General features: G+C 28.9%; 1 pseudogene; it reads right to left on the bottom strand.

The window, feature by feature from the left end:
- Positions 1-13,880: 13,880 nt before the first annotated feature.
- Positions 13,881-57,800, bottom strand: LOC149551466 (glycosylphosphatidylinositol anchor biosynthesis protein 11-like; annotated as a pseudogene).
- Between the last annotated feature and the right edge of the window lie 14,289 nt (positions 57,801-72,089).

Here is a 72,089-nt window from a genome sequence, read left to right as displayed (position 1 = left end):
GAGTATGAATTTCAGCAACAATTCGATGCAAATTTTCATTCAACCTTTCAAAATGAAGAGATGAGGGTCTCTTAAATAGACTTTCCTAGAATTCATCAACGGTTGAGATCAATTTCAATCAACGGTCAGGATTAAAGATGAAGTTCAGTCATAAAGGTAGATTTTCAAATTAAAGGGAGTTAACAGATTTAATTTGAGTAAAATAAGGAGTTAACTGATTCAATTTGAGTAGAAAAAGGAGTTAACTGATTTAATTCATTTTTTATCAACAGTGAACTGGAAATTTCCCTTTTTGAACTGAAGAGAGATTTTGTTGAGATATTTAATTTAATAAAATGAGATATGCTCTCATAATTACTTTTTCTATTTAATTAAATAATCTTTAATTAATTAGAGACACTTTTCTTATTTAATTAAATAACTTCATTTAATTAATTAGGAATGGCTTCTCATTTAATTAAATAACTTTGTTTAATTAATTAGAAGTATGTACTCCATTTAATTAAATAATTTCGTTTAATAATTTCAAATTTTTTTTTGAAACTAGTCAACTCAAGTCAACCGTGGTTAAATCTGGTAAAATTTTGGTAACACTTGATCTTTGCGTATATGAATATGAGCAAATGTGAGTATGAATTCCAGCAACAATTCGATGCAAATTCTCATTCAACCTTTCCAAATGAAGAGATTAGAATCTCTTAAATAGACTTTCTTGGAATTCATCAATGGTTGAGATTGATTTCAACCAACGGTTAGGATTAAAGGTGAAGTTCAGTCATAAGGGGAGAATTTCAAATTAAAGGGAGTTAACAGATTTAATTTGAATAAAATAAGGAGTTAACTGATTCAATTTGAGTAGAGAAAGAAGTCAACTAATTTAACTCATTTTTTATCAATAGTAAACTGAAAATTTCTCTTTTTGAACTGAAGAGAGATTTTGTTGAGATATTTAATTTAATAAAATGAGATATGCTCTCATAATTAATTTTTCATTTAATTAAATAATCTTTAATTAATTAGAGACACTTTTCTTATTTAATTAAATAACTTCATTTAATTAATTAAGAATGGCTTCTTACTTAATTAAATAACTTTGTTTAATTAATTAGAAGTAAGTACTCCATTTAATTAAATAATTTCGTTTAATTATATAAAAATTCTTTTCGAAACTAGTCAACTCATGTCAACCGTGGTTAAATCTGTTCAATTTTTTATCAAACTTGATCTTTGCGTATGTGAATATGAGCAAATGTGAGTATGAATTATAGCAACAATTCGATGCAAATTCTTATTCAACCTTTCAAAATGAAGAGATGAGGGTCTCTTAAATAGACTTTCCTGGAATTCATCAACAGTTGAGATCGATATCAATCAGTGGTCAGGATTAAAGGTGAAGTTCAGTCATAAAGGGAGATTTCTGAATTAAAGGGAGTTAACAGATTTAATTTGAGTAAAATAAGGAATTAACTGATTCAATTTGAGTAGAGAAAGGAGTTAACTAATTTAACTCATTTTTGATCAATAGTGAAATGGAAACTTCCCTTTTTGAACTGAAGAGATATTTTGTTGAGATATTCAATTTAATAAAATGAGAAATGCTCTCATAATTACTTTTTCTATTTAATTAAATAATCTTTAATTAATTAGAGACACTTTTCTTATTTAATTAAATAACTTCATTTAATTAATTAGGAAAGACTTCTCATTTAATTAAATACCTTTGTTTTATTAATTAGAAGTAAGTACTCCATTTAATTAAATAATTTTGTTTAATTATTTCGAAATTACTCAACTCAAATCATCCGTGGTTAATTCTGGTCAACTTTTGGTCAAAATTGATCTTTACGTATGTTAATATGAACAAATGTGAGTATGAATTCCAACAACAATTCGATCCAAATTCTCATTCAACCTTTCAAAATGAAATGATGAGGGTCTCTTAAATAGACTTTACTGGAATTCATCAACGGTTGAGATCGATTTCAATCAACGGTCAAGATTAAAGGTGAAGTTCAGTCATAAAGGGATATTTCCAAATTAAAGGCAGTTAACATATTTAATTTGAGTAAAATAAGGAGTTAACTGATTCAATTTGAGTAGAAAAAGGAATTAACTGATTTAACTCATTTTTGATCAATAGTGAACTGGAAATTTACCTTTTTGAACTAAAGAGATATTTTGTTGAGATATTTAATTTAATAAAATGAGATATGCTCTCATAATTACTTTTTCATTTAATTAAATAATCTTTAATTAATTAGAGACACTTTTCTTATTTAATCAAATAAATTCATTTAATTAATTAGGCATGGCTTCTCAATTTTTGGTCAAACTTGATCTTTGCGTATGTGAATATGAACAAATGTGAGTATGAATTCCAGCAACAATTCGATCCAAATTGTCATTCAATCTTTCAAATGAAGAGATGAGGGTCTCTTAAATAGACTTTCCTAAAATTCATCAATGGTTGAGATCGATTTCAATCAGCGGTTAGGATTAAAGGTGAAGTTCAGTCATAAAGGGAGATTTCCAAATTAAAGGAAGTTAACGGATTTAATTTGAATAAAATAAGATGTTAACTGATTAAATTTGAGTAGAAAAAGGAGTTCACTGATTTAACTAATTTTTGATCAATAGTGAACTTGAAATTTCCCTTTTTGAACTGAAGAGAGATTTTGTTGAGATATTTAATTTAATAAAATGAGATATGCTCTTATAACTACTTTTTCTATTTAATTAAATAATCTTTAATTAATTAGAGACACTTTACATATTTAATTAAATAAGTTCCTTTAATTAATTAGGAATGGATTCTCATTTAATTAAATAACTTTGTTTAATTAATTAGAAGTACTCTATTTAATTAAATAATTTCGTTTAATTATTTCAAAATTCTTTTCAAGACTAGTTAACTCGAGTAAACCGTGGTTAAATCTGGTCAACTTTTGGTCAAACTTGATCTTTACGTATGTTAATATGAGCAAATGTGAGTATGAATTTCAGCAAAAATTCGATGCAAATTCTTATTCAACCTTTCAAAATGAAGAAATGAGGGTCTCTTAAATAGACTTTCTTGGAATTCATCAACTATTGAGATCGATTTCAATCAACAGTCAGGATTAAAGGTGAAGTTCAGTCATAAAGGGAGATTTCCAAATTAAAGGGAGTTAACAGATTTAATTTGAGTAAAATAAGGAGTTAACTGATTCAATTTGAGTACAAAAAGGAGTGAACTGATTTAAATCATTTTTGATCAAAAGTGAACTGGAAATTTCCCCTTTTCAACTGAAGAGAGATTTTGTTGAGATATTTAATTTAATAAAATGATATATGCTCTCATAATTACTTTTTCTATTTAATTAAATAATCTTTAATTAATTAGAGACGCTTTTCTTATTTAACTAAATAACTTCATTTAATTAATTAGGAATCGCTTCTCATTTAATTAAATAACTTTGTTTAATGAATTAGAATTAAGTACTCCATTTAATTAAATAATTTCATTTAATTATTTCAAAAAAAAATTCGAAACTAGTCAACTGAAGTCAACCGTGGTTAAATCTGGTCAACATTTGGTCAAACTTGATCTTTGCGTATGTGAATATGAACAAGTGTGAGTATGAATTCAAGCAACAATTCGATGCAAATTCTCATTCGACCTTTCAAAATGAAGAGATGAGGGTCTCTTAAATAGACTTTCCTAGAATTCATCAACGGTTGAGATCAATTTCAATCAACGATCAGGATTAAAGGTGAAGTTCAGTCATAAACGGAGATTTCTAAATTAAAGGGAGTTAACAGATTTAATTTAAGTAAAATAAGTAGTTAACTGATTCAATTTGAGTAGAAAAAGGAGTTGATTGGTTTAACTCATTTTTTATCAATAGTGAACTGGAAATTTTCCTTTTTGAACTGAACAGAGATTTTTTTGAGATATTTAATTTAATAAAATGAGATATGCTCTCATAATTACTTTTTCTATTTAATTAAATAATCTTTAACTAATTAGAGACACTTTTCTTATTTAATTAAATAACTTCATTTAATTAATTAGCAATGGCTTCTCATTTAATTAAATAACTTTGTTTAATTAATTAGAAGTAAGTACTTCATTTAATTAAATAATTTCGTTTAATTATTTAAAAATTCATTTCGAAACTAGTCAACTCAAGTCAATCGTGGTTAAATACGGTCAACTTTTGGTCAAACTTGATCTTTGCGTATGTGAATATGAGCAAATGTGAGTATGACTGCCAGCAACAATTCGATGCAAATTCTCATTCAACCTTTCAAAATGAAGAGATGAGGTTCTCTTAAATAGACATTCTTTAAATTCATCAACGGTGAGATCGATTTCAATCAGGGGTCAGGATTAACGATGAAGTTCAGTCAGAAAGGGAGATTTCCAAATTAAAGACAGTTAACAAATTTAATTTGAGTAAAATAAGGAGTTAGCTGATTCATTTTGAATAGAAAAAGGAGTTAACTGATTGAACTCATTTTTTATCAATAGTGAACTGGAAATTTCCCTTTTGAACTGAAGAGAGATTTTGTTGAGATATTTAATTTAATAAAATGAGATATGCTCTCATAATTACTTTTTCTATTTAATTAAATAATCTCTAATTAATTAGAGACACTTTTCTTATTTAATTAAATAACTTCATTTAGTTAATTAAGAATGACTTCTCACTTAATTAAATAACTTTGTTTAATTAATTAGAAGTAAGTACTCCATTTAATTAAATAATTTCGTTTAATTATTTCAAAATTCTTTTCGAAACTAGTCAACTCAAGTCAACCATGGTTAAATCTAGTCAACTTTTGGTCAAACTTGATCTTTGCGTATGTGAATATGAGCGAATGTGAGTATGAATTTTAGCAACAATTCGATGCAAATTGTCATTCAACTTTTCAAAATGAAGAGATGAGGGTCTCTTAAATAGACTTTCCTGAAATTCATCAACCGTATAGATCAATTTCAATTAGCGGTCAGGATTAAAGGAGAAGTTCAGTCATAAAGAGAGATTTCCAAATTAAAGGGAGTTAACAGATTTAATTTGAGTAAAATAAAGAGTTAACTGATTCAATCTGAGTAGAAAAAGGAGTTAACTGATTTAACTCTTTTTTAAACAATAGTTAATTGAAAATTCCCCTTCTTGAACTGAAGAGAGATTTTGTTGAGATATTTAATTAAATAAAATGAGATATGGTCTCATAATTAGTTTTTCTATTTAATTAAATAATCTTTAATTAATTAGAGACACTTTTCTTATTTAATTAAATAACTTCGTTTAATTAATTAGGAATGGATTCTCACTTAATTAAATAACTTTGCTTAATTAGTTAGAAGTAAGTACTCCATTTAATTAAATAATTTTGTTTAATTATTTAGATTTTTTTTTTCAAAACTAGTCAACTCAAGTCAACCGTGGTTAAATCTGGTCAAATTTTGGTCAAACTTGATCTTTGCGTATGTGAATATGAGCAAATGTGAGTATGAATTTCAGCAACAATTCGATGCAAATTCTCATTCAACCTTTCAAAATGAAGAGATGAGGGTCTCTTAAATAGACTTTCCTGGAATTCATCAACGGTAGAGATCGATTTCAATTAGCAGTCAGGATTAAAGGTGAAGTTCAGTCATAAAGGGAGATTTCCAAATTAAAGCGAGTTAACATATTTAATTTGAGTAAAATAAAGAGTTAACTGATTCAATCTAAGTAGAAAAATGAGTTAACTGATTTAACTCATTTTTGACCAATAGTAAACTAAAAATTTCCCTTTTTGAACTGAAGACAGATTTTGTTGAGATATTTAATTTAATAAAATGAGATATGCTCTCATAATTACTTTTTCTATTTAATTAAATAATCTTTAATTAATTAGAGACACTTTTCTTATTTAATTAAATAACTTCATTTAATTAGTTAGGAATGGCTTTTCATTTAATTAACTAACTTTGTTTAATTAATTAGAAGTAAGTATTCCATTTAATTAAATAATTTCATTTAATTATTTCAAAATTCTTTTCGAAACTAGTCAACTCAAGTCAACCGTGGTTGAATTTGATCAATTTTTTGTCAAACTTGATATTTGCATATGTGAATTTGAGCAAATGTGAGTATGATTTCAAGCAACAATTAGATGCAAATTCTCATTCAACCTTTCAAACTGAAGAGATGAAGGTCTCTTAAATAGACTTTCCTAGAATTCTTCAACGATTGAGATCGATTTCAATCAGCGGTCAAGATTAAAGGTGAAGTTCAGTCATAAAGGGAGATTTCTAAATTAAAGGGAGTTAACAGATTTAATTTGAGTAAAATAAGAAGTTAACTGATTCAATTTGAGTAGAAAAATGAGTTAACTGATTTAATTCATTTTTTATCAATAGTGAACTTGAAATTTTCCTTTTTGAAATGAAGAGAGATTTTGTTGAGATATTTAATTTAATAAAATGAGATATGCTCTCATAATTACTTTTTCTATTTAATTAAATAATCTTTAATTAATTAGAGACACTTTTCTTATTTAATTAAATAACTTCATTTAATTAATTAGGAATTGCTTCTCGTTTAATTAAATAACTTTGTTTAATTAATTAGAAGTATGTACTCCATCTAATTAAATAATTTCGTTTAATTATTTCAAAATTCTTTTCGGAACTAGTCAACTCAAGTCAACTGTGGTTAAATTTTGTCAACTTTTGATCAAACTTTATCTTTGCGTATGTGAATATGAGCAAATGTGAGTATGAATTCCAGCAACAATTCGATGCAAATTCTCATTCAACCTTTCAAAATGAAGAGATGAGGGTCTCTTAAATTTACTTTCTTAGAATTCATCAACGATTGAGATCGATTTCAATCAACGGTTAGGATTAAAGGTGAAGTTCAGTCATAAAGAGAGATTTTCAAATTAAAGGGAGTTAACGGATTTAATTTGAGTAAAATAAGAAGTTAACTGATTCAATTTGAGCAGAAAAATGAGTTAACTGATCTAACCCATTTTTGATCAAAAGTGAACTTGAAATTTTCCTTCTTGAACTGAAGAGAGATTTTGTTGAGATATTTAATTTAATAAAATGAGATATGCTCTCATAATTACTTTTTGTATTTAATTAAATATTCTTTAATTAATTAGAGACACTTTTCTTATTTAATTAAATAACTTCATTCAATTAATTAGGAATGGCTTCTCATTTAATTAAATAACTTTTTTTAATTAATTAGAAGTACTCTATTTAATTAAATAATTTCGTTTAATTATTTCAAAAAAATTTTCGAGACTAGTCAACTCAAGTAAACCGTGGTTAAATCTAGTCAACTTTTGGTCAAACTTGATCTTTGCGTATGTGAATATAAGCAAATGTGAGTATGAATTCCAGCAACAATTCGATGCAAATTCTCATTCAACTTTTCAAAATGAAGAGATGAGGGTCTCTTAAATAGACTTTCCTGGAATTCATCAACTATTGAGATCGATTTCAATCAACAGTCAGGATTAAAGGTGAAGTTCAGTCATAAAGGGAGATTTCCAAATTAAAGGGAGTTAACAAATTTAATTTGAGTAAAATAAGGAGTTAACTGATTCAATTTGAGTACAAAAAGAGTTAACTGATTTAACTCATTTTTAATCAATAGTGAACTGGAAATTTCCCCTTTTCAACTGAAGAGAGATTTTGTTGAGATATTTAATTTAATAAAATGATATATGCTCTCATAATTACTTTTTCTATTTAATTAAATAATCTTTAATTAATTACAGACACTTTTCTTATTTAATTAAATAACTTCATTTAATTAATTAGGAATCGCTTCTGATTTAATTAAATAACTTTGTTTAATTAATTAGAAGTAAGTACTCCACTTAATTAAATAATTTTGTTTAATTATTTAAAAAAAATTTTTGAAACTAGTCAACTAAAGTCAACCGTGGTTAAATCTAGTCAACATTTGGTCAAACTTAATCTTTGCGTATCTGAATATGAGCAAATGTGAGTATGAATTCAAGCAACAATTCGATGCAAATTCTCATTCAACCTTTCAAAATGAAGAGATGAGGGTCTCTTAAATAGACTTTCCTATAATTCATCAACGGTTGAGATCAATTTCAATCAACGGTTAGGATTAAAGGTGAAGTTCTGTCATAAAGGGAGATTTGTAAATTAAAGGGAGTTAACAGATTTAATTTGAGTAAAATAAGGAGTTAACTGATTCAATTTGAGTAGAAAAAAGAGTTAACTGATTTAAGTCATTTTTGATCAATAGTGAACTGGAAATTTTCCTTTTTGAAATGAACAGAGATTTTGTTGAGATATTTCATTTAATAAAATGAGATATGCTCTCATAATTACTTTTTCTATTTTATTAAATAATCTTTAATTAATTAGAGACACTTTTCTTATTTAATTAAATAACTTCATTTAATTAATTAGGAATGGCTTCTCATTTAATTAAATAACTTTGTTTAATTAATTAGAAGTAAGTTCTCCATTTAATTAAATAATTTTTTTTAATTATTTGAAAATTCTTTTCGAAACTAGTCAACTCAAGTCAATCGTGGTTAAATCTGGTTAATTTTTGGTCAAACTTGATCTTTGCGTATGTGAATATGAGCAAATATGAGTATGAATGCTAGCAACAATTCGATGCAAATTCTCATTTAGCCTTTCAAAATGAAGAGATGAGGGTCTCTTAAATAGACTTTCCTAGAATTCATCAATGGGTGAGATCGATTTCAATCAGTGGTCAGGATTAAATATGAAGTTCAGTGATAAAGGGAGATTTCCAAATTAAAGGGAGTTAACAAATTTAATTTGAGTAAAATAAGGAGTTAACTGATTCAATTTGAGTAGAAAAAGGAGTTAACTGATTTAACTCATTTTTCATCAATAGTGAACTGAAAATTTGCCTTTTTGAACTGAAGAAAGATTTTGTTGAGATATTTAATTTAATAAAATGAGATATGCTCTCATAATTACTTTTTCTATTTAATTAAATAATCTTTAATTAATTAGAGAGACTTTTCTTATTTAGTTAAATAACTTCATTTAATTAATTAGGAATGGCTTGTCATTTAATTAAATAACTTTGTTTAATTAATTAGAAGTAAGTACTCCATTTAATGAAATAATTTCGTTTAATTACTTCAAAATTCTTTTCGAAACTAGTCAACTCAAGTCAACCGTGGTTAAATCTAGTCAACTTTTGGTCAAACTTGATCTTCGCGTATGTGAATATGAGCAAATATGAGTATGAATTCCAGCAACAATTCGATGCAAATTCTCATTCAACCTTTCAAAATGAAGAATTGAGGGTCTCTTAAATAGACTTTCCTAGAATTCATCAACGGTTGAGATCGATTTCAATCAGCGGTCAGGATCAAAGGTGAAGTTCAGTCATAAAGTGAAATTTTCAAATTAAAGGGAGTTAATAGATTTAATTTGAGTAAATTAAGGAGTTAACTGATTCAATTTGAGTAGAAAAAGGAGTTAACTGATTTAACTCATTTTTTATCAATAATGAACTCGAAATTTCCCCTTTAAAACTGAAGAGAGATTTTGTTATGATATTTAATTTAATAAAATGAGATATGCTCTCATAATTACACTTTCTATTTAATTAAATAATCTTTAATTAATTAGAAACACATTTCTTATTTAATTAAATAACTTCATTTAGTTAATTAGGAATGGCTTCTCACCTAATTAAATAATTTTGTTTAATTACCTAGAAGTAAGTACTCCATTTAATTAAATAATTTTGTTTAATTATTTCAAAATTCTTTTTGAAACTAGTCAACTCAAGTCAACCGTCATTAAATTTGGTCAACTTTTGGTCAAACTTGATCTTTACGTATGTGAATATGAGTGAATGTGAGTATGAATTTCAGCAACAATTCGATGCAAATTCTCATTCAACTTTTCAAAATGAAGAGATGAGGGTCTCTTAAATAGACTTTCCTGAAATTCATCAACGGTTGAGATCGATTTCAATTAGCAGTCAGGATTAAAGGTTAAGTTCAGTCATAAAGGGAGATTTCCAAATTAAACGGAGTTAACAGATTTAATGTGAATAAAATAAGGAGTTAACTGATTCAATTTGAGTAGAAAAAAATAATTAACTGATTTAACTCATTTTTGATCAATAGTGAATTGAAAATTTCCCTTTTTGAACTAAAGAGAGATTTTGTTGAGATATTTAATTTAATAAAAAGAGATATGCTCTCATAATTACTTTTTCTATTTAATTAAATAATCTTTAATTAATTAGAGACACTTTTCTTATTTAATTAAATAACTTCATTTAATTAGTTAGGAAAGGCTTTTCATTTAAATAAATTACTTTGTTTAATTAATTAGAAGTAAGTACTCCATTTAATTAAATAATTTTGTTTAATTATTTCAAAATTCTTTTTGAAACTAGTCAACTCAGGTCAACCGTGGTTAAATTTGGTCAACTTTTGGTCAAACTTGATCTTTGCGTATGTGAATATGAGCATATGTGAGTATGAATTCCAGCAACAATTCGATGCAAATTCTCATTCAACCTTTCAAAATGAAGAGATGAGGGTCTCTTAAATAGACTTTATTGGAATTCATCAACGGTTGAGATCGATTTCAATCAGCGGTCCAGATTAAAGGTGAAGTTCAGTCATAAAGGGAGATTTCCAAATTAAAGGGAGTTAACAAATTTAATTTTTGTAAAATAAGAAGTTAACTGATTCAATTTGAGTAGAAAAAGGAGTTAACTTATTTAACTCATTTTTTATCAGGATGTAAGGTTCCTCTTCACACATACTTATTAATTATGAATTCCTCTATTAAAAATCTGTCGTATGAGAATTGGATGGATATGAAGTTATGTTTTATATTTTGAATTCCCTACTAGAACTTAGAGCAGTTGGCTCAACCATGTTTATACTTATGATTCAAGAACTATTTCATCACCTCGACTATTTAAAACATTAATTGTTACTAACAATGATGCTAGGTGCTTTCACCTGATAATGAGGTTTGCCAATTTTGGTACCTCAATGATTAATTGGTATGCTTCCAGATAGTTCATTTTATCTTATTGATGATGCTTATGATATGCATACCTAACAATGATTATTCTAGTAACTCGATCTAAATTAATGCTTTATAAACATGTATGATGAAGTGAATGAATGCGAACTAACACTTTGAATTTTTCCAAGTTTAATGAATAGAATAAGATGGATAATTGAATTGTGGAAATGAATGCTTTTAATAACATGAAAATCTTGCTGCATATTTTATGAACATATGTTTCTTGAACTAGTGACGGGTGCAATGAGTTTGCAGGTAATCTAGTCGGGAAATCCAATGGAGAGACAAGCTGAACCCCTTGTTTTAAATTGTGTTATCTTTGTATTGTCCATCTTTAAAGGTTGTTATTTGATTTTATTTTCTCCTAACTTTTATGTGTACCTACCAAGTCTCTAAGGCTTAAAAATGTTAAATTTAAGCACCCATGGGTAAGGGTATGGGTTGAGGGTGCTTTCCATCCACTTTTGCCACCCTAGTTGACTTTTAGAGTCACTCAAAAATCCCATTTATGGTTGATTGCGAAAATGGATTGTCATCCATTTGAGTGGAACTCAAACTCCATCATAAGGTTTCATGAAGTCTAGTTGAGTTAAGGGATCCCTATTTAGTGGATTTTTGGGAAGTTTTGAGGGGTCACCCAATCTCTACTTATAGAGAAAGTTTGGAAGATGGTTAAAAAGGAGGAAGGAAGAAAGGGATAAGCTCTTCTCAAACCTCCATTGTTACCATAACTCTTTGGTGAAGGTAGGATTCTTGGCTCTTGCATTTTGCCTACTCCAGGTTTGATCATGCTTGTCCTTACACATTGTGTTGTGTTATTATTTGTTGTTTGGTTGTATGTTGGGTTGATTTGGAGGGTTTTATTTTGTGTTGTTCTTGGATGTTTCCTTGTATACCTTGATGTATTATATTGAGGGGTTTTCATGGGGTGTGTTTGGCATTACTCACCCTTAGATAGGGAAGAAGTGGCCATGTGGGGGTAGGGCTTTAGTTGGACCTTAATGATAAAAGCCTCCTCTCATGGTGAGAGGAGGGAGAGAGGGTAGGGTGTATGGGCCCCTACTCATCAACCCATGCCTTGTTATTGTTGTGAAAATTTTGAGTATTGGAAAGGAATGAACATCCTTGTGATAATAGCCCTGAAAGGGCTTTGAAAAGAATGGAAATTCTTAAAGGTTAACCCCAAAAGGGTTATGTAATGGTATGTGGTTTGACATCTCTCTTTGGGAAAATCCACCTCCCCCCCTAATAAGGTCCTATGTATGGATCCTTTGTGTTAAATCGGGATGGGTGTATGTTGAAATGTGTCTTTGTGTTGTGTTGAATTACCTTGGGTCAAATTTTGTTCTCCTTGTGCTTCCGTGAAGATTTGAAGTTAAAAGAAGATAGTCTTGTGAAGAAGCTTGAAGAGATTATCATTAAATTGTAAATTTTATGTAATTATATGTAAGTTATATTGTGAATGATTGGCAACAACATCGGATTTTCTTACTGGTTCTTTCCCGATGGAGCCTTGAACCAGGATGCATAATAGGAGAGAAAAGAAAAGAGATTATGAAATATCCCTGCAATGTCTCTTTGTGATCTCAAATTTTGGCTTATGGTTGTGAGAAAATAATAGGTAAAGAATGTCATTGAATTAGGGATGTTCAAGTTCAATTATCATAATGGAGAGATAAATTTGATATGATAAAGTTTCAAATTGATGTATTAATATGGTGATGAAATTTAAAATAAACCCTGCATTGAACTCAAAAATCTATCTCATTTCTTGATAAATCTCATAGATGGATATGAGCAAATTGAATTAGTATTACTCACCACCTTTTTGTTCAATTCTGTGTATTATATCCTATTTCCCATAAGTTCTTCAAAATTTTAATCCAATTTGATTAAGAAACTTTGCATCACTTGAATTTAAAAAAAAATAAGGAGCATACACTTTGTTGTTTGAAGATTGTTAAAAATATAAATTGTAGGAAGAAAGAAGGAATAACCATTAAATAACTTGAAAGGTTATCCATTATGTTGGTTTCAAAGAAAGAATGAGATAGTAATGTAAGTTTATCCAAAAAGTATATCTATGAGAGACCTGAAGAAGTAGATTTAGCATTCTAGAAAATGTATGGGTTGACAAACAAAAGAAACTCTGTCTATTATAGACATATAAAATAATAGCCTAAATAGAATATTATTACTTTGATGGCAAGTAGAAACTAATCATTCCCAAAACTCATTTGATTTATATTACAAGTTGTCCTAAGTTTCCTCCATGATGTGACCCAATTTGGGTGGGACAGTTGCACAATAAATGAGACTAGAAGTGCATAAATATTTCTCATAATACTGCCTAGTCGATTTCCTTCCCTAGGCACCATCCTATCAAACATAAATTTGAAATGGGAGTGTCAAGGCAGATTTACATAGGCTTATTGTTTTTGAGATACGTAGGAGGTCTATTGTTATCATGCCATGCATTGGAATTGACTGGTGTCAGGCCTATTACAGCTGTCTTGCGTGTGGCAGACTTGCACTTTTTTGAATTCACTTTTCCCCTCACACGGCTTACAAATTTCTTGTCTTTCCACATTAATGGGTAGTTGAAACAGGTCAATTTCTATGATATTGGTGAAATCATCAAACAAAAGGTACTGTGCAGATCGACTTCATCAAAGATGGTGATTGGTAGGTTTTATGATAAATTTTGTAGCCGCAGAGAGCCACGTATTGCACAAAGGATGATGGGGATTTGTTTCATCTGGAACTTGTTTACTATGAAAGATGAAGGATACATAAAATGGTACAATTATTCAGTCTTTCCACTTAACCATCTTGAATGACAGAATACAGGCAACTCCCAATGCCATCAAACCCAATAAGTACCCACCTAGTGTACCATAAGTTACTCATATTGGCCATTCCTGTTGTGGTCTTTCCCAATCAAGGGGCATTGGCCAAGCTCCAAACCATGCACCAATAACAGCTCCATATGCAGGAAAGCAGAGTGCATAATCAATGCCTTCCAAAAGTTTCATATGGGCAAAAAAAAAATGCGCTGCCAATCTCGCCATGATATACCAAAAATAGTAGCTGTTGGTACAATAGCAAACAAAGACATTAACAACGACCACTGTGGAGACCTTCCAGCATTCAGAAGTCCTAGAGGTGCACCAAAAACAACTGCTCCAAATGCATTCACTAAAGCACTTGCGTGTATGCTTAAAAGACTTCGGCCAATAGCCCACCATACCGAACAAACTTGTGGGTTAGCTCGGAATCATTTGTAAGCGAGAATCACAGTAGGAGCTTCTATTGCCCATAAGAAGCCAATGGCTTTTATAGGAAGTTGTGCTAGCAAAAAGGAAATGGGAGCTGAGGCATTATTCCATCCTTATTGAGCAGTGATGTGAAAACCATTCAAGCTTAAACATGGAGGACTCTTCGAGTGTGCAGGATGATTGGACAAACCTATGATACGACAGGCAAGTGCTAGGTGTTTGATTAGGGTGCAGAGGGGGTAATATTTAATGATATTTTAATTATTTATTTTGTGTAGTATAGTTAGTATGTGTTAGTATGAAATTTTTAGAATAGTTTATTAAAAGTTAGATACAATTTAGAGCTGTGATTAATTTTAAACAAGAGTGGTTTTAATTTATTAATTAGATTAGTAAGAAGATTCTAATGAAGCCCTCTTTAAATTTAGTCTAGTATTATATGATGGATAAGTGTAGTATTTTAGTATGCAATCTAGCTAGGTAAGGATGTTAGCCAGGTTTTAGATTGTTTATATTAAGAATGGCATTAACCTATAATTTGATTTGGAGTCCTTGATAATATTTAGAGGTAATATAATAATTGTTTGGTAGTATAGGTGTTAGTAAAGAGTTTTAAAGAGTAGTTAGCGTTCTATGTTAGTGGTAATGTTAGATTAGTTTTTAGTTTATGTGATAGCTAGTCTATGTTAAATGTAGTTAAGTTATGTGTTAGTAACGTATAGTTATGTTGTTTAAATATCGGTTATTTAATATTCTAATGTTTACAAATTTTAATTGATTACTTAGATTCTAGTTGTTCCATATTGTTAAAGTCTTAAAGTTAATTAGTTTTATGATCATATTTGTAATGTTTTAAATATTAGTGATTAGTATCATTTGGTAATTTTGTTAATTGCAAATTGTTTTATTATTCTAGTTCAAGTTTTAATTTTGGATATATGTTAAGTAGATTAATTTAATATGTTGGTAGATAATAGTTAGTCAGGTAAGATAGTGTAGTATAAGTTAAAGTTGTTAATATTACTTGTTAGTAAGTTTTTGAAATTATCACAATTATAGTTAGAAGATAGTCGAGTATTTTTCCTTATATATTTAGATAGTATAGTTGGTATGCATGTTGTTTAGTTAGCTTAATTTTAAATATTTCATGTTAGTGTAATCAAGTGCTCCACATAAATGACAAAATTTAATAAATTGAGCGAGCTTAGCTCAAGGGATAGTGTGGTTGAAATTAGAGACATTAACTTTATCTAGAAATTAGTTTTATTAAGTGACAAATTTAACCAGTATATCCAAAGGGTTTCAAGTACATTGTGTAGTTACATCTTATCTTATAAAACTGGTGCTAATCGAGTAGCTATTTACAGATTGATTAATTTAGTTTCAAATCAAGTAAAGTTTTAACCAATAAGGATGTTTTGTATAAAACAAGGTTATGTTAGACTAATGGAGTGATGAAGCAAATACTAATATTAATCTTATAGCGAGAGTTCTATTTAACGATTTATTACACCTCAAGTTATAATCTTTGATGCAATGTAGAGGACCTATACTTAAATTATGATCACAAACCTTATCTAATGTGAGTGTTATAATGATTATAATATAAACTATAAGGGATGATAATGTTTACCTCAAATTCTATGTGTATATCCATGGTGAATTAGATTTTCAATAAAAGTTTTCATACGTAGTTAGCATGAGTTGAATAGTTAAATTTAACTGATCTTTTAGTATTCAATCGATTAAATATTGGATAGTAATTAGAAAGTTAGTTTCCATTATTAGTATAATATGTCATTTAAGTAATGTTGTTTGATTCGTTTTCTTAAAAGAAGTAATTTAGTATTATTGTGCTAGTAACTAGTAATTACTAAGTTGAATCTCAGTTGTATTAAAGTTGATTGTAGAGATTAGTCATGTAGTTTAGTTTTAGTTTGTAAATATTAATTAGTTTTGATTAGATTAGTAAAAAGGTAGTTAGATGTTAAGAAAGTTAATCATTATGTTTGTAAACATAACAAGTTATGTTAGCCTACCAAGATAATGTGATTCGTTCTACATAGTTAAATTTAAGACTAATTTATATTGTTCTTCAAATGATTTAAATTTATCGTTTAGAACTTAATATGACAACGAACTAAATGTTGTTACAAATTTAATAACGAAAATTTACTTTATCGATGCATTTCTTCACATGAGTATAATTCAGGATGAGTGTAGTAAATCGAATTTTTGTGAATCAACTCTTAAACCCCAGTGGACCTACTACATTTAAAATAAAAAATAAAAAATAAAAAATAATTGTGTGTGTTTTGCCCTTACTTTTTGGGCATGACACAATAGTGAATTGGAAATTTTCCTTTCTGAACTGAAGAGAGATTTTGTTGAGATATTTAATTTAATAAAATGAGATATGCTCTCATAATTACTTTTTCTATTTAATTAAATAATCTTTAATTAATTACAGACACTTTTCTTATTTAATTAAATAACTTCATTTAATTAGTTAGGAATGGCTTCTCACTTAATTAAATAACTTTGTTTAATTAATTAGAAGTAAGTACTCCATTTAATTAAATAATTTTGTTTAATTATTTCAAAATTCTTTTCGAAACTAGTCAACTCAAGTCAACCATGGTTAAATTTGATCAAATTTTGGTCCAACTTGATCTTTGCGTATGTGAATATGAGCAAATGTGAGTATGAATTCCAGCAACAATTCGACGCAAATTCTCATTCAACCTTTCAAAATGAAGAGATGAGGGTCTCTTAAATAGACTTTCCTGGAATTCATCAACGGTTGAGATCGATTTCAATCAGTGGTCAGAATTAAAGATGAAGTTCACTCATAAAGGGAGATTTCCAAATTAAAGGGAGTTAACAGATTTAATTTGAGTAAAATAAGGAGTTAACTGATTCAATTTGAGTAGAAAAAGGAGTTAACTGATTTAACTCATTTTTGATTAATAGTGAACTGGAAATTTCCCTTTTTGAACTGAAGAGAGATTTTGTTGAGATATTTAATTTAATAAAATGAGATATGCTCTCATAATTACTTTTTCTATTTAATTAAATAATATTTAATTAATTAGAGACACTTTTCTTATTTAATTAAATAATATTTAATTAATTAGAGACACTTTTCTTATTTAATTAAATAACTTCATTTAATTAGTTTTTGATAAGGTAAACAGGTTTTAAGGGGTCCTGAAACCCATAAGTTTAACAACAAGAAAGGCTGAAAATAAGCGAAAAAACACCCAGCCAAAACATAAGCCTTACGGCTGAAAATAAGCCCAAAGGCCCAGCCCGAAACAACTGCCCACTAAAAAGGCCAGAGAACCAACCAGAAAAACAGAGACCAGACAAAAAGCCAAAGCCAGGAGAAACAAAAACCAAAGGACAGAGACCCAACCTAGCAGACTACTTCTCCATCTCGAGCATGGTATGGGCAGCTTCGGTGCACTCTTGTTGCTCTTCTGCCTTATGATCCTGGGCGTTCGTCAAATCCTGCTCCATAGTGTTGTCCTTGGCTTTATCCACATCCAGCCTATCTTTGTCTCTGTTCTGTTTATCATCTTCCTCCATCTGGTTCCTGTCTTTGAGATTTTCCAAGAGAGAGAGGATGTTGTCGTTGATTGAAGCGAGGAGGGAGATCATTTGACTTGCCAGGTTGTGATTGTAGTTCTCAATATTTTTTACTCTCCTCTCCATCAGAGTCTCCCAGCTGTTCCGGTCGCCTTGGCTTTCTGCACCTGTCTTGCTCTTGATTTTTTCCATTTGGGAAACCCTATCTCTGACATCCTCAAGTTCATGGAAAAGCCATTTAATTGATCTGAAGTTGTCGATCATGCTATTGCGGGCATTGTTCAATAGATTCATGCCCATTTCTCTTGCATTATCAGAAATAGCCACCATAGCCAGGTTAATTAGCTCATTGAGTCTAGGCTTCTCGAGGTCGTCCACAAGGAGTTGGGGGTTCATCGCCTCTCTGTAGATTCCCATAGTGGCCGTTCTCACATTGAAGTTCTTCCAAGCCTTCCTTCTGTTATTAACTTGCACTTCCCCCTCAATCTGTCCAGAGTTGTAATTTTCCTCCAAAGGAGGCTGAGGATGTATAGGGGAGAGGGGAATGGGCAGAGAATCCTTTCCCTGACTACTGGAGCGCTCCATGCTCTCTCCCTCCCTCTTCTGTCTTTTCTTAGTTTCTCCTCATCTTCTCATTTAATTAAATAAAATTGTTTAATTAATTACAAGAAAGTACTCCATTTAATCAAATAATTTTGTTTAATTATTTCAAAACTAGTCAACTCAAGTCAACCGTGGTTAAATCTACTCAACTTTTGGTCAAACTTGATCTTTGCGTATGTCAATATGAGAAAATGTGAGTATGAATTCCAGCAACAATTCGATGCAAATTCTCATTCAACCTTTCAAAATGAAGAGATGAGGGTCTCTTAAATAGACTTTCCTAGAATTCATCAACGATTGAGATCGATTTCAATCAGCGGTCAAGATTAAAGGTGAAGTTCAGTAATAAAGGGAGATTTCTAAGTTAAAGGGAGTTAACAGATTTAATTTGAGTAAAATAAGGAATTAACTGATTCAATTTGAGTAGAAAAATGAGTTAACTGATTTAATTCATTTTTGATCAATAGTGAACTTGAAATTTCCCTTTTTGAACTGAAGAGAGATTTTGTTGAGATATTTAATTTAATAAAATGAGATATGCTCTCATAATTACATTTTCTATTTAATTAAATAATCTTTAATTAATTAGAGACACTTTTCTTATTTAATTAAATAACTTCATTTAATTAATTAGGAATGGCTTCTCACTTAACTAAATAACTATTATTATTTAATTAGAAATAAGTACTCCATTTAATTAAATAATTTCGTTTAATTATTTCAAAATTCTTTTCGAAACTAGTCAACTCAAGTCAACCGTGGTTAAATCTGGTCAATTTTTGGTCAAACTTGATCTTTGTGTATGTGAATATGAACAAATGTGAGTATGAATTCCAGCAACAATTTGATCCAAATTCTCATTCAACCTTTCAAAATGAAGAGATGAGGGTCTCTTAAATAGACTTTCCTAAAATTCATCAATGGTTGAGATCGATTTCAATCAGCGGTCAGGATTAAAGGTGAAGTTCAATCATAAAGGGAGATTTCCAAATTAAAGGGAGTTAACATATTTAATTTGAGTAAAATAAGGAGTTAACTGATTCAATTTGAGTAGAAAAAGTAGTTAACTGATTTAACTCATTTTTGATCAATAGTGAAATGAAAATTTCTCTTTTTGAACTAAAGAGAGATTTTGTTGAGATATTTAATTTAATAAAATGAGATATGCTCTCATAATTACTTTTTCTATTTAATTAAATAATCTTTGATTAATTAGAGACACTTTTCTTACTTAATTAAATAACTTCATTTAATTAGTTAAGAATTGATTCTCATTTAATTAAATAATTTTGTTTAATTAATTAGAAGTAAGTATTCCATTTAATTAAATAATTTCATTTAATTATTTCAAAATTCTTTTCGAAACTAGTCAACTCAAGTCAATCGTGGTTAAATCTGGTCAATTTTTGGTCACACTTGATCTTTGCATATGTAAATATGAGCAAATTTGAGTATGAATTCCAGCAACAATTTGATGCAAATTCTCATTCAACCTTTCAAAATGAAGAGATTAGGGTCTCTTAAATAGATTTTCTTGGAATTCATCAATGGTTGAGATCGATTTCAACAAATGGTCAGGATTAAAGGTGAAGTTCAGTCATAAAGGGAGATTTTCAAATTAAAGGGAGTTAACAGATCTAATTTGAATAAAATAAGGAGTTAACTGATTCAATTTGAGTAGAGAAAGGAGTCAACTGATTTAACTCATTTTTTATCAATAGTGAACTAAAAATTTCCCTTTTTGAACTGAAGAGGGATTTTGTTGAGATATTTAATTTAATAAAATGACATATGCTCTCAAAATTTCTTTTTCATTTAATTAAATAATCTTTAATTAATTAGAGACACTTTTCTTATTTAATTAAATAACTTCATTTAATTAATTAGGAATGACTTCTCACTTAACTAAATAACTATTATTATTTAATTAGAAGTAAGTACTCCATTTAATTAAATAATTTTATTTAATTATTTCAAAATTCTTTTCAAAACTAGTCAACTCAAGTCAACCGTAGTTAAATCTAGTCAATTTTTGGTCAAACTTGATCTTTGCGTATGTGAATATGAACAAATGTGAGTATGAATTCCAGCAATAATTCGATCCAAATTCTCATTCAACCTTTCAAAATAAAGAGATGAGGGTCTTTTAAATAGACTTTCTTGAAATTCATCAATGGTTGAGATCGATTTCAATCAGCGGTTAGGATTAAAGGTGAAGTTCAGTCATAAAGGGAGATTTCCAAATTAAAGGGAGTTAACAAATTTAATTTGAGTAAAATAAGTAGTTAACTGATTAAATTTGAGTAGAAAAAGGAGTTAACTGATTTAACTCATTTTTGATCAATAGTGAACTCGAAATTTCCCTTTTTGAACTGAAGAGAGATTTTGTTGAGATATTTATTTTAATAAAATGAGATTTACTCTCATAATTACTTTATTTATTTAATTAAATAATCTTTAATTAATTAGAGACACTTTTCTTATTTAATTAAATAACTTCATTTAATTAACTAGGAATGGCTTCTCACTTAATTAAATAGCTTTATTTAATTAATTAGAAGTAAGTACTCCATTTAATTAAATAATTTCGTTTAATTATTTAAAAATTTATTTCAAAACTAGTCAACTCATGTCAACCGTGGTTAAATCTGATCAATTTTTGATCAAACTTGATCTTTGCGTATGTGAATATGAGCAAATGTGAGTATGAATTCCAGCAACAATTCGATGCAAATTTTCATTCAACCTTTCAAAACGAAGAGATGAGGGTCTCTTAAATAGATTTTCCTGGAATTCATCAACGGTTGAGATCGATTTCAATCAGCGGTCAGGATTAAAGGTGAAGTTCAGTCATAAAGGGAGATTTCCAAATTAAAGGGAGTTAATAGACTTAATTTGAGTAAATTAAGGAGTTAATTGATTCAATTTGAGTAGAACAAGGAGTTAATTGATTTAACTCATTTTTTATCAATAGTGAACTGGAAATTTCCCTTTTTGAACTGAAGAGAGATTTTGTTGAGATATTTAATTTAATAAAATGAGATATGCTCTCATAATTACTTTTTCTATTTAATTAAATAATCCTTAATTAATTAGAGACACTTTTCTTATTTAATTAAATAACTTCATTTAGTTAATTAGGAATGGCTTCTCACTTAATTAAATAATTTTGTTTAATTAATTAGAAGTAAGTACTCCATTTAATTAAATAATTTTGTTTAATTATTTCAAATTTTTTTTCAAAACTAGTCAACTCATGTCAACCGTGGGTAAATCTGATCAAATTTTGATCAAACTTGCTCTTTGCGTATGTGAATATGAGCAAATGTGAGTATGAATTCTAGCAACAATTCGATGCAAATTCTCATTCAACCTTTCAAAATGAAGAGATGAGGGTCTCTTAAATAGACTTTCTTGGAATTCATGAACGATTGAGATCAATTTCAATCAATGGTCAGGATTAAAGGTGAAGTTCAGTCATAAAGGGAGATTTCCAAATTAAAGGGATAACAGATTTAATTTGAGTAAAATAAGGAGTTAACTGATTCAATTTGAGTAGAAAGAGGAGTTAACTGATTTAACTCATTTTTGATCTATAGTGAAATGGAAATTTTCCTTTTTGAACTGAAGAGAGATTTTGTTGAGATATTTAATTTAATAAAATGAGATATGCTCTCATAATTACTTTTTCTATTTAATTAAATAATCTTTAATTAATTAGAGACAATTTTATTATTTAATTAAATAACTTCATTTAATTAATTAGGAATGGCTTCTCACTTAATTTAATAACTTTGTTTAATTAATTAGAAGTAAGTACTCTATTTAATTAAATTATTTCATTTAATTATTTCAAAATTCTTTTCGAAACTAGTCAGCTCAAGTTAATTGTGGTTAAATCTGGTCAACTTTTGGTCAAACTTGATCTTTGCGTATGTCAATATGAGCAAATGTGTGTGTGAATTTCAACAACAATTCGATGCAATTTCTCATTCAAATTTTCGAAATGAAGAGATGAGGGTCTCTTAAATAGACTTTCTTGGAATTCATCAACGGTTGAGATCGATTTCAATCAATGGTCAGGATTAAAGGTGAATTTCAGTCATAAAGGGAGATTTCCAAATTAAAGGGAGTTAATAGATTTAATTTGAGTAAAATAAGGAGTTAACTGATTCAATTTGAGTAGAAAAATGAGTTAACTGATTTAACTTATTTTTGATCAATAGTGAACTGGAAATTTCCCTTTTTGAAGTGAAGAGAGATTTTGTTGAGATATTTAATTTAATAAAATGAGACATGCTCTCATAATTACTTTTTCTATTTAATTAAATAATTTTTAATTAATTAAAGACACTTTTCTTATATAATTAAATAACTTTGTTTAATTAATTAGGAATGGCTTCTCATTTAATTAAATAACCTTTTTTAATTAATTAGAAATAAGTACTCCATTTAATTAAATAATTTCATTTAATTATTTCAAAATTCTTTTCGATATTAGTCAATGTAACACCCCACCAAGGGATGCAAAAGAAATAACTTAAAGTTTGACTAATTTTGATAGCATTTTTTTTTTTAAAGAAAGTATAACATACACCTCAAACACAAAGTAGCAGAAGCAATAACATACATAACAGGTTGCATTCCTTAAAGATCCCATGACATTGAATCACATGTAAAGTCTAATCTAAAACCAAGTCCATCATTTTATACATCCATATGAAAGAATACTGAAAAGTCCAATGTTCGTAAAATATACAATTATTCTAAATGCCTCTTGGCAAATTAATTCGGAATGCTCATTCATCCACTATATATGTCACAAGGTATGAAAGGCTTTAAAAGAATATATAGAAAGAAGATAAATATACATCATCCTCTTTGGATGCATGATACACGTGCAATAAATAAATGAAACCATTCATCATATATAATAAATCCATACATCAAGAAATATACATACATCATAACATGATACTACATCCAACATATAATATAACCATCTATCATAATGATCCATGAATAGAATGAAGGTATATACCAACAGTAATACTCCAACTACGGTGTCTTGGATGAATCTCAATGGTAAGAATAAAAAGCACTACCACCCGACCACGTGGAACCTAAATGGTCCACTCTTACCGCGCTGAGGAGATAATCTCAAGTCCCAATGGAAAAAAAACATGTAACATAAATACTCTCTAAGTCCAGGAAATCCTATAAGTATGCTAACTCAAAGGTTCCTAAAAATAGATTGACATCTAAACCCAGAGGCACACAAAGACACGTAGGAAACCTACCATGCAAGCGGAAAAGTGTCATCGCAAAAGTCACGTCGAAAGTTTCCCGAGTAATCCCTTAGGAATCTTGGGTCCCCTGTGATCTTGCAGCCACTAATATCCTCTCGTACTAACGAGGCATACTACAGAATGCAAGGTCGCAACCAAGTGTTCTCGCTACCCCATCCTAGTCTGTACTAGTACTCAAGGCATGGGAGAGAACATACAGTTATCTTATTAGACTCATTTAATTCAGTATTTAGATGAGATGTTTTCACTTATTAAAACAACTTACAATGAGTTACCCTGGCAGCCACTTAGGGCCATAGCCCCCATCGCAAGCCACTTCTCAACACTACACATAGATAACCTACCCTAGGCTAATGAAATCACAAATCAAAAATATCACCTCAGCCTTATACAAGCGACTGGAAAGCATCAAATGATAATCATAATGATCACAACAGTTCTCTATCAGCAACTAAAGGCATCAATAATAAGTCACAATATCCAATGGTTCTCCAACGAGCAACCAACAAGTATCCCAATAATAGATCACAATACTGATCGAAGACTCCAAAATGATCAAGTCAAAATATGTCACAACGTGACATCACCAAGAACAATTCACTTTAAAATACCTCAGCTTCACACAAGGAAATTGGAAAGCAATAAAAACCACTAAAGACATCCATAATAGAGCATAGCATCACATTACCAAGGTCGAGTATAAAGATCGAGAACAAATCACCATAACATCACAATCACACAACCCCAGTGCCTCTGGTAAATGTCCTAAATTGGTCAACACTCTAGGACCACCCAAACCCCAAACATAAACAAAACATAGAAAGCGTAATAATCTCATAGTTCATAGTAAAAGTTCCAACTTTCATTTTAGTGTGAGTTTTCAATTAACTAAGTTTCATAGTTTACCCCAACGAATTAACCCGACTCTTATAATTAATCATATCAAAAATTTGGGTAAGATAGGCATTGACGGATAGCCTTAATTAAATAATATGGATATTCACTAAAAAAATATTAATTAAATTATTTATTTATTTATTAATATTTTAAACTATGAAGTAAAAATCATATTATATATATATATTTTAAATAAATAAATAAATTACATTTAACAATGCATTAATTAATTACATAATTAATATTAAAATAAATTTAATTTAATTAAAATAAAACAATTTTTAAAAATTAAAAAAAAATAATAACTGACGTATATTTAATAAGCCCGCCGGCTTAATGCAAAAGCCTGTGGCTTCTGCAATCCTGATGTCGCAAGGCCTGCGGCGGCAGGTACCTGGTACCTGACATCGTAGTACCTGCGATGCAGGTACTATGCGCAAAGTTGCGACAGTGGGGGTGGGGTACGAGGTAATTCCCTCCCCCCCCACAATAAAATATAATATATATTTTTTTCTTTTTTTTAACTATTTTTTTTTTAAAAAACGATTTTTATTTAATTAGAATAACCATTCAAAGCTCATTAATATTAATTTATTTTTATTTTTATTTTTTTAATTTTTTATTACAATCTAATCTAATAGAAAAATTAAATCGAACCAATCGAATTTTCATTTCCCAGATCAAACATTTTTCCAAATTAAATTTCTCAATTTAATTTTAATTCAACCCAAAACCCGATTTAATCCAAATGCTCTTTTTTACCTACGAATGTGGTTTTCTAAAATAGTTTTCCAATCTAGATTTACAGATGAAAATCGAATAGCAAAAGATCTAGAATGAAGAATTCACAAATTCGAGAAGACAAGTTCTTACAATCACGAAGTAGACCGAATATATTAAATTTATTAAATCATTTAGGGGTCAAAATACCAGACCCTACCTGAACCTGATGCTAATATGCAATTCCCAAAAACTGTAAGAGAACTCGCATCTCTTCAATATCTTTCTTCTAAAAATCCTTCTTAGAATTCTCCTTTTGAAATTTTCTTCCAAAGTTCTTTCCCCAAAATTCCTGTCTCCAAAATTCACCCCCTCCCAAAAATGAACCCCAAAGTTGTGATAAGGAGTTTTCTTCTCAAATCAGAGCACTAATTGTGCATTCACCCGAGAAGACTCTTTGCTCAACTCAGCTAACTCAAAATTAACTTGTATTATCTTTTCTTTTATTTTGCATTCATCTTTTCATGCATAATAAGTTGAATTATTAAATAACTTTATTTAATATTCCACTTGACTTCTATTTTAAATTAATTTATTACTTTAATCTCATGTGCACTTTATGAAATTAAAATAACATTATTATTTTTACTTATTTTATTTTTTTAATTAATTTCTTTTATTTTCAATTCATGCTCGCATCATGCGATCTAGAACTTTATTAATTTAATATCTTTCAACTTTTAATTTATTTTAAAAACTTAATTGATAAAATATTTAATTAATTTAAATAACAATACTATTTAGCATTTATTTTTAAAAAAATGAACTCTAAATATATTATTATTAAATTGAATAAATATTATCACGTTCTAAATTTATCTTTAAACTTTTTTCTCCAATTTTAATTCTTTTATTTAATTAATTTCTCAATTACTTAAATATGAAAATGTCATAATAATATTTCATTAAATTAAATAATTAATTAATTTTTTTAATTAGACTTAATTAATAGAAAATACATCATAAGGAAGCACATGTGGATAATAAACCATCTAACTAATCATCATCGATAACTGAAAACATTGAATAATCATCATACATGCTTGAAATATAGAGTACCAAGTAATCTCATCATATAATAAACTGAGTGTAAGACAACATCTGATAATCTCAAGATAATGCTACTAATTATCAAACATAAAACTTGGCCTAAAAGAGTTTGGCAATGATATCATGAATGTAACTAGAAAAAAAAGTAGACAAGGGGCAGGCACTACAGTCAACTCAAGTCAACCATGGTTAAATCTGGTCAACTTTTGGTCAACCTTGATCTTTGCATATGTGAATATGAGCAAATGTGAGTATGATTTTCAGTAAAAATTCGATGCAAATTCTAATTCAACCTTTCAAAATGAAGAGATGAGGGTCTCTTAAATAGACTTTCTTAGAATTCATCAACGGTTGAGATCGATTTCAATCAACGGTCAGGATTAAAGGTGAAGTTCAGTCATAAAGGTAGATTTTAAAATTAAAGGGATTTAATATATTTAATTTGATTAAAATAAGGAGTTAAATGATGCAATTTGAGTAGAAAAAGGAGTTAACTCATTTAACTCATTTTTTATCAATACTGAATTGGAAATTTTCGTTTTTGAACTGAAGAGAGATTTTGTTGAAATATTTAATTTAATAAAATGAGATATGCTCTCATAATTACTTTTTCTATTTAATTAAATAATCTTTAATTAATTAGAGACACTTTTCTTATTTAATTAAATAACTTCATTTAATTAATTAGGAATGGCTTCTCATTCAATTAAATAACTTTGTTTAATTAATTAAAACTAAGTACTCCATTTAATTAAATTATTTTGTTTAATTATTTCAAAATTCTTTTCGAAACTAGTTAACTCAAGTCAACAGTGGTTAAATCTAGTCAACTTTTGGTCAAACTTGATTTTCGCATATGTGAATATGAGCAAATGTGAGTATGAATTCCAGCAACAATTCGATGCAAATTCTCATCCAACCTTTCAAAATGAAGAGATCAGAGTCTCTTAAATAGACTTTCCTGGAATTCATCAACGGTTGAGATCGATTTCAATAACCGGTCATGATTAAAGGTGAAGTTAAGTCATAAAGGAAGATTTCCAAATTAAAGGGAGTTAACAGATTAAATTTGAGTAAAATAAGGAGTTAACTGATTCAATTTGAGTAGAAAAAAGAGTTAACTGATTTAACTCATTTTTGATCAATAGTGAAATGGAAATTTCCCTTTTTGAACTGAAGAGAGATTTTATTGAGATATTTAATTTAATAAAATGAGATATGCTCTCATAATTACTTTTTCTATTTAATTGAATAATCTTTAATTAATTAGAGACACTTTTCTTATTTAATTAAATAACTTCATTTAATTAATTAGGAATGGCTTCTCATTTAATTAAACAACTTTGTTTAATTAATTAGAAGTAAGTATTTCATTTAATTAAATAATTTCGTTTAATTATTTCAAAATTCTTTTCGAAACTAGTCAACTCAAGTAAATCGTGGTTAAATCTGGTCAACTTTTGGTCAAACTTGATCTTTGCGTATGTGAATATGAGCAAATGTGAGTATGAATTCCAGCAACAATTTGATGCAAATTCTCATTCAGCCTTTCAAAATGAAGAGATGAGGGTCTCTTAAATAGACTTTCCTGGAATTTATCAACAGTTGAGATAGATTTCAATCAACGGTCAGGATTAAAGGTGAAGTTCAGTCATAAAGGGAGATTTCCAAATTAAAGGGAGTTAACGGATTTAATTTGAGTAAAATAAGGAGTTAACTGATTCAATTTGAGTAGAAAAAGGAGTTAACTGATTTAACTCATTTTTGATCAATAGTGAACTTGAAATTTCTCTTTTTGAACTGAAGAGAGATTTTGTTGAGATATTTAATTTAATAAAATGAGATATGCTCTCATAATTACTTTTTCTATTTAATTAAATAATCTTTAATTAATTAGAGACACTTTTCTTATTTAATTAAATAGCTCCATTTAATTAATTAGGAATGGCTTCTCATTTAATTAACTTTGTTTAGTTAATTAGAGGTAAGTACTCCATTTAATTAAATAATTTTGTTTAATTATTTCAAAATCCTTTATGAAAGTAGTCAACTCAAGTCAACTGTGGTTAAATCGGGTCAACTTTTGGTCAAACTTGATCTTTGCGTATGTGAATATGAGCAAATGTGAGTGTGAATTTCAGCAACAATTCGATGCAAATTCTCATTCAACCTTTCAAAATGAAGAGATGAGGGTCTCTTAAATAGACTTTCCTGGAATTCATCAACGGTTGAGATCGATTTCAATCAACGGTCAGGAGTAAAGGTGAAGTTCAGTCATAAAAGGAGATTTTCAAATAAAAGCGAGTTAACTGATTTAATTTGAGTTAAATAGGAAGTTAACTGATTCAATTTGAGTAGAAAAAAGAGTTAACTGATTCAACTCATTTTTGATCACTAGTGAACTTGAAATTCCCCTTTTTGAACTGAAGAGAGATTTTGTTGAAATATTTAATTACATAAAATGAGATATGCTCTCATAACTACTTTTTCTATTTAATTAAATAATCTTTAATTAATTAGAGACAATTTTCTTATTTAATTAAATAACTTCATTTAATTAATTAAGAATGGCTTCTCATTTAATTAAATAACTTTGTTTAATTAATTATAAGTAAGTACTCCATTTAATTAAATAATTTCATTTAATTATTTCAAAATTTTTTTCGAAACTAGTCAACTCAAGTAAACTGTGGTTAAATCTATTCAACTTTTGGTGAAACTTGATCTTTGCGTATGTGAATATGAGAAAATGTGAGTATGAATTCAAGCAAGAATTCGATCCAAATTATCATTCAACCTTTCAAAATGAAGAGAAGAGGGTCTTTTAAATAGACTTTCTTGGAATTCATCAACTATTGAGATCGATTTCAATCAACGGTCAGGATTAAAGGTGAAGTTCAGTCATAAAGGGAGATTTTCAAATTAAAGGGAGTTAACAAATTTAATTTCACTAAAATACGAAGTTAACTGATTCAATTTGAGTACAAAAAGGAGTTAACTAATGTAACTCATTTTTGATCAATAGTGATTTGGAAATTTCCTTTTTTGAACTGAAGAGTGATTTTGTTGAGATATTTAATTTAATAAAATGATATATGCTTGCATAATTACTTTTTCTCTTTAATTAATTAGAGACACTTTTCTTATTTAATTAAATAACTGCATTTAATTAATTAGGAATGGCTTCTCATTTAATTAAATAAATTTGTTTAATTAAGTAGAAGTAAGTACTCCATTTAATTAAATAATTTAGTTTAATTATTTCAAAATTCTTTTTGAAACTAGTCAACTCAAGTCAATTGTGGTTAAATTTGGTCAACTTTTGGTCAAATTTGATCTTTGCGTATGTGAATATGAGCAAATGTGAGTATGAATTCCAGCAAAAACTCGATGCAAATTCTCATTCAACCTTTCAAAATGAAGAGATGAGGGTATCTTAAATAGACTTTCCTAGAATTCATCAATGGTTGAGATCGATTTCAATCAACGGTCAGGATTAAAGGTGAAGTTCAATCATAAAGGGAGATTTCCAAATTAAAGGGAGTTAACAGATTTAATTTGAGTAAAATAAAGAGTTAACTGATTCAATTTGAGTAGAAAAGGGAGTGAACTAATTTAACTCATTTTTTATCAATAGTGAACTGGAAATTTTCTTTTTTGAACTGAAGAGAGATTTTGTTGAGATATTTAATTTAATAAAATGAGATATGCTCTCATAATTACTTTTTCTATTTAATTAAATAATCTTTAATTAATTAGAGACACTTTTCTTATTTAATTAAATAACTTCATTTAATTAATTAGGAATGCCTTCTCATTTAATTAAATAACTTTGTTTAATTAATTATAAGTAAGTACTCCATTTAATTAAATAATTTTGTTTAATTATTTCAAAATTCTTTTCGAAATTGGTCAACTCAAGTCAACCGTAGTTAAATCTGGTCACTTTTTTGTCTAACTTGATCTTTGCGTATGTGAATATGAGGAAATGTTAGTATGAATTCCAACAACAATTCGATGTAAATTCTCATTCAACCTTTCAAAATGAATAGATGAGGGTCTCTTAAATAGACTTTCCTGGAATTCATCAACGGTTGAGATCGATTTCAATCAACGGTCAGGATTAAAGGTGAAGTTCAGTCATAAAGGGAGATTTCCAAATTAAAGGGAGTTAACAGATTTAATTTGAGTAAAATAAGGAATTAACTAATTAAATTTCAGTAGAAAAAAGAGTTAACTCATTTCACTCATTTTTTATCAATAGTGAACTTGAAATTTCCCTTTTTGAACTGAAGAGAGATTTTGCTGAGATATTTGATTTAATAAAATAAGATATGCTCCCATAATTACTTTTTCTGTTTAATTAAATAATCTTTAATTAATTAGAGACACTTTTCTTATTTAATTAAATAACTTCATTTAATTAATTATGAATGGCTTCTCATTTAATTAAATAGCTTTGTTCAATTAATTAGAAGTAAGTACTCCATTTGATTAAATAATTTCGTTTAATTATTTCAAAATTGATTTCAAAACTAGTCAACTCTAGTCAATTGTGGTTAAATCTGGTCAACTTTTGGTCAAACTTGATCTTTGTGTATATGAATACGAGCAAAGGTGAGTATGAATTCCAGCAACAATTCGATGCAAATTCTCATTCAACCTTTCAAAATGAAGAGATGAGGGTCTCTTAAATAGACTTTCCTAGAATTCATAAACGGTTGAGATCGATTTCAATCAACGGCCAGGATTAAAGGTGAAGTTCAGTCATAAAGGAAGATTTCCAAATTAAAGGGAGTTAACGGATTTAATTTGAGTAAAATAAGAAGTTAACTGATTCAATTTGAGTAAAAAAAGGAGTTAACTGATTTAACTCATTTTTGATCAATAGTGAACGTGAAATTTTCTTTTTTGAACTGAGGAGAGATTTTGTTGAGATATTTAATTTAATAAAATGAGATATGCTCTCATAATTACTTTTTCTATTTAATTAAATAATCTTTAATTAATTAGAAGTAAGTACTCCATTTAATTAAATAATTTCATTTAATTATTTCAAAAAAAAATTTGAAACTAGTCAACCAAGTCAACTGTGGTTAAATCTGATCAACTTTTGGTCAAACTTGATCTTTTCATACGTGAATATGAGCAAATGTGAGTATGAATTCAAGCAACAATTCGATGCAAATTCCCATTCAACCTTTCAAAATGAAGAGATGAGGGTCTCTTAAATAGACATTCTTGGAATTCATCAACTATTGAGATCGATTTCAATCAAAGGTCAGGATTAAAGGTGAAGTTCAGTCATAAAGGGAGATTTTCAAATTAAAGGGAGTTAACAGATTTAATTTGAGTAAAATAAGGAGTTAACTGATTCAATTTGAGTAGAAAAAGGAATTAAGTGATTTAACTCATTTTTGATCAATAGTGAACTAGAAATTTCCCTTTTTGAACTGAAGAGAGATTTTGTTGAGATATTTAATTTAATAAAATGAGATATGCTCTCATTATTAATTTTTCTATTTAATTAAATAATATTTAATTAATTAGAGACACTTTTCTTATTTAATTAAATAACTTCATTTAATTAATTAGGAATGGCTTCTCATTTAATTAAACAACTTTGTTTAATTAATTAGAAGTAAGTACTCCATTTAATTAATTAATTTTGTTTAATTATTTCAAAATTCATTTCGAAACTAGTCAACTCAAGTAAACCGTGGTTAAATTTGGTCAACTTTTGGTCAAACTTGATCTTTGCGTATGTGAATATGAGAAAATGTGAGTATGAATTCCAGCAACAATTCGATACAAATTCTCATTCAACCTTTCAAAATGAAGAGATGAGGGTCTCTTAAATAGACTTTCTTGGAATTCATCAACTATTGAGATCGATTTAAATCAACGGTCAGGATTAAAGGTGAAGTTCAGTCATAAAGGGAGATTTCTAAATTAAAGGGAGTTAACAGATTTAATTTGAGTAAAATAAGGAGTTAACTGATTCCATTTGAGTAGAAAAAGGAGTTAACTGATTTAAATCATTTTGTATCAATAGTGAACTGGAAATTTCTCTTTTTGAAATGAAGAGAAATTTTGTTGAGATATTTAATTTATTAAAATGAGATATGCTCTCATAATTACTTTTTCTATTTAATTAATTATAAACACTTTTCATATTTAATTAAATAATTTCATTTAATTAGTTAGGAATGGCTTCTCATTTAATAAAATAACTTTTTTTAATTAATTAGAAGTAATTACTCCATTTAATTAAAATTTTTTGTTTAATTATTTCAAAATTCTTTTCAAAACTAGTCAACTCAAGTCAACCGTGGTTAAATCTGGTCAACTTTTAGTCAAACTTGATCTTTGTGTATGTGAATATGAGCAAATGTGAGTATGAATTTCAGCAACAATTTGATGCAAATTCTCATTCAACCTTTCAAAATGAAGAGATGAGGGTTTCTTAAATAGACTTTCCTGGAATTCATCAATGGGAGAGTTTGATTTCAATCAGCGGTCAGGATTAAAGGTGAAGTTCAGACATAAAGGGAGATTTCCAAATTAAAGGGAGTTAACAGATTTAATTTGAGTAAAATAAGGAGTTAACTGATTCAATTTGAGTAGAAAAAAGAGTTAACTGATTTAAGTCAATTTTGATTAATAGTGAACTGGAAATTTCCCTTTTTGAACTGAAGAGAGATTTTGTTGAGATATTTAATTTAATAAAATGAAATATGCTCTCATAATTACTTTTTCTATTTAATTAAATAATCTTTAATTAATTAGAGACACTTTTTCTTATTTAATTAAATAACTTCATTTAATTAGTTAGGAAGGGCTTCTCATAATTAAATAATGTTGTTTAATGAATTAAAAGTAAGTACTCCATTTAATTAAATAATTTTGTTTAATTATTTCAAAATTCTTTTCGAAACTAGTCAACTCAAGTCAACCGTGGTTAAATTTGGTCAAGTTTTGGTCCAACTTGATCTTTGCGTATGTGAATATGAGCAAATGTGAGTATTAATTCCAGCAACAATTCGATGCAAATTCTCATTCAGCCTTTCAAAATGAAGAGATGAGTGTCTCTTAAATAGACTTTCGTGGAATTCATCAACGGTTGAGATCGATTTCATTCAACGATCAGGATTAAAGGTGAAGTTCAGCCATAAAGCTAGATTTCAAAATTAAAGGGAGTTAACAGATTTAATATGAGTAAAATGAGGAGTTAACTGATTCAATTTGACTAGAAAAAGGAGTTAACTGATTTAAATAATTTTTGATCAATAGTGAACTTGAAATTTCTCTTTTTGAACTGAAGAGAGATTTTGTTGAGATATTTAATTTGATAAAATCAGATATGCTCTCATAATTACTTTTTCTATTTAATTAAATAATCTTTAATTAATTACAGACACTTTTCTTATTTAATTAAATAACTTCATTTAATTAGATAGGAATAACTTCTCATTTAATTAAATAACTTTTAGTCAAACTTGATCTTTGCGTATGTGAATATGAGCAAATGTGAGTATGAATTCGAGCAACAATTCGATGAAAATTCTCATTCAACCTTTAAAAATGAAGAGGTGAGGGTCTCTTAAATAGACTTTCCAAGAATTCATCAACGGTTGAGATCGATTTCAATCAGTGGTCAGGATTAAAGGTGAAGTTCAGTCATAAAGGGAGATTTCCAAATTAAAGGGAGTTAACAGATTTATTTTGAGTAAAATAAGGAGTTAATTGATTCAATTTGAGTAGAAAAAGGAGTTAACTCATTTAACTCATTTTTGATCAATAGTGAAATGAAAATTTCCCTTTTTGAACTGAAGAGAGATTTTGTTGAGATATTTAATTTAATAAAATGAGATATGCTCTCATAATTACCTTTTCTATTTAATTAAATAATCTTTAATTAATTAGAGACACTTTTCTTATTTAATTAAATAACTTCATTTAATTAGTTAGGAATGGATTCTCATTTAATTAAATAACTTTGTTTAATTAATTAGAAGTAAGTACTCCATTTAATTAAATAGTTTCGTTTAATTATTTCAAAATTCTTTTCAAAACTAGTCAACTCAAGTCAACTGTGGTTAAATCTGGTCAACTTTTGGCCAAACTTGATCTTTGTGTATGTGAATATGAACAAATGTGACTATGAATTCAACAACAATTCAATGCAAATTCTCGTTCAACCTTTCAAAATGAAGATATGAGGGTCTCTTAAATAGACTTTCCTGAAATTCATCAACGGTTGAGATCGACTTCAATCAGCGGTAAGGATTAAAGGTTAAGTTCAGTCATATTTTAAAATTATTTTCGAAACTAGTCAACTCAAGTCAAACGTGGTTAAATCTGGTCAACTTTTGGTCAAACTTGATCTTTCCATATGTGAATATGAGCAAATGCGAGTATGAATCCCAGCCAAAATTTGATGCAAATTCTTATTCAACTTTTCAAAATGAAGAGATGAGGGTCTCTTAAATAGACTTTCTTGGAATTCATCAACGGTTGAGATCAGTTTCAATTAGTGGTCAGGATTAAAGGTGAAGTTCAGTCATAAAGGGAGATTTCCAAATTAAAGTGAGTTAACAGATTTAATTTGAGTAAAATGATGAGTTAACTGATTCAATTTAATTAAAATGAGATATGCTCTCATAATTAGTTTTTCTATTTAATTAAATAATCTTTAATTAATTAGAGACACTTTTCTTAATTAAATAAATTACTTGATTTAATTAATTAGGAATGGCTTCTCATTTAATTAAACAACTTTGTTTAATTAATTAGAAGTAAGTACTCCATTTAATTAAATAATTTCGTATAATTATTTCAAAAAAATTTTGAAACTAGTCAACTCAAGTCAACCGTGGTTAAATCTGGCCAACTTTTGGTAAAACTTGATCTTTGCATATGTGAATATGAGCAAATTTGAGTATGAATTCCAGCAACAATTCGATGCAAATTTTCATTCAACCTTTCAAAATGAAGAAATGAGGGTCTCTTAAATAGACTTTCCTGGAATTCATCACCGGATGAGATCGATTTCAATCAACGGTCTGGATTAAAGGTGAAGTTTAGTCATAAAGGTAGATTTCCAAATTAAAGGGAGTTAACAGATTTAATTTGAGTAAAATAAGGAGTTAACTGATTCAATTTGAGTAGAAAAAGGAGTTAACTTATTCAACTCATTTTTTATCAATAGTAAACTGGAAATTTCCCTTTTTGAACTGAAGAGAGATTTTGTTTAGATATTTAATTTAATAAAATGAGATATGCTCTCATAATTACTTTTTCTATTTAATTAAATAATCTTTAATTAATTAGGGACACTTTTCTTATTTAATTAAATAACTTCATTTAATTAATTAGGAATGGCTTCTTATTTAATTAAATAACTTTGTTTAATTAATTAGAAGTAAGTACTCCATTTAATTAAATAATTACGTTTAATTATTTCAAAATTCTTTTCGAAACTAGTCAACTCAAGTCAACCGTGGTTAAATCTGATCAACTTTTGGTCAAACTTGATGTTTGCATATGTGAATATGAGCAAATGTGAGTATGAATTTCAGCAACAATTCGATTCAAATTCTCATTCAACCTTTCAAAATGAAGAGATGTGGGTTTCTTAAATAAACTTTCTTGTAATTCATCAACGGTTGAGATCGATTTCAATCAACGGTCAGGATTAAAGGTAAAGTTTATTCATAAAGGAAGGTTTCCAAATTAAAGGGAGTTAACAGATTTAATTTGAGTAAAATAAGGAGTTAACTGATTCATTTTGAGTAGAAAAAGGAGTTAACTGATTTATCTCTTTTTTGATCAATAGTGAACTTGAAATTTCACTTTTTGAACTGGAGAGACATTTTGTTGAGATATTTAATTTAATAAAATGAGATATGCTCTGATAATTACTTTTTCTATTTAATTAAATAATCTTTAATTAATTAGAGACTCTTTTCTTATTTAATTAAATAACTTCATTTAATTAATTAGGAATGGCTTCTCATTTTATTAAATAGATTTGTTTAATTAATTAGAAGTACTCCATTTAATTAAATAATTTCGTTTAATTATTTGAAAATTCTTTTCGAAACTAGTCAACTCAAGTCAACCATGGTTAAATCTGTTCAACTTTTCGTCAAACTTGATCTTTGTGTATGTGAATATGAGCAAATGTGAGTATGAATTTCAGCAACAATTCGATGCAAATTCTCATTCAACCTTTCAAAATGAAGAGATGAGGGTCTCTTAAATAGACTTTCCTTGAATTCATCAACGGTTGAGTTCGGTTTCAATCAACGGTCAGGATTAAAGGTGAAGTTTAGTCATAAAGGGAGATTTTCAAATTAAAGGGAGTTAACATATTTAATTTGAGTAAAATAAGGAGTTAACTAATTCAATTTGAGTAGAAAAAGGAGTTAACTAATTTACCTCATTTTTGATCAATAATGAACTAGAAATTTCCCTTTTTGAACTGAAGAGAGATTTTGTTGAGATATTTAATTTAATAAAATGAGATATGCTCTCATAATTACTTTTTCTATTTAATTCAATAATCTGTAATTAATTAGAGACACTTTTCTTATTTAATTATATCATGCCCTAAATTTACCCTAAATGTACATTAAGCACAATTTTTTTTTTAAAAAAATATATTATTATTATTATTCTTAATTAATTAATTTCATAATCCTAAATAACCTCCAAAAGACATATGTGTGTTACAACTATATCATCACTAAGTTGGACATCCCTCTAACATCTACTGACCCAGGGTTTGGAAAGAGAATACTGATACCTATTACTTCAATCTATACTCCACATTTCAATGTCATCTTTACTAATTTTTCATATGAGTTAACATTTCTTCAATGTATGTAACCCTCGATTAACCATCCATTAGAACTATCATCAACTTTGATGCCAACTATGCAACTCTAGGCAATCGATTCAAATAATAATATATACATAATTAACACTTTTCTAGAGTATTTAAAATGTTCCCAAAATCAATGGGTGTATATTTTTATTTTTTTCATATCCCAACTTACATATTTCATTGACCTAGCTATTAAGATTGAATTATCTATTTATTATTCATATTATATCTCTAATGCAAGCGACATCACATTTTAATATTAGGGTCAATACCTACTACAATTGAAATTGTAGTGAAAAGAATGATCAATTCATTTATATAAACATATATCATAAAAGAATGATTTTAAAAGATAATCTATCCTTACTAATACTAAGGTAACAAAATGAATGCATATGAACATATTAACTATCCATCTATCTAAAATACCCTATTAGTCATAGTCCATTAACTTGACCCCACTCACATTTCTTTTAAGAAGATGAAATACTTTTTCTCTAGCAAAGTTCCAAATCACCCTACTACCCCGTGCTACTACCCCATAATCTTCTTCACTTATCCATAGACCAAGCAAATTCCCTGGGTTTCTCTCCATGGTGGACTCACTTACCAAATTTTTGGCCAAGACAAGCATAGGCACCTTTTCCATGAGTCAAATCCTATTAATTTTGAGCTAGAAGATATGCATTTCGAATTCCCATGTTAAATCGACTTGCTACTTGGTCCCATATTGTTGGCAGTGTGGAGTTTATCCTAGTCTTAATTAGGTGGGTGAAGAAAGACATATAAAATGCCATAACTTCTTCCAAGGCAAATCAAGGCATCAAGGACAAAATGGAAGCCATTCCCTCTTGTCAGAATTATGTCATAAACTTGCACGGTATTCCAATATAATATTTGGAGGCACAAAGCGCCTAGGGAATAGGTGGATGAAATAAGTCTTGGTCATGTCAGAGAAATTAAATACCTTGGTCTCCATAGTATATTAAATTGTTTTCTCTTTCACCAACCCATGCTAGCCCAGGGTAGATAATATAGTAGGTTGTTTGTCACGCTATGTCTTGTTTAAAATATTACTTGGTGCTAGTTTAGGTTTGTTTAACATGGGCATTGTGTAATTTTTTAAAAAAAAGTTTCTTTTGATTTGATAGGGTGTTGACTCGAGTTATGTGTCTCATATGAGGTCCCTTCTAATGCAATTAATATGATGGTTAGTTTATTATGTTAAAAAATGCTTTATAGGTTATAGGGTCCTAGGAGTCTAAGGAATACACTTTAATATTTTAATGTCTATATTAAGAGAAGAGATTTATTTTACTTTCTCATACATTTTCCAAAGGATAAAATGTGCACCTACAACAAGCTTATGTCTTAAGTCTTGTATATTTTATATCATCACTTGATTTTCTTCTTTTTTAATCTAGGATATTCAAGGTAAGTTATTGCAAGGATAATTAGGAGATAATTATAAACTAAGTACAGTTTTAAATTTGTGATTCATCTAGCATTCAAAACATTAACTTAATCCAATAACTCAACATTTCATGACAAGACTTTATATGAAGTTATCTTGATTATCCCTATCGATGAATTATGAAATTTAGAAACCATTTTCTTAATATTATCTTCTTATGCAGATCTAGATTTGAATGTACATTCACAATTCGTAAACAATGGAACTAAAATGATAATAGCAATCCACCAGGATAATCCTTCCTATGAATATTATCTCTTCTATGATATCAAATTTCTTTTGCATTCCACTCAAGAGCATCAAGTAATTTGGATCTCTGATTGGTGTTACCATCCAATAAAACAACAATATTATTACAATGAATTATCTTTAGTGATACCCTCATGATACACAAAAAGGTGGTGAAGTCAACATATCATAATATACACAATGGAAAATACTTTTACTATCAATGAGGACTCACAACCTTTCCGTTGACAATCAAACCAAGACAGTAGCTTTCTCTTAAAATACATTTAGGCTCACATAACAAAATGGAGTTTTTCTCTCTATCTACTCTGAATGCAATATTGTCTTCTCCTCCTATGCACATGGAAGATAACAAGGACTCCAAGTTTCCTAGATTTTTCTCTAAGAACTTGCAAATTCATCACAACAAAACAACAAGGACCATGGGTGCTTTCCACCCAACCATAGGCCTCAAAGAGACCACCCCCGTGCTAGGGGAACAAGGCTCAAACAAAATCTACATACACACTTGTAAGAAACATATACACCACATAACAAAACTGCAACAAATCCCATCCCAAGGATATTTCACAAAGGCTCACCATTGGAACCTTGAACATAGGGTGAAAGTGGAAAAACTCATGCCCTTTCGGGGCTAAATCAACAAAATGCAAGGCCCTTTTGGGGCTTCATAATATCATGCCCTTTTGGGGCTTCATAAACATCTTCCACCACACACACTACCAACACAACATCCTCCACCGCACACAACCAACAGCTTTAGCTTCCTACAAACCCATACTTCAGTTACTTCCTTCCTCATCATTTCTTTTTCTTTTTTTTTTCTTATCCTCCCCCAAGGCAAAATATGAATATGACAATGGCATACAATGGAGCCCATACTCCAAGGTCCTCAACTATGCAATCCAACTACTGCTCGTTCACCCTGGACTTCTCTTCCCTTCCCTCAAGGGTGAGTGTAAGTCCCACACCCATACGAACACTCAAGCACAACAAGAAAAGAAAACCAAGTAGCAATATAATAACAAATTTTCAAGAGCACATCACATTATCACAACACAATATCAACACCCTTAATGCAATAAGGAAATAGAGGAAATCCAAACCTCGTACTCACAATACTCCACACAATACAACAAGATGCACAATGGTGTCACACTAATCTACATGGAATGAACACCATTCAAACACTCACATGAATGCTACTCCACAATGCAATGCAATGCATACTCCATTGATAAACTCCACACTTGCAGATTGGCTTAACCATGCTAAAAGAAAGAAAAAGGAAAGGAAGCAAGCTTGAGATACCAACCTTGGTCCAAGCTAGGGTAAGGATAGTTGTAGTAGAGCTCCCCTCCTCTCCCTCCAAAACCTAACTGTCTCTAAAATTAGAGAGTGGCCAAGTGGTTCCTCATTTAGCCATACCTCTATATATATATATATATATATATATATATATATCCTTCTCATTTTCGGATTCCATAAAGAATGTCATTTTCATGGGATCTCGTAGGTCCACTAGACACCCTAAAGGTCATTAATAGCTCGCTAGCCTATAGTACTAACATGGGTGGGGTTAGTTTTAATCCCAAATTACCTTAAAGTTACTTTATGACCCTCCCAAAGCTAGGTGATTCAAATTTCAAATTCCCCAAGGTGATGACCTTGTCCTATTACTGACTAAGGCAATAATCAAATTCCTCAATTGAGACATTTATCATGAAATAAGGTGGCCACATGATCCATTGATGAATAACATGTCATATCACATAACAAGCACAAGTGTCAAGTGACACACACAAAATATCACATTATATTTAAAAAAATGACTTGTTTTACAATAATACATGAACTAGGCTACTACGCACACATACAATTCACATATACGAAATAACACACACTACAATTAGGTTGGAATCTTTTCCACTGATTCAACCTTGGTTGTGTCATGTTTGTAGTAGTTTGAGCCTTAATTCCCCTTTAACCCATGGTCAAATTCTTGCACACTAAACTCGAGCGTCAGTAGTCCAAGAAAATCATATAAGCATATGTAAAATAAATCATTATCTCATTCAACATTAGACTTTCATATATTTCATCATCTCAAATGAACTTTCCCTTTCTTAATCATTTCAAATATAACCTTCAAAATACTAAAATATCAAAACTTACATATCACATTCGACATTTGAGTTCCATACTTCATTCCTTATAATTACATTACTTCTTCTAAAAATTTCCATGTAAAATGTTCAAAATACTATAAAACTAAACTTTACTTATCAACATAACATGGTCAATTTAATATTTTGAATAACTTCATATTCTATGACAAGATGCTGAATCCATAACTATTGAATCCCTAGATATGCGGGTTAGGTCTCAATGCATAAAAAAAATTATCTTTTAACTCTAATTTCCACTTCAACATTACCTTCTTATATTACAAGCATTTCTACCATTCAATTTATATTAAAGGAATGTGAATAGCTTATAAAATAAAATAGAATCATTAAATACATCAATTAGGTCATAATATGCAGAGGTAATTGCGGATCATCAAAATGCAAATATTAAAATGACATAACCCTACAGTCTTAAAAGTGTATCAAACATAGGATTAAAATCACCGTAATGCAATTATCTCATTGGTACTATGACGAATTGGGTGAGGCCTCACATCCTCCCCCCCTAGGCATGAACCTCCTCCTGGAGTTCATCAACTAGGTATCAGTGTTGTGTTATTGCCTATGTTGTAATTATCAGAGATGACCCTACTTGAGTATTCTACTATTGGTGCCAAGTAATCCAATCCTTTCTTTAGTAAGGTCTAACTACTAAATTGCTTACATCCTTGCTTAGGGTCCCCAACATAACAGGCATCTATGGTCTTAACTAGTTTATTATACATAACATACCTATGGTAAAAGAGGTTGGTCCTCATTCCATAATTATGACATACAAAGGGGTTAGTGTCTTAGAAATCTTGTGTAGCAACTTTACAATGGATAACTAGAAATTTTATAGGTACATTAATTCCCTAAATGGTTTGTCAAGGATTCTCCTTGGTATGGCCATTTCAATACAATCCAAGAAAATGCCTCAAAAGAAACTCACAAATAAAAGGAATATTTTACAAGAAAATAATATGTATGTGGCCACATTAGTAAATTTTCAAATAACACAAGACATGTCCCTGAGGCACAATGGCACCAACTCCAAGAAATCTAATGAAATGTGAAGTGTCAAATTATTGGTAGAAATAAAGATGATATAAATGTAAAGTTTGAACAAATGACCAACAAGAATTCACATCAAATATGAAGCTCACAGAAATAACATAGCCATACCAAGGTTCCCTGGTGGAGAAGAGGATACATTGTTGTTTTATGGAACTAATGGCTGAGTAAGAAGTCTCATATCCCCCTATTTCTCAAAGTGCTTCATCCATAGCTCGTGGTTTAATTGGGTGTACTAATACATCTTACACCAAGTTGTCATTTATTGCATATGTTGAAACATAATGGGTTAGGCACCTAGTGTTGTAACTAAACTCTACTAATAGTTGATCTCAGAAGGAAACATATGCTTACGCAACCTTACTATAGAAATATCCTTTATCAATGATTTAATTTAACATCCTATCCTTGAGGGTAAGCATGATATCTATAAAGTAACATGTAAATTCTTTTTGAAACCTAGATTCCCAATTTGAATTGTGTCCAAATGGATGTGCCTAAATAAGTAATTATCCAGCTTATCCAACATGTACATTGCCCTAATTTATATGCTATATTTTTATGACACCTAGACCCTTCAACACTATTATTAATTATAATCAATTATAATTGTCATATATGTACAATTAATCATAAATAGTTAATGTTGTTAGTTATAGGAATAGTATTAAACTGGATCATAATATAATGGATAGTATACCTTGTATTTTTATATTTGTAATACCTCAAATTGGTCTCAAAAACTAACTTACTCCTAATCTTTCTAATGATCAACAAAATCCTAATTTATTAGGCATTTCTAGTCCTAATTGACTCTATTTGATTTAAATATCAATTGTAGAAAATCATTAATCTACAAAAATCACTATAAGAATTAATAAAGAAATAAATATAAATAAAATAATAAGCTCATGAATATTGACATCTTGGCTATTAAACCCACTAAATCAATTAATTAAATTAAATTTTCCTAATACTTTGATTATATTAATTTTGATATTTTCTAAAATTACATGCAAAATGAATTTATTACTTATTTGAATTTTATATATATATATATATATAATTTGAATTTAAATATTCAAAATATGAGACATAATTTTAACAAAATCTCCAAAATCTTCTTTTGATTTGTTTTTATACAAAAAAATGGAAACATTGAGTGATTTTAAAAAGAACAAGGAAACAAATCAATTAACTCTCTCTTAAATGGAAACTTCCATTTCAAAGTGAACATTCATTCAATCTCAACCATTCATCTAATTGATATACACCATTGATTTATTTTGGATTTCTCTATAAATTGGGAACTTATGTCTCTCATTTGAGAGGATGAAATTTGTGAATGAATAAACTCTATCAGTTTGAGTACTCCATTTTTTTGCTTTAAAACAATTTATTACATTCTCATTCAATACTTTCATTTTACATGTTCTAGCTTCAATGTTTTCTTACTAACTCTTAGATTAAATTTGTATTTCATCTAGTTTATATTCATTTACTTGCATAGAAAATCTTAGATAAATCTTGCATTTATTTTCTTTACAATTCCTTCATTCTAGTTCAATCTATGGTCACTAAGCTCTCTTACATGCAGTGACAAATGTGAAAGGCATATAGGAACATTTTTGACACATAATATTAACTTAGTATTCCTTTATCAATGGAATGAGTAAAGAAATACAAGTTTAGCTAATGTTAGTTAAAAGCAAAACTGTATAGATTATATATACATATTTTTTTTCTAAAAAGAGTAAAATCTTATAAAATAAATTTAATCTTTTAATTGAAATTCAATTCTTTTTTATTGTTGATTTCTTTCTTTTCTTATTTTCACTATAATGATATTAGTAGTGCCTTAGAAAGATCTTTCATCTAGGAATGTTAGAGGTAAATGTTTTTATATGTGTCTTATCTTGAAGTTGAGAACGACACTAATGATAGATCATTGTTCACCTATGAGATAAGGAAAATGCTAGGTCCTTGATGCTATCTATATAACTCTTTAGATCAATATGTAAGTCCTTATTTATAGTAATTTTATGACAATGGCTTGTACTAAATCTATAAGTAGTGACAGAAGTGTTTGGTGAATGTATTATTAGGCTTAATTATTTTATTTTAGTATTATTGAAATTATTATTACGATGATGAACAAAGTTACCTATTACGAGGAGAATTATATTGGTTAGTATCATTTAGAATAATCTATTTAATATGATTAAAAGTCATTTATAAAAAAAATTGGTCAAAGGGTATCTTATCAATAGGTCAAGAACAATAAGGGTGTTATGCTTTAGTTGACTCTCTCATAGCAGATACTAGCTTAAAAGATGAGTCAATTCAAGTTTTTCTCTTTTAAAGGTAACATTAAAATTTTACATTTGTTTATGGACCCATCAATGCCTAGTGCTTCAACTAGGCTCTGATACCAAAATGTCATGCCCTAAATTTACCCTAAATGTACATTAAGCAAATTTTTTTTTTAAAAAAAAATTATTATTATTATTATTATCATTATTATTATTCTTAATTAATTAATTTCATAAGCCTAAATAACCTCCAAAAGACATATGTGTGTTACAACTATATCATCACTGAGTTGGACATCCCTCTAACATCTACTAACCCAGGGTTTGGAAAGAGAATACTGATACCTACTACTTCAATCTGCACTCCACATTTCAATGTCATCTTTACTAATTTGTCATATGAGTTAACATTTCTTCAATCCATGTAACCCTCAATTAACCATCCATTAGAACTATCATCAACTTTGATGCCAACTATGCTACTCTAAGCAATCGATTCAAATAACAATATATACATAATTAACACTTTTCTAGAGTATTTAAAATGTTCCCAAAATCAATGGGTGTATATTTTTATTTTTTTCATATCCCAACTTACATCTTTCATTGACATAGTTATTAAGATTCAATTATCTATTTATTATTCATATTATATCTCTAATGCAAGCGACATCACATCTTAATATTAGGGTCAATACCTACTACAATTGAAATTGTAGTGAAAAGAATGATCAATTCATTTATATAAACATATATCATAAAAGAATGATTTTAAAAGATAATTTATCCTTACTAATACTAAGGTAACAAAATGAATGCATATGAACATATTAACTATCCATCTATCTAAAATACCCTATTAGTCATAGTCCATTACCTTGACCACACTCACATTTCTTTTAAGAAGATGAAATACTTTTTCTCTAGCAAAGTTCCAAATCACCCTACTACCCACGTGCTACTACCCCATAATCTTCTTCACTTACCCATAGACCAGGAAAATTCCTTGGGTTTCTCTCCATGGTGAACTCACTTACCAAATTTTTGGCCAAGTAAAGCATAGGCGCCTTTTCCATGAGTCAAATCCTATTAATTTTGACCTAGAAGATATGCATTTCGAATTCCCATGTTAAATCGACTTGCTACTTGGTCCCATATTGTTGGCAGTGTGGAGTTTATCCTAGTCTTAATTAGGTGGGTGAAGAAAGACATATAAAATGCCATAACTTCTTCCAAGGCAAATCAAGGCGTCAAGGACAAAATGGAAGCCATTCCCTCTTGTCAGAATTATGTCATAAACTTGCACGGTATTCCAATATAATATTTGAAGGCACAAAGTGCCTAGGGAATAGGTGGATGAAATAAGTTTTGGTCATGTCAGAGAAATTAAATACCTTGGTCTCCATAGCATATTAAATTGTTTTCTCATTCACCAACCCATGCTAGCCTAGGGTAGATAATATAGTAGGTTGTTTGTCATGCTATGTCTTGTTTAAAATATTACTTGGTGCTAGTTTAGGTTTGTTTAACATGAGCATTGTGTATTTTTTTTAAAAGAAGTTTCTTTTGATTTGATAGGGTGTTGACTCAAGTTATGTGTCTCATATGAGGTCCCTTCTAATGCAATTAATATGATGGTTATTTTATTATGTTAAAATATGCTTTATAGGTTATAGGGTCCTAGGAGTCTAAGGAATACTCTTGAATATTTTAATGTATGTATTAAGAGAAGAGATTTATTTTACTTTCTCATACATTTTCTAGAGGATAAAATGTGCACCTACAGCAAGCTTATGTCTTAAGTCTTGTATATTTTATATCATCACTTGATTTTCTTCTTCTGTAATCTAGGATATTTAAGGTACGTTATTGTAAGGATAATTAGGAGATAATTATAAAATAAGTATAGTTTTAAAATTGTGATTCATTTAGCATTCAAAACATTAACTTAATCCAATAACTCAACATTTCATGACAAGACTTTATATGAAGTTATCTGGATTATCCCTATCTAGGAATTATGAAATTTAGAAACCAATTTCTCAACATTATCTTCTTATGCAGATCTAGATTTGAATGTACATTCACAATTTGTAAACAATGGAACTAAAATGATAATAGCAATCCACCAAGATAATCCTTCCTATGAATATTATCTCTTCTATGATATCAAATTTCTTTTGCATTCCACTCAAGAGCATCGAGTAACTTGGATCTCTGATTGGTGTTACCATCCAATAAAACAACAATATTATTACAATGAATTATCTTTAGTGATACCCTCATGATACACTAAAAGGTGGTGAAGTCAACATATCATAATATACAAAATGGAAAATACTTTTACTACACATGAGCACTCACAACCTTTCCATTGACAATCAAACCAAGATAATAGCTTTCTCTTACAATACATTTAGGCTCACATAACAAAATGGAGTTTTTCTCTCTATCTCATCTCAATGCAATATTTTCTTCTCCTCCTATGCACATGGAAGATAACAAGGACTCCAAGTTTCCAAGATTTTTCTCTAAGAACTTGCAAATGCATCACAACAAAACAACAAGGACCATGGGTGCTTTCCACCCAACCATAGGCCTCAACGAGACCACCCCCGCGCTAGGGGAACAAGGTTCAAACAAAATCCACATACACACTTGTATGAAACATATACACCACATAAAAAAACTGCAACAAATCCCATCCCAAGGATATTTCACAAAGGCTCACCATTGGAACCTTGAACATAGGGTGAAGGTGGAAATTCAAGGAGTTTTACCATTTCATATCATATTTGCCATAAAACTCATGCCCTTTCGGGTCTAAATCAACAAAATACAAGGCCCTTTCAGGGCTTCATAATATCATGCCCTTTCGAGGCTTCATAAATATCTTCCACCACACACACTACCAACACAACATCCTCCACCACACACAACCAACATCTTTAGCTTCCTACAAACCCATACTTCAGTTACTTCCTTCCTCACCATTTTTTTTTTTCTTATCCTCCCCCAAGGAAAAATATGAATATGACTATGGCATACAATGGAGCCCATACTCCAAGGTCCTCAACTATGCAATCCAACTACTGCTCGTTCACCCTAGACTTCTCTTCCCTTCCCACAAGGGTGAGTGTAAGTCCCACACCCATAAGAACAATCAAGCACAACAAGAAAAAAAAACCAAGTAGCAATAAAACAATAGATTTCCAAGAGCACATCACATTATCACAACACAATATCAACACCCATAATGCAACAAGGAAATAGAGGAAATTCAAACCTCATACTCACAATACTCCACACAATACAACAAGATGCGCAATGGTGTCACACTAATCTACATGGAATGAACACCATTCAAACACTCACATGAATGCTACTCCACAATGCAATGCAATGCATACTCCATTGACAAACTCCACACTTGCAAATTGGCTTAACCATGCTAAAATAAAGAAAAAGGAAAGGAAGCAAGCTTGAGATACCAACCTTGGTCCAAGCTAGGGTAAGGATAGTTGCAGTAGAGCTCCCCTCCTCTCCCTCCAAAACCTAACTGTCTCTAAAATTAGAGAGTGGTCAAGTGGTTTCTCATTTAGCCATACCTCTATATATATATCCTTCTCATTTTCGGATTCCATAAAGAATGTCATTTTCATGGGGTCTCCTAGGTCCACTAGACACCCTAGAGGTCATTAATAGCTCCCTAGCCTATAGTACTAACATGGGTGGGGTTAATTTTAGTCCCAACTTACCTTAAAGTTACTTTATGACCCTCCCAAAGCTAGGTGATTCAAATTTCAAATTCCCCAAGGTGATGACCTTGTCCTTTTACTGACTAAGGCAATAATCAAATTCCTCAATTGAGACATTTATCACGGAACAAGGTAGCCACATGATCCATTGACGAATAACATGTCATATCACATAACAAGCACAAGTGTCAAGTGACACACACAAAATATCACATTATATTAAAAAAAATGACTTGTTTAACAATAATACATGAACTAGGCTACTACACACACATACAATTCACATATACAAAATAAAACATATTACAATTAGGTTTGAATCTTTTCCATTGATTCAACCTTGGTTATGTCATGTTTGTAGTATTTCGAGCCTTAATTCTCCTTTAACCCATGGTCAAATTCCTACACACTAAACTCGAGCGTCAGTAGTCCAAAAAAATCATATAAGCATATGTAAAATAAATCATTATCTCATTCAACATTAGACTTGCATATATTTCATCATCTCAAATTAACTTTCCCTTTCTTAATCATTTCAAATATAACCTTATAAATATTAAAATATCAAAACTTACATATCACATTCGACATTTGAGTTCCATACTTCATTCCTTATAATTACGTTACTTCTTCTAACAATTTCCATGTAAAATGTTCAAAATACTATAAAACTAAACTTTACTTATCAACATAACATGGTCAATTTAATATTCTGAATAACTTCATATTCTACGACAAGATGCTGAATTCATAACTATTGAATCCCTAGGTATGCGGGTTAGGTCTCAATGCATAACAAAATTTATCTTTTAACTCTAATTTTCACTTCAACATTACCTTCTTATATTACAAGCATTTCTACCATTCAATTTCTATTAAAGCAATGTCAATAGCTTACAACATGAAATAGAATCATTAAATGCATCAATTAGGTCACAATATGCAAACGTAATTGTGGATCATCAAAATACAAATATTAAAATGACGTAACCCTACAGTCTTAAAAGTGTATCAAACATAGGATTAAAATCAACGTAATGCAATTATCTCATTGGTACTATGACGAATTGGGTGAGGCCTCGCAAATTAAATAACTTCATTTAATTAATTAGGAATGGCTTCTCATTTAATTAAATAACTTTGTTTAATTAGTTACAAGTAAGTAATCCATTTAATTAAATAATTTCATTTAATTATTTAAAAAATCTTTTTGAAACTAGTCAACTCAAGTCAACCGTGGTTAAATCTAATCAACTTTTTGTCAATCTTGATATTTGCGTATGTGAATATGAGCAAATGTGAGTATGAATTCCAACAACAATTTGATGAAAATTCTCATTCAACCTTTCAAAATGAAGGGATGAGGGTCTCTTAAATAGACTTTCCTCGAATTCATCAATGGTTGTGATCGATTTCAATCAACGGCCAGGATTAAAGGTGAAGTTCAGTCATAAAGGGAGATCTCCAAATTAAAGGGAGTTAACAGATTTGATTTGAGTAAAATAAAGAGTTAACTGATTCAATTTGAGTAGAAAAAGGAGTTAACTGATTTAACTCATTTTTTATCAATAGTGAACTGAAAATTTCCTGTTTTGAACTAAAGAGAGATTTTGTTGAGATATTTAATTTAATAAAATGAGATATGCTCTCATAATTACTTTTTCTATTTAATTGAATAATCTTTAATTAATTAGAGACACTTTTCTTATTTAATTAAATAACTTTATTTAATTTATTAGGAATGGCTTCTCATTTAATTAAATAACTTTCTTTAATTAATTAGAAGTAACTACTCCATTTAATTAAATAATTTCGTTTAATCATTTCAAAATTCTTTTTGAAACTAGTCAACTCAAGTCAACTGTGGTTAAATCTGGTCAACTTTTGGTCAAACTTGATCTATGCGTATGTGAATATGAGCAAATATGAGTATGAATTCCAGCAAAAATTTGATAAAAATTCTCATTCAACCTTTCAAAATGAAGAGATAAGGGTCTCTTAAATAGACTTTTCTAGAATTCATCAACGGTCATGATTAAAGGTGAAGTTCAGTCATAAAGGGAGATTTTCAAATAAAAGGGAGTTAACTGATTTAATTTGAGTTAAATAAGAAGTTAACTGATTCAATTTGAGTAGAAAAACGAGTTAACTAATTCAACTCATTTTTTATCAATAGTGAACTTGAAATTTCCCTTTTTGAACTGAAAAGTGATTTTGTTGAGATATTTAACTTAACAAAATGAGATATGCTCTCATAACTAATTTTTCTATTTAATTAAATAATCTTTAATTAATTAGAGACAATTTTCTTATTTAATTAAATAACTTCATTTAATTAATTAGGAATGGCTTCTCACTTAATTAAATAACTTTCTTTAATTAATTAGAAGTAAGTACTCAATTTAATTAAATAATTTTGTTTAATTATTTCAAAATTCTTTTCGAAACAAGTCAATTCAAGTCAACCGTGGTTAAATCTGATCAACTTTTGGTCAAACTTGATCTTTGCGTATGTGAATATGAGCAAATGTGAGTATAAATTTCAGCAACAATTCGATGCAAATTCTCATTCAACCTTTCAAAATGAAGAGATGAGAGTCTCTTAAATAGACTTTCCTAAAATTCATTAACGGTTGAGATCGATTTCAATCAACGGTCAGGATTAAAGGTGAAGTTAACTCATAAAGGGAGATTTCCAAATTAAAGGGAGCTAAAAGATTCAATTTGAGTAAAATAAGGAGTTAACTGATTCAATTTGAGTAGAAAAACGAGTTAACTGATTTAACTCATTTTTGATCAATAGTGAATTGGAAATTTCTCTTTTTGAACTGAAGAGAGATTTTGTTGAAATATTTAATTTAATAAAATGAGATATGCTCTCATAATTACTTCTTCTATTTAATTAAATAATCTTTAATTAATTAGAGACACTTTCCTTATTTAATCAAATAGCTTCATTTAATTAATTAGGAATGGCTTCTCATTTAATTAAATAACTTTGTTTAATTAATTAGAAGTAAGTACTCCATATAATTAAATAATTTCGTTTAATCATTTCAAAATTCTTTTCAAAACTAGTCAACTCAAGTCAACTGTGGTTAAATCTGGTCAACTTTTGGTCAAACTTGATCTTTGCGTATGTAAATATGAGCAAATGTGAGTATGAATTCTAGCAACAATTTGATGCAAATTCTCATTCAACCTTTCAAAATGAAGAGATGAGGGTCTCTTAAATAGACTTTCCTGGAATTCATCAACGGTTGAGATCGATTTCAATCAACGGTCATGATTAAAGGTGAAGTTCAGTCATAAAGGGAGATTTTCAAATAAAAGAGAGTTAACTGATTTAATTTGAGTTAAATAAGAAGTTAACTGATTCAATTTGAGTCGAAAAATGAGTTAACTGATTCAACTCATTTTTGATCAACAGTGAACTTGAAATTTCCCTTTTTGAACTGAAGAGAGATTTTGTTGAGATATTTAATTTAACAAAATGAGATATGCTCTCATAACTACTTTTTCTATTTAATTAAATAATCTTTAATTAATTAGAGACACTTTTCTTATTTAATTAAATAACTTCATTTAATTAATTAGGAATGGCTTCTCATTTAATTAAATAACTTTGTTTAATTAATTAGAAGTAAGTACTCCATTTAATTAAATAATTTCATTTAATTATTTAAAAATTCTTTTCGAAACAAGTCAATTCAAGTCTACCGTGGTTAAATCTGATCAACTTTTGGTCAAACTTGATCTTTCAGTATGTGAATATGAGCAAATGTGAGTATAAATTTCAGCAACAATTCGATGCAAATTCTCATTCAACCTTTCAAAATGAAGAGATGAGAGTCTCTTAAATAGACTTTCCTGAAATTCATTAACAGTTGAGATCGATTTCAATCAACGATCAGGATTAAAGGTGAAGTTCACTCATAAAGAGAGATTTCCAAATTAAAAGGAGTTAACAGATTTATTTTGAGTAAAATAAGGAGTTAACTAATTCAATTGGAGTAGAAAAAGGAGTTAACTCATTTAACTCATTTTTGATCAATATTGCCTTGGAAATTTCTCTTTTTGATATAAAGAGAGATTTTGTTGAAATATTTAATTTAATAAAATGACATATGCTCTCATAATTACTTTTTCTATTTAATTAAAAAATCTTTAATTAATTAGAGACAATTTTCTTATTTAATTAAATAACTTCGTTTAATTAACTAGGAATGGCTTCTCATTTAATTAAATAACTTTGTTTAATTATTAAGAAGTAAGTACTCCATTTAATTAAATAATTTCATTTAATTATTTTAAAATTCTTTTCGAAACTAGTCAACACAAGTCAATGGTGGTTAAATCTGGTCAACTTTTGGTCAAATTTGATTTTTTCATATGTCAATATGAGCAAATGTGAGTGTGAGTTCTAGCAACATTTCGATGCAACTTCTCATTCAACCTTTCAAAATGAAGAGATGAGGGTCTCTTAAATAGACTTTCCTGGAATTCATCAACAGTTGAGATCGATTTCAATCAACGATCAGGTTTAAAAGTGAAGTTCAGTCATAAAGGGAGATTACTAAATTAAAAGGAGTCAAAATATTTAATTTGAGTAAAAAAAAGTTTTAACTGATTCAATTTGAGTAGAAAAAGGAGTTAACTAATTTAACTCATTTTTTATTAGTAGTGAACTGGAAATTTCTCTTTTTGAACTGAAGAGAGATTTTGTTGAAATATTTAATTTAATAAAATGAGATATGCTCTCATAATTACTTTTTGTATTTAATTAAAAAATCTTTAATTAATTAGAGACACTTTTCTTATTTAATTAAATAACTTCATTTAATTAATTAGGAATGGCTTCTCATTTAATTAAATAACTTTGTTTAATTAATTAGAAGTAAGTACTCCATTTAATTTAAAAAATTCGTTTAATTATTTCAAAATTCTTTTTGAAATTAGTCAACTCAACTCAACCGTGGTTAAATTTGGTCAACTTTTGGTAAAACTTGATCTTTGCATATGTGTATATGAGGAAATGTGAGTATGAATTCCAGCAACAATTTGATGCAAGTTCTCATTCAACCTTTCAAAATGAAGAGATGAGGGTCTCTTAAATAGACTTTCCTGGAATTCATCAACGGTTGAGATCGATTTCAATCAACGGTCAAGATTAAAACTGAAGTTCAGTCATAAAGGGAGAGTTTCAAATTAATGGGAGTTAACAGATTTAATTTGAGTAAAATAAGGAGTTAACTGATTCAATTTGAGTAGAAAAAGGAGTTTACTGATTTAACACATTTTTGATCAATAGTGAACTGGAAATTTCCCTCTTTGAACTGAAGAGAGATTTTGTTGAGATATTTAATTTAACAAAATGAGATATGCTCTCATAACTACTTTTTCTATTTAATTAAATAATCTTTAATTAATTAGAGAAACTTTTCTTATTTAATTAAATAACTTCATTTAATTAATTAGGAATGGCTTCTCATTTAAATAAATAACTTTGTTTAATTAATTAGAAGTAAGTACTCCATTTAATTAAATAATTTTGTTTAATAATTTCAAAATTCTTTTTGAAACTAGTTAACTAAAGTCAATCGTGCTTAAATCTAGTCAACTTTTGGTCAAACTTGATCTTTGCGTATGTGAATATGAGCAAATGTGCGTATGAATTCTAGCAACAATTCGATGCAAATTCTCATTCAACCTTTCAAAATGAAGAGATGAGGGTCTCTTAAATAGACTTTCCTGGAATTCATCAACGGTTGAGATCGATTTCAATCAATGGTCAGGATTAAAGGTGAAGTTCAGTCGTAAAGGGAGATTTATAAATTAAAAGGAGTTAACAGATTTAATTTGAGTAAAATAAGGAGTTAACTGATTCAATTTGAGTAGAAAAAGGAGTTAACTGATTTAACTCATTTTTTATCAATAGTGAATTGGAAATTTACCTTTTTGAACTGAAGAGAGATTTTGTTGAGATATTTAATTTAATAAAATGAGATATGCTCTCATAATTACTTTTTCTATTTAATTAAATAATCTTTAATTAATTAGAGACACTTTTCTTATTTAATTAAATAACTTCATTTAATTAATTACGAATGGCTTCTCATTTAATTAAATAACTTTTTTTAATTAATTAGAAGTAAGTACTCCATTTAATTAAATAATTTCATTTAATTATTTCAAAAAAAAATTTGAAACTAATCAACCGTGGTTAAATCTGGTCAACTTTTGGTCAAACTTGATCTTTGCATATGTGAATATGAGCAAATGTGAGTATGAATTCCATCAACAATTCGATGCAAATTCTCATTCAACCTTTCAAAATGAAGAGGTGAGGGTCTCTTAAATAGACTTTTCTGAAATTCATCAATGGTTGAAATCGATTTCAATCAACAGTCAGGATTAAAGGTGAAGTTCAGTCATAAAGGGAGATTTCCAAATTAAAGGGAGTTAACAGAATTAATTTGAGTAAAATAAGGAGTTAACTGATTCAATTTGAGTAAAAAAAGGAGTTAACTGATTTAACTCATTTTTTATCAATAGTGAACTGAAAATTTCTCTTTTTGAACTAAAGAGAGATTTTGTTGAGATATTTAATTTAATAAAATGAGATACGCTCTCATAATTTACTTTTTCTATTTCATTAAATAATGTTTAATTAATTAGAGAAACTTTTCTTATTTAATTAAATAACTTCATTTAATTAATTAGGAATGGCTTCTCATTTAATTAAATAACTTTGTTTAATTAATTAGAAGTGTAGTGCCTACCCCTAAGTCGCATTTCAGTCTTCATTGCCAAACTCTTTTAGGCCAACTTATGTTTGATGATTAGTATTATTATTTTAGAGATTATCAGATGTTGGTTTACACTCAGTTTATTATATGATGAGATTACTTGGTACTCTATATTTCATGCATGTATGATGATTATTCAATATTTTAAGTTATCGATGACGATTAGTTAGATGGTTTATTATCACACGTGCTTTCTTATGGATACTTACCCCATATTGCATGTGTATGGTGTGCGTGTTTGTTTGTTTTATGTATGGTGTTTCTGATGTGGTTAAGGAAGGGAGTCGTAGTCACCTGCTAGTCAGGATCTACACGATGCACCACTTCCTGCCATTGTCTGTTTAGCTTAGAATATTGTGTTTGTACATGCATGGATTTTTATGCAGGTTGCAGGTACCGGGTATCGACTTCCCTAAATTGCCAGAATGAGCGTACCCTATCGCATTGTCTCAATGGTAAGAGAGGGGAGATAAACTCTTAAGTCCAAATCCTAAACCCTTTAGCCAATTGTCCTAATTGATAATTAGGACAAGTATCTGAGTTAAGTACCCTCTGAATGCATCAAATGATGTAATTTCAGAATTATAACCATTTTGTTTGATTTAGTATGTGCTTTGCAATGATAGGTTTTCGTATGTTGCTTTATGAGTCTTTGGTGTAACTTTTATTAATTAAGTCTAATTAAAAGATTAATTAATGATTTAATTTAATGGAAAAATTATCATGAGATTTTAATATTTAATTAATTGAGAAATTAATTAAATAAAAAGAATTAAATTTGGTGATAAAAGTTAAAAGTTTAAATTTAGAACGTGATAATATTTATTTAATTTAATAATAAAATAATTAGAGTTCATTTTTAAATAAATGCTAAATATTATTATTAATTGAATTAATAAATATTTTATTAATTAAGTTTCTAAAATGAATTAAGAAGTGGAAAAGATATTAAATTATTAAAAAGATTCTACATTGCATGATGCGTGCATAAGTTTAAAATAAAAGAAATTAATTAAAAAGATTAATTAATGATTTAATTTAATAGAGAATTATTTTGATATCTTTAATATTTAATTAATTGAGAAATTAATTAAATAAAAGAACTAAATTTGGAGATTAAAGTTCAAAGATAAATTTAGAATAGGATAATATTTATTTAATTTAATAATAATATATTTAGAGTTCATTTTTAAATAAATGCTAAATATCATTGTTAATTAAATTAATTAAATATGTTATCAATTAAGTTCTAAAATAAATTAAAAGTTGAAAGATATAAAATTATTAAGAATTCTAGATCGCATGATCTAAGCATGAGTTTAAATTTGAGAATTAAATTAAAAGATTAAATAATAGAAATTAATGACATTATTTTAATTTCATAAAGTGCACATGAGATTAAAGTAATAAATTAATTTAAAATAGAAGTCAAGTAGAATATTAAATAAAGTTATTTAATAAATCAACTTAATGTGCATAAAAGATGAATGCAAATTAAAAGAAAAGATAATAAAGGTTAATTTGGGAGTTAACTCAGTTGTGCAAAGAGTCTTCTCGGGTGAACGCATAGTTAGTGCCCCGATTTGAGGAGAAAACTTCTTATTACAACTTTGGGGGTTCATTTTTGGCACACATGAATTTGGACGGGAATTTTTGGGGAGACGACTTTTGGAAGCTAATTTCATAAGGCTGATACCAAGAAAGTTTTCCAGAAGAAGGTTATTGAGAGGAGCAAATTCTCTTATAGTTCCTGGAGATTGCATAATAGCATCAGGATCAGGTAGGATCTTGTGTTATTGATTATCGATTTATTACGCAAATATCCTTTCCTGTCTTCTTCGTGTCTGGAGTTTGTAAATCTGATTTCTCTATGATGAAAGTTTTAACTTTTCAATATTGTGAATTCATTAATTGTTCGTCAATAATTTTTGTATTCATGGAGACTGGAAGAGTTATTAGAACCCTTGTTTTCTAGATAAAAAAATTAAGATTTAAATGAGTAAGGGTTTTGAATGTAAAATTGAAAGTTCTAAGTTTTTAAATATATATATATATATATATATATAATATATATATTTTCCTTTGAGGATATTGTCTTAATGAAAATTTAATAAAACTAAATTTAAAATAAACATTATTTATTATATATATATATATATTGTTTTAATAAAATTAAATAAATCTAATTTAAAATAAAATTAATTTATTTTATACATTTATTTAAAAACAAAATTAGAGATTTTATAAATATAAAAAAATAATAATAATTAAAAATAATAATAATAATTATATATATATTTGGGTGGGGCGGGGCCACCACTTCCCACGCCCCACATCCTTCCCCACGCTGCCGCAGCAGGTGGTACTGCTACCTGCGGCAGCAGTAACACCTGCGGCCGCAAGTGGACGGCAGGCCGGTGGGCCTTAAAAAAAAATGCCGTTTCTTTTAATAGTAATACGATTTCTTTTTTTTTTAAAATCATTTTTTAAAAAATCATTTTAAATATAATTATTTTATTTAATATTATTATTAGTTAATTTAAAATTTATTAAATTTTAAATTATATTGAAATTTTATTATTTATTAATAATTTTATAAATAAATAAATTATTAATAAATATCATATGATTCTTTATGTATCATTAATTAATCTTATTTAGGTTTGACAATACTAAAACTGAAACCTTATTGTTTAAATCAACAATATTTTTCAAAAAAACAAATCCAATCTATGAGACTTTGATGTTTCTATACGTTGTCTATTATTTGTGATTTTTGGGGGTTGGCTTAGCTTTGACCAATCTTAGGTTGTTACCAGAGGTTCAGGGTTGTGAATGTGATGTCATGATGATTTGGTCTCGATCTTTCTTAACCCGACCATGGTAATGTGATGAAGTGCTCTATGACATGATTGTATTTACTGTTTTTTATTGCTTTCCAGTTTCCTTGTGTGAAGCTGAGGTGTATGTATTTGAGATACCTAACTTAACCATTTTTGAGTCTTGATCAGTTATATTTGATAACCATTTTTGAGTCTCGATCAGTTATACTTGGATTGCTTTTCGGTCGCTTGAGAGGACTGAAGTGTTTGTTATGTTCTTGATTATGTCATGTTTTGACTTGACCATTTTGGAGTCTTTGATGAGTATTGTAATTTACTATTGGGATACTTTCTGGTTGCTCATTGGAGAACCATTGGATTTTGTGATTTATCATTGATGCCTTCAGTTGCTGATAGAGAACTGTCGTGATCATATGTTTACTATTTGATATTATCTGTTGCTCATGAAGAACTGATGTAATTTTGTGTCTTATCTTTTTATGATGTTTTTCAGTTGCTTGTATAGGACTGAGGTGATTTTATTATGATTCTTTGATTCGTGATTTCATGAGCCTAGGGTAGGTTATCTATGTGTAGTGTCGGGAAGTGGCTTGCAATGGGGATCGGGGCCCTAAGAGGCTGCCTGGAGTAACCCATTGTAAGTTGTTTTAATAAGTGAAAACATTTACACTAAATAAGGGAAAATGAACCTAACAAGATAATTGTATGTTCTCTCCCATGCCTTGAGTGCTAGTACAGACTAGGATGGGGTAGAGAGAATGCTTGGTTACAACCTTGCATTCCATAGTATGCCTTGTCAGTACGAGAGGATACTAGTGGCCGCAGGGATCAGTAGGGACCTGGGATTCCTAAGGGATTGCTCGGGTAACTTCTACGTGACTTTTGTGATGACACTTTTCCGCTTGCATATTAGGTTTCCTACGTGTCTTTGTGGTGCCTCTGGGTCTAGATGTCTATCTATGTTGGAACCCTTGAGTTAGTATACTTTTAGGATTTCCAGACTTAGAGAGTACTTGTGTTTTGTGTTTTGATACCTTGTTTGGGACTTGAGACTATCTCCTCAGCGCGGTGGGAGTGGACCATTTAGGTTCCACGCGGTCGAGTGGTAGTGCTTTTTATTCTTACCATTGATATCCGTTCCGTGGTCACCGTGGCTGGAGTTTTCGTGATTGGCTTTCATCTTCACTGTGTTCTTGGATTATTATGATGGATGGTTAGATTTTATGATAGATGTTTTATCATTATGGATGTATGGATGTATCATGTATGGTGAATAGTTTCATATATTTCTACTGTACTTTGTATCATGGATTTGAGGATGTTGTATCTTTATCTTTACATATGTATATTCTTTTAAGCCTTTCATACCCTGTGACTTGTACAGTGGATGATTGAGCATTCTGAATTAATTTGCCGAGAGACATTCAGAACAAATGTATATTATGGACATGGGACTTTCTGATTATTCTTTCATATGTATGTGATAGTTGTTAGACTTAGATTTAATTAAATTTAAACGTGACTCAACGTCTTGGGATCTTTAAGAAATGTAACTTGCAATGTATGTTTGTCGATGATTACATGTTATTGCTTCCGCTACTATGTGTTTGATGTGTATGTTATACATTCTTACTTTAAAAAAAAAAAATGTTTAGCAAACTTAGTGAAACTTTAGGTTAATTCTTTTGGATCCCTTGGCGGGGCGTTACAAGAAGTAAGTATTCCATTCAATTAAATAATTTCATTTAATTATTTCAAAATTCTTTTTGAAACTAGTCAACTCAAGTCCACTGTGGTTAAATCTAGTCAACTTTTGGTCAAATTTGATCTTTGCGTATGTGAATCTGAGCAAATGTGAGTATGAATTCCAGCAACAATTCAATGCAAATTCTCACTCAAATTTTCAAAATGAAGAGATGAGGGTCTCTTAAATAGACTTTCCTATAATTCATCAACGGTTGAGATCGATTTCAATCAACGGTCAGGATTAAAGGTGAAGTTCAGTCATAAAGGAAAAATTTTCAAATTAAAGGGAGTTAACAGATTTAATTTGAGTAAAATAAGGAGTTAACTGATTCAATTTGAGTAGAAAAAGGAGTTAACTTATTTAACTTATTTTTTATCAATAGTGAATTGGAATTTTTTCTTTTTGAACTAAAGAGAGATTTTGTTGAGATATTTAATTTAATAAAATGAGATATGCTCTCATAATTAATTTTTCTATTCAATTAAATAATCTTTAATAAATTAGAAAAACTTGATCTTTGCGTATGTGAATATGAGCTAATGTGAGTATGAATTCCAACAACAATTCGATGCAAATTCTCATTCAACCTTTCAAAATGAAGAGATGAGGGTCTCTTAAATAGACTTTCCTGAATTCATCAACAGTTGAGATTGATTTCAATCAACGATCAGGATTAAAGGTGATTTTAGTCATAAAGGGAGATTTCCAAATTAAATCGAGTTAACAGATTTAATTTGCGTAAAATAAAGAGTTAACTAATTCAATTTGAGTAGAAAAAGGAGTTAACTGATTTAACTCATTTTTTATCAATAGTGAATTGAAAATTTCCCTTTTTGAACTGAAGAGAAATTTTGTTGAGATATTTAATTTAATAAAATGAGATATCCTCTCATAATTACTTTTTCTATTTATTTAAATAATCTTTAATTAATTAGAGACACTTTTCTTATTTAATTAAATAACTTCATTTAATTAATTAGGAATGGCTTCACATTTAATAAAATAAGTTTGTTTAATTAATTAGAAGTAAGTACTCCATTTAATTAAATAATTTCGTTCAATTATTTCAAAATTCTTTTCGAAACTAGTCAACTCAAGTCAACCGTGGTTAAATCTGGTCAATTTTTGGTCAAACTTGATCTTTGCGTATGTGAATATGAGCAAATGTGAGTATGAATTCCAGCAACAATTCGATGCAAATTCCAATTCAACCTTTCAAAATGAAGAGATGAGGGTCTCTTAAATAGACTTTTCTAGAATTCATCAACGGTTGAGATCGATTTCAATCAACGGTCAGGATTAAAGGTGAAGTTCAGTCATAAAGAGATATTTTCAAATTAAAGGGAGTTACCAGATTTAATTTGAGTAAAATAAGGAGTTAACTGATTCAATTTGAGTAGAAAAAGGAGTTAACTGGTTTAACTCATTTTTTATCAATAGTGAACTGGAAATTTTCCTTTTTGAACTGAAGAGAGATTTTGTTGAGATATTTAATTTAATAAAATGAGATATGCTCTCATAATTATTTTTTCTATTTAATTAAATAATATTTAATTAATTATAGACACTTTTCTTATTTAATTAAATAACTTCATTTAATTAACTGGGAATGGCTTCTCATTTAATTAAATAACTTTTTTTAATTAATTAAAAGTAGGTACTCCATTTAATTAAATAATTTCATTTAATTATTTCAAAATTCTTTTCAAAACTAGTCAACTCAAGTCAACCGTGGTCAAATTTGGTCAACTTTTGGTCAAACTTAATCTTTGCGTATGCGAATATGAGCAACTGTGAATATGAATTCCAACAACAATTCGATGCAAATTCTCATTCAACCTTTCAAATTGAAGATATGAGGGTCTCTTAAATAGACTTTCTTGGAATTCATCAACGGTTGAGATCAATTTCAATCAACGATTAGGATTAAAGGTGAAGTACAGTCATAAAGGGAGATTTCCAAATTAAAAGGAGTTAACAGATTTAATTTGAGTAAAATAAGGAGTTAACAGATTCAATTTGAGTAGAAAAAAGAGTTAACTGATTTAACTCATTTTTAATCAATAGTGAACTGAAAATTTCCCCTTTTGAACTGAAGAGAGATTTTGTTGGGATATTTAATTTAATAAAATGAGATATGCTCTCATAATTACTTTTTCTATTTAATTAAATAATCTTTAATTAATTAGACATTTTTATTATTTAATTAAATAGCTTCATTTAATTAATTAGTAATGGCTTCTCATTTAATTAAATAACTTTGTTTAATTAATTAGAAGTAAATACTCCATTTAATTAAATAATTTCATTTAATTATTTTAAAATTCTTTTCGAAACTACTCAACTCAAGTCAACTGTGGTTAAATCTGGTCAACTTTTGGTCAAACTTGATCTTTGCGTATGTGAATATGAGCAAATGTGAGTATAAATTCCAGCAGTAATTCGATGCAAATTCTCATTCAACCTTTCAAAATGAAGAGATGAGGGTCTTTTAAATAGACTTTTATGGAATTCATCAACAGTTGAGATCGATTTCAATCAACGGTTAGGATTAAAGGTGAAGTTCAGTCATAAAGAGAGATTTCCAAATTAAAGAGAGTTAACAGATTTAATTTGAGTAAAATAAGGAGTTAGCTGATTCAATTTGAGTAGAAAAAGGAGTTAACTTATTTAACTCATTTTTTATCAATAGTGGACTAGAAATTTTCCTTTTTGAACTAAAGAGAGATTTTGTTGAGATATTTAATATAATAAAATGAGATATGCTCTCATATTTACTTTTTGTATTTAATTAAATAATCTTTAATTAATTAGAGACAATTTTCTTATTTAATTAATTAACTTCATTTAATTAATTAGGAATGCCTTCTCATTTAATTAAATAACTTTTTTTAATTAATTAGAAGTAAGTACTCCATTTAATTAAATAATTTTGTTTAATTATTTCAATTTTTTTTTTGAAACTCGTCAACTCATGTCAATCGTGTTTAAATCTGGTCAACTTCTGGTCAAACTTGATCTATGCGTATGTGAATATGAGCAAATGTGAGTATGAATTTCAACAACTGTAATGCCCCACCAAGGGATCCAAAGAATTATCTTAGAATTTCACTAAATTTGGTAACATTTTTTTTTAAAAATTAATTGAAAGTAAATACCACATATAACTTATTCACAATAACGGAAGCAATAGCAATGTCCATCTAAAAATAAACAGAACATACTTAACAGATTACATTCTTTAAGATCCCTTAACGTGAATTACATACATGTTTCCATCTAGTACAACATCCACATGAAATAATAATGATAAGTCCATTGTACAAATGTCCTTTCTAAATTACATTTTAGAATGCACAATCATCCACTGCACATGTCGCAGGGTATGAAGGCTTAAAAGAGTATACATATGTGAAATATAGTACATCACTCTATTCTAATCCATGATATATCAAAGTAAAGATAAGCACATGATACATCCATCATAAGATCAAACATAATAAACTAAGTGCACGGTTCCTCCCAACCGTTAATAGCATCATTAGACCATCGTGGGCTATAACCATCCCTCCGTGCTTAACATTCCAAAATCACCGAAGATATCATCGGTATGAACATAGTAGGAATGTCACTCCTAGCATATACTATATCATATGCAGAAAGTAATCTACATGCAAATAAAAGCATAAGATAACATCATCTAACAAATGCAAATCATCAATGAAAGGATACATATCCACCATCATGAAGGATGCATTAGCCACGACGTCTCGATGAATGTCAAATGATAAAAGTGAAAAATACACTACCACCTGACCGTGTGGAACCTAAGTAGTCCACTCCCACCGTGCTGAGGAGATAATCTCAAGTCCCAAGTAGGCTATCCATAACACATAGCACAAATATCTATAGTCCAGGAATCCTAAAAGTATACTAACTCAAAAGTTCCAATCACACACAAAAATTGACATCTAATTCCCAGAGGCACACAAAGACATGTAGGAACCTACTATGCAAGTGGGAAAGTGTCATCACATTTATCTCGTGCAAGTTACCCTGGCAGTTAGCTAAACTCCACGGGTCCATACAGATCTCATGTGGCCACTAGTATCCTCTCATACTGACGAGGCATACTATGGAATGCAAGATCACAACCATGTGTTCTCACTACTCCCATCCTAGCCTATACAAGCACTCAAGGCATGGTCAAGAACAAAAACTCTTATCTTTTTAAGTTCATTCAGTTAGTATTAGGTGTGAATGTTATCACTTATTAATCCAACTTACAATGAGTTACCCTGGCAGCCTCTTAGGGCCCCGACCCCCATTGCAAGACACTTTTCGACACTACAAGTATATTACCTACCCTAGGCTCATGGAATCATAAATCACCACAGTCCTGTACAAGCGACTGTAAAGAAAATCCAAAAGATAATCCATAAAAATAATCATCAAATAAGCATCAAATATCCATAATAAGAATCATCAAATCTCTAAGATAAGAATCATCAAATCTCCATGAGCATCCGAAAAGAATCCATAGAAAATCATGACCACAACAGTTCTCTATTGGCAACTGAAGGCATCACTGATAATCAGAAGTATCCATTGGTTCTCAATAACGAAAACATATCTCAAAATAAATCACCATAATCATTGGTTCTCAACAAGCAACCAAGAATATCTCAAAATCATATTGATCGAAGACTCTGAAATAATTGAGTCAAACATGTCACAACATGACATCATCAAGAATAAATCCACATTTTAGTCCCATCATGGTGACTAGAAAGTAATCCAAGGATAACTGATCGATGACTCAAAAATGATTAGCTCAAGTGTCTCATATGCATACATCTTAGCTTCATACATGAAGACTGATGAACAATAGCAATCAGTAAATACAAACATTTTATAGAGCATACGATCACATTACCATGGTTTGGCATATAAAGATCGAGACCAAATAAGATCAACATGCCAACACATCTCATAACCCCTGAGCCTCTGGTAACAACCTAAGACCGGTCAACACTAGTCAACCCAAAAATCCAAAATAAGAAGCATAAAAAATACACGATACAAACACATGTTTTGGTTTTGCTATCTTACATAGTTGAATCAAATGTAGAGGTTTCTAGTTTTTTGTTTGCAAGTATATTTTCAAGTGTCTCAAGTTTCATCATTTGACCTACAAGTCAACCCATTTGTTCCCTGATAACATTATCCTTCCATTAATAAGAATTACATTTAAAGAATAACTTAAGGATAAATATTCACTAAACTGATCATCATTGACCTTTAATCAAATTGTTCTCTTATTTAACCATGATCCATATTCTAATTGATTAACCTTTCAACTTTTCTAAGATCATTATTCATTATATTATAAGAGGACCAATTTTCATTCTTCGAATAAGAGATTATAACTTTATTTATCTTAATCCATTAACATAGGTACACCATCCATGACCTATTAACATCTTTTTAGTTTTCAATTAGAAACTTAATTAAATATTATTAAAGTTTGAGTCTTTGAATTTAATCGTCACCATCGTTGACAACCATACAATATCTAAAGTCATAATTCAAGACATAAGAATAAGACCTATCAACTTCAATATAGATAATCTACAATCTCGTTAAAAGAATTATATCAAATAAATCTCTATTACATAACTTAATTATTAATTAAATCTAATTAACTCTCATTAATTGATTTAATTAATAATTGTATAACTATAGGAACGTTCTAATTAACATCAGTTGACTAATAACTAACTAGAATTATGTAAGTTAAAAGTCAACTTTAATTCAATACTCAAATGATCATATTAATAATTCAATAATAATAACTTGTTATTATTTAATGACAAGCTATATTGAGAATCTTATTATTAATTCTTTAATAATCACATACATCACTCTACAACAATGTTCTCATTTATATTTTAATAATAACAAGTTATAATAAATCCTCAATACCAGGTATTATTATCTCAAATAAGTTTTCCCTATGTACATTGATTCAGTTAACTAATAATCCTCCAAATTATTAACCAATTCAATTTGATTAATATCTTTTACAGTACTTCGATCATTAACTAATCTCCTTTAGAGTAACTCTATTCGTATTAGTTGATAACTATTTAAACTATTTATACTATTATTTATTAATAGTTTGTTAGACCCAACAAATATTAATAAATAATAAACTTATCACAACTATAAATAATCAATCTAGAGAACTTTTACATAGAACTTCATTAGCTAACTCTTAGTACCATTAAGGTATTCAAACGTATTAACCAATAACATAATAATTCAATCTTAATCCAATATCATTTAGAGTTTCTAAATTTAAATCAACATAATATAACTTATCATCTTACAATTATTAAATCAATATTAAAACCAACCATTAGACTCCATTTTCTAATTGTTCTAATAATATTTTGTCTGTACAAAAGTTGTTTGAAAAAGATCCCTATCACAAACCAATAAGACTCATTGTAGATTTTAACATGAATAATTTTCAAATTCTTAGCATTATCATCTTCATTAAACAACTCTAAAATTGTTTAATAGTATTCAATATACATTATAAAAAGTCCACTATATAAACTATATTAAAAAAAAAAAAAAATTAATTCATTTACTTCGATTACTAATAATTAACTACACTTCTTCTACTATTAACTAATCTTAATTAAATTTGATTTAATTAGATTAGATAATAGACCATATAAAACTAATGCATATTAATAAGATTCTAATAAGAGAAGATTGCAATAATATCTTTAATTCATTAAATAATCTCCAATAGATTATCTCTAATCAAATTTGTTGATAACTATTTAAACCATTATTTATTAATAGTTTGTTAGATCTAACAAACATTAATAAATAATAAACTCATCAAACTATATTTCCATAAGTCTCATTAGTTATTATTTAACTAACCTTTAAGGCATATCAATAATTCAAATCGTAGCTATGTTATAACAATGTTATAATGTAACTATGACTCCTTGTCAATATAATAATTCTTATTTAAATCTAAATCTAATATCATTAAAATTTGAGTCTCTTAATAATCATCATTAAACACTTTTACCACCTCTTAACTATATATTAAATAGTATTTAATATACATTAAATAATTAATATTAAAAGTCATCCATTCTCTATCCGTCAGCTCCATCCACAAACTTTTCATTAAAAATCTTCATTAATTCATTTAGAACATTCTAATTAGTCTTTAGACTAATTAAATAATTATTAAATTCTAATTATATTACTTTGATATATTATTTTTGTGAAGTTTAAGCATAAAGAACTCTTGGTTATGGGAAATGAAGAGACATCCGTTCTTAAATAAAACAGTCCCAGTACGGCGGCCATATCTCCCTAATGAACTGTTGGATCAGGCTAAAATTTAAATATGTTGGAGAGGGCCAAGTTGCACCGATTCTGATTAGAGCGATCGAATAAATTTAATCTCGATAAAAAGTTATGAATGACTGAATTCGGGTCTATCCAAGAGGCAGCGATAGGACAATTTATGATGAATTAAGAATTTCCTTTTAAAATAATTGTTTTCTAAATTTAACCATAAAAGGGTTTGTTCATATGCATCTAAAAATATAATTGATAGAAAGATTACATCTAATCATTTGAATTTTCACCATAAAATTTCTATTTTAATTCCAAATCTTGTCTATCTAATTTCACAATATAAATTCGAACCCAAACCCGATTAAGATCTAATTATTTTTCCTTTATTGGATCTAAGATTTTTCTATTGTTTTCTTCTCAACCAAATAAAATATCTTGATTCCAATTTCAAATAGTAGATTCAATCATAGAGAGTATTCAAACACATAAAACAGATATGATGAAGACAGGAAGAGAAAGAGTGCAAAGGAAATATGAGAATATCACGAGTGCACCTAAACACTGATGCTAATTTGTCGGGTAAAAGCACAAACCTGTGTCACCTTTTATAAAGGAGAAGTGATATCAGAATTTAAAGTCTTCAACTTTTACGAAATAAAAGTGGCATTTGTGCTTAGAATTTGAAGATGATGTAAACTAATGAAACGTGTAAAATTGGATGAAGTTTATGTCTATTATTTTTTTTTAAAAAATTGAGTGAAAATTTTATTTATTTTTGAATTTTTAAAGTGTATTTTTGAATTTTTTAAAAATACTAAAAATATAGAGTTTTTTTCCCGTCAAACAAATATATGAAAATCTTCATATTTTGGTTTGATTTTGGAATATGTTAGAGTTAACATGTATACCTAGTGCACCAAAAAATTAAAATTAAAATTTGGCTAATATTTTTCAAGTTATAACTGGTCAAAGTCAAAGTTATCAGAAATAGACAATTTTTTTCTCCCCTCAAACATTTTCCATCAAATCTACATTTTTTTTTAAAAAAATTACATATTCTTGAAGAAGACTCTCTCCTCTAGTGCACCATTAAAAAAATAAAAAAATTAACACGATTTACTATTTTTTTCTTATTTTTGAATAGACATCTTCCTGAATCTTAAGATACCTACTTGTAATATTTTTATATTATAACATATTATTCATAATCAAAACTTTAAAAAAATTATACAATCATAATTGTGACTCCGAGAACTACTAAAGCATATTTTTAGTTTTAAAAAATACTTCAATTTAGTAGGTCAAATTGGCCTTCAAAGTGAGATGTTTACAGAAGTTTTGATTTTTGCTTATTTGGCTGCCACATAGGCTGCCACATAGACAGTTACGGCCGTAACTGTTTCGGCTGTAACAGTTTCGGCCAGAAAAGTTACGGCCGAAACCCCTAGTCGCCTTGAGAAACCGCTAGCAGTTAGTGTGACTTTTTGATATAAAAAAATATTGTTTTTTCTTTTTTAAATAATTAAATATACAGGGATAGCGAAAATTGAAAGAAGATTTGCAAAAAAAACAATTAATTTTGAAGCAATTTTCATCAACTGTTTTGCGGATTTAATCAATATTGCAAAAGATTGAATAATTTGAAGGTGCTTTTTTTCTCTTCTAATTATTTTTATTTTTATGTATTATATATTGAACCATTAGCTGATATTTAGTAAAATCTAATTTTTTAATTTTTTTTCTCTAGGTTGAATTATTCAATGGGTAGTAAAAGGAAAAGATCAAGGAAATATGATAGAAAAAGAGATGACAAAATGAAAGGCCATACAAAACATGCTCAAAACCAACCTACTGAAATTCTTGAACATGATGAGATTCATGAAGAAAATGAAAGTAATGAAGAGGAAGAAATTGGCAGTTCTATTGATAGAGACAAATTAGAAAGCATAAAAAATTTGATGGATTTGGATGAAGAACTACTTTTTAACCAAATTCCATCTAAAGATATGATAAATGATAACACTATCAAAAAGCATTGCCAGAACATGTGGGATGAATATTTCAAGGATAAAAGTATATTTGGACAGGCACAATTATTTGTCAAGTTATTTAGGAGAAGAGATATGAGACCTGTCTTAGAGTTGTCGGGTGTTGATAACAGGAAAAGCCATGCTCATAATATTAATAAAACAATAGTTGAAAATTTGCAAAATGCTTATAACAAAATTGACAACACAACTCGAGGAGGTGATTTGAGTAATGCACGTAGAGCATTGATGACTACTATATCTAGCAGAAAATTGACACATAGAAAATAGGTACGTGCAATTTTTAATGTACTACATATATCTAGAAGAACTCTCCAGAGATACATCAAGAGGAGAAATATGCTAGATGATAACATTGAGAATAACTGGGTGACTATTTGTAGAGTTCCTCGAAAAGACAGGATTTTTGAAGAAGTAAAAAGACAAGTTATTGAATTTTGGACCACACATTCTCATGTTTCTTCCAACAGGCGTGATACTATACAAATTAAAGATCAAGAAACAAGGGACAAAATTGAACATCCAAAATATTTCATAGATATAACTCAAAGTGAACCTTTTGAAGCATTCAAACAAAAATTTTCAAATGTCAAAATATGTCAAAGAATGTTTGAGAGTTTACGTCCTTCCTTTGTACGCATAAATAAGATGCGAGAAACTTGTTGTAGAAATCATGTTGAATTTGGTCTACACTTGCAATCATTTAAAAAAGTTATGGAAATACTTGATCCTAATTTGGTCATCCCTAGCAGTACAACACAATTTGTGAGGTCCATATTATGTGATAAATTAGAAGATTCAGATGAATTCAAAGTGCAATGCATCAAAAAACAGTGTGAAGTTTGTGCAGATTTACACAAATTTTTTCAAATTATGCAAGTTGAGAATATTAATGAATCCACACCAATTTCATGGATGAGATATGAATATGAGACATACCAAAATAATAGAGGGGATGAATCTAGAAAAATTGTATTGAAGGAGAGTGAATTGCATTATGATGAGTTCATGGCCAAGTTCCGTCTATTGATATATCCACATATCCAACATTGTCATGGTGCACGATGGCAAGCTAAATAGTTTCGTGATTCCAAAAATTGTTTTCCACCTGGTTGTATACTTTCAATTGTAGATTTTTCTGAGAATTATACATTTGCACCTCATACAGAGCTCCAAAGCCAAATTATCATTCTGAACAAGTTGCAATATTTGTGCAAGTGACCTATAGACATGCACAATTTGAGGTGGATCAAATAGAAAGATTGGATGAAAATGAACGCATCATCATCAAAGAGGTTCATTTCTATATTAGCGATGATAAAGTTCATGACAGGAGTTATGTGGCTCATTGTTTTGCAATGTTCTCTGAAGATCTCAGAAATCGTGAAATAAATGTTTCAGAGCACTGGATTTGGTCTGATGGATGTGCAGGTTAGTATACACTAAATAATTACACATTTATTTAACTTTATTTTAACTTGTATTTATTTGGACATGTCTATTTCTATTTAATATATGTACTTGGATAATTGTAGATACTTATCATGTTTCACGTTCACAGGACAATTCAAATCTGCAAAAGCATTTAATTGGTTAGCAATGCAACATGCTTTGAAAGTGGACACGGAAAAGGGGAGCATGATGGAGCGAGAGCATGTATAAAACATTCACTTCGACATCATGAACTTGCAGGTAAATATATGCATTTTTTAAATGTACATGTTTAATACTCTAATAGCATATATTTTAAATTTTATATATACATGCATATTTTATGTACATATAGGGAATAGGATAGAGAGCACAAATCATATTGTTGAATGGTGCAAAGTTCATTTTGCTACTCGAGATACTGAATACAATAAGCGTTACTTTTGGGAGGTGAAAGGTGAACTAAATTATATTTAATTTTAATGTCTTTTTCAAATCAAGTTGAGTTTTTAATTAAATATTTATTTTGAAATATGAAAATTAGTTTTTGTATTTGTAACAGATATAGATCGATCTAATCCTTACAATTGTCCAACGATTCCTGGAATTAGAAGTTTACATCAAGTGATGACTATAGGAAACCATAAACCTCCAGTACTTAAAGTAAGAGAGAAAACATGTTTTTGTGATGATTGCATTAAGGACAATGTAGTGAGTGCATGTGAAAATATTGAGAATGGATATGTTTCACATTGGGATTTGAAGGAGATAGTTAGAAAGCCTCCTTTTGAAGATGTTGACATTGACATTGACATTCATGATTATATATATTCAGCTGATTATGAGCGCATTTTTGATTTAGTTGTGGCAGGTTTGTGTGCATATATACATATATATAAATTAATATACATGTATATTTTTTTAAAAATTAATTTATATTTCTCTTTTTATATACATGCAGGAGATATTTTTGCAGTTCAAGCCTTACCAGATAATGCAGAAAATGTGGATTATTATCTTTTAAGATGCACAAAAGCAAAACACAAGTTGCTAGAAGGAACTATAGATGCTGATGAACAGTCATATCCAATTGGATCAATTGTTATTGAAGGAACATATTATCAACAAACAAGGGTAATTGGTAGTGGTATTGAATTTATTGAATACAAGCCTGGAGAAAAGGTTTTACACTATAGCAACCATGTTATAGCAACCGAATTACAATTTGAAGCAGTACAAAGAAAAGGACGTCGTGGAAATCAAAAGTGGAAATTGCCTATTGAAGAACATGAAAAACTTCTAGAG

The sequence above is a fragment of the Cupressus sempervirens genome, chromosome 6 (genome assembly GCF_028749045.1).
Source record: "Cupressus sempervirens isolate cs-2001-9-10 chromosome 6, ASM2874904v1, whole genome shotgun sequence".
Taxonomy (NCBI): Eukaryota; Viridiplantae; Streptophyta; class Pinopsida; order Cupressales; family Cupressaceae; genus Cupressus; species Cupressus sempervirens.
The sequence above is the reverse complement of the archived record's forward strand: the minus strand, read 5'-3'. Positions and strand labels throughout refer to the sequence as shown.